Consider the following 72,089-nt stretch of genomic DNA (forward strand, 5'->3'; position numbering starts at 1 on the left):
GCTATTCCCGTTTAAATAAGAAAATCTCATTTCAGCAGGCCTTTAAAGAAAGGCCATATCACCCAGCCTCACGAAGAACCCGAATTTCTATGTTAGAAGCGGGCACGTTTTCCACTTTCGGCTAACAGAGGGCCAGCAAAAAACGGAGTGTGTACTGCAAATGGCCCCGGGGCGACAGTTTGGACACCCCTGTTATTGACGCTCATCATCCAGCACTTTTATTAGAGTGGTGAGTTTGCAGAAAGAATGAAAACGCTTAAATCATGATTATATTATCATTATTATCAGAAACACTTTGCAGTGAAAGCAACTGGTACAAAAGCAACTAAATTTGCAACTGTTGACAGAGTGCCAACACAACCAAAAATGGCCTAAATAATAACAAGCACAAATAAACAAGCACTGAAAGTCCACTCTAGTTAGCATATGGTTGCTATCTAAGCAGTAAAATACGGTATTTTCGGAATAAAGGCGTGTTGTTCTGTGTCACTCACCGTCTGCTTCACCGGGACGCCGAAGAGCGAACAGGAGCCAAATAAAAGGAGGAATATGAAGGTAAACTGAAGTTGAGTCGAGCAGGTTTGGGTAGTTGCGTAAAAAAGCGTCCGACGATTCCGGGTGAGAATCCAGGAACTTCTGCACTTGCAGACTCTCGCGCTTCTATTAAATGGGCGGGGCTGCCTGGACGGTGACGTCATTCCATGAGGATTTACCGTAAGTACGGCTCCAGCGTTCACGCAAAACCGTGCCGTTTGTCATGACTAAAACACGCATGTAAAATGATGTAAATGTTCGCATCTACTTTAAAAAAACAAGAAGGAATTCACTACACTGTAATCATCCATCCATCCATCCATTTTCTACCGCTTATTCCCTTTCGTGGTCGCTGGCGCCTATCTCAGCTACAATCGGGCGGAAGGCGGGGTACACCCTGGACAAGTCGCCACCTCATGTTTTTACATTAAATGTTTTTAAATATGTTTATAGCGTTAACCCGATTTCATTTCAAACTGTTTATTCTAATGTAAAATTTAATTGAGCCATGTGTTGTTATATTTTTTTTACAAACTACTGCAAATTAGTAATGTACAAAATGCTCTTATTTTTTTTGTCCTGTTCCAGCTTCTCAGGCAAATCTTATAGTTGAAGTGGATGCCCATATCAGCTGTTCAGATTTACTTTACAAAAGTGTAGAATACTTCTCTTTTTGCCTTATTTGTATTTGACTTTATTAAATGTATTTATATTATCATTTTGTGCAGCCGGGCCAGAGCAGGAGAGGATAGAACGAGAAAAAAGGAAGACATAAGGGAGAAATTGTGGGGACAAGAGGGGGATTAGACAGAGACAAAAACAACAACAACAATAGGTCAACATCAGGTTTGGTTTTAAGTGCTACATTTTAAAACTGTATTGTCTGTTTAGTCAGCTGTTATGACAATGAAACTGCTAAAAAAACAAAAAAAGAAAAAAAAAGCCTGGCTTTCATAACACTACATAGTCCATCCATCCATTTTTCTACCGCTTGTCCCTTTTGGGGTCGCGGGGTGTGCTGGAGCCTATATCAGCTGAATTCGGGCGGAAGGCGGTGTACATCCTGGACAAGTCGCCACCTCAGCGCGGGGCCAACACAGATAGACAGATAGATCTCAATATGAGGAAATTAATACGATTAAATCACAGCCAAGAAGAGTAACTTGTGGTGTTCCACAAGGCTCGGTATTGAGACCTAAGTTATTTATACTTTACCTAAATGATATTTGTTCAGTATCTAATAAATTGAAATGTATTATGTTTGCAGATGATACAAATGTATATTGTTCAGGAGAAGACTTGAAGGAAGTGTTGAGGATAATAGAGGTTGAGTTAATTCAGCTAAAAAATTATTTGATATTAATAAGTTATCATTAAATGATAAGAAAACTAAATTTATGGTGTTTAGTGGTGCAAGGACAAATTGTGAAGCAAAATTAAAATTAAATCAAGTGGAAATTGTTAGAGTATATGAAACTAAATTCTTGGGAATAATAATTGATCATAAACTGTGTTGGAAACTGCATATTTAATATATAAAAGGAAAAATATCCAAATCTATTGCTATTCTTTATCAAGTAAGACACATGCTGAATAAGACATGCCTGCAGATGTCGCCAGCTCAGCGCGGGGCCAACACAGATAGACAGAAATAGTACAGTAACTTTTTTATTCATCACCATTTTGATGTATTTTTTTTTTAGAATTTAAAAATATGTATGCTGCAAAATGGTAGAAAGTATGCACAAAGTGCTGCTCTCTTTTACCATGAATTGATTAAACAAGTTGAAAAACTTATTTGAGTGTTACCATTTAGTGGTCAACTGTATGGAATATGTACTGTACTGTGCAATCTACTAATTAAAGTTTCAATCAATCAATCAATCAAAAGAAAATATATTTTTTTAATATTTTGAAAACCTTCTATTTTCCTGACAAGCATGATTTATATGTAGAACTTTGTCCATTTCTTTTTTAATGCGGAATATGTGGAATAGTAAGTATTGGCCTGGAAGCAGCAGAGGGGGCAGTAATGCGCCACGAAGGATGCAAATCGCCGCTCAAAGCAATAAGACAAAGAAAAAGAAGGAAGCGATGCAGTGTTTGCATCCCCATTGAATCGTCGCGGCATGGAGCCATCTTTCAAAGTTTGTTTCTTTCTCCTCTCTGAGCTGCAACCTTATCGTGGTAGAGGAGTTTGCGTGTCCCAATGATCCTAGGAGCTATGTTGTCCGGGGGCATAAAGCCCCCTGGTAGGGTCTCCCAAGGCAAACAGGTTCTAGGTGAGGGATCAGACAAAGAGCAGCTCAAAGACCTTTATGAAGAAGAAAAATCATGGACCCAGATTTCCCTCGCCCGGACGCGGGTCACCGGGGCCCCCCTCTGGAGCCAGGTCCGGAGGTGGGGCACGATGGCGAGCGCCTGGTGGCCGGGCCTGTACCCATGGGGCCCGGCCGGGCACAGCCCGAAGAGGCAACGTGGGTCACCCCTCCAATGGGCTCACCACCCATAGCAGGGGCCATAGAGGTCGGGTGCATTGTGAGCTGGGCGACAGCCGAAGGCAGGGCACTTGGCGGTCCGATCCTCGGCTACAGAAGCTAGCTCTTGGGACGTGGAACGTCACGTCACCGGGGGGGAAAGAGCCTGAGCTAGTGCGCGAAGTCGAGAAATTCCGGCTGGATATAGTCGGACTCACTTCGACGCACAGCAAGGGCTCTGGAACCACTTCTCTCGAGAGGGATTGGACCCTCTTCCACTCTGGCGTTGCCGGCAGTGAGAGGCGACGGGCTGGGGTGGCAATTCTTGTTTCCCCCCGGCTCAAAGCCTGTACGTTGGAGTTCAACCCGGTGGACGAAAGGGTAGCCTCCCTCCGCCTTCGGGTGGGGGGACGGGTCCTGACTGTTGTTTGTGCTTATGCACCAAACAGCAGTTCAGAGTACCCACCCTTTTTGGGAGCACTCGAGGGAGTACTGGAAAGTGCTCCCCCGGGTGATTCCCTTGTCCTACTGGGAGACTTCAACCCTCATGTTGGCAACGACAGTGAAACCTGGAGAGGCGTGATTGGGAAGAATGGCCGCCCGGATCTGAACCCGAGTGGTGTTTTGTTATTGGACAATTTTTTGCTCGTCACAGTTTGTCCATAACAAACACCATGTTCAAACATAAGGGTGTCCATATGTGCACTTGGCACCAGGACACCCTAGGCCGCAGTTCCATGATCGACTTTGTAGTTGTGTCATCGGATTTGCGGCCTCATGTTTTGGACACTCGGGTGAAGAGAGGGGCGGAGCTTTCTACCGATCACCACCTGGTGGTGAGTTGGCTGCGATGGTGGGGGAGGATGCCGGACAGACCTGGGAGGCCCAAACGCATTGTGAGGGTCTGCTGGGAACGTCTGGCAGAGTCTCCTGTCAGACAAAGTTTCAATTCCCACCTCCGGAAGAACTTTGAACATGTCACGAGGGAGGTGCTGGACATTGAGTCCGAGTGGACCATGTTCCGCACCTCTATTGTCGAGGCGGCAGATCGGAGCTGTGGCCGCAAGGTAGTTGGTGCCTGTCGGGGCGGGAATCCTAAAACCTCTTGGTGGACACCAGCGGTGAGGGATGCCGTCAAGCTGAAGAAGGAGTCCTATCGGGTCCTTTTGGCTCATAGGACTCCGGAGGCAGTGGACAGGTACCGACAGGCCAAGCGGTGTGCAGCTTCAGCGGTCGCGGAGGCAAAAACTCGGACATGGGAGGAGTTCGGGGAAGCCATGGAAAACGACTTCCGGACGGCTTCGAAGCGATTCTGGACCACCGTCCGCTGCCTCAGGAAGGGGAAGCAGTGCACTATCAACACCGTGTATGGTGTGGATGGTGTTCTGCTGACCTCAACTGCGGATGTTGTGGATAGGTGGAAGGAATACTTCGAAGACCTCCTCAATCCCACCAACACGTCTTCCTATGAGGAAGCAATGCCTGGGGAATCTGTGGTGGACTCTCCTATTTCTGGGGCTGAGGTCGCTGAGGTAGTTAAAAAGCTCCTCGGTGGCAAGGCCCCAGGGGTGGACGAGATCCGCCCGGAGTTCCTTAAGGCTCTGGATGCTGTGGGGCTGTCTTGGTTGACAAGACTTTGCAGCATCGCGTGGACATCGGGGGCGGTACCTCTGGATTGGCAGACCGGGGTGGTGGTTCCTCTCTTTAAGAAGGGGGACCGGAGGGTGTGTTCCCACTATCGTGGGATCACACTCCTCAGCCTTCCCGGTAAGGTTTATTCAGGTGTACTGGAGAGGAGGCTACGTCGGATAGTCAATCCTCGGATTCAGGAGGAACAGTGCGGTTTTCGTCCTGGTCGTGGAACTGTGGACCAGCTTTATACTCTCGGCAGGGTTCTTGAGGGTGCATGGGAGTTTGCCCAACCAGTCTACATGTGCTTTGTGGACTTGGAGAAGGCATTCGACCGTGTCCCTCGGGAAGTCCTGTGGGGAGTGCTCAGAGAGTATGGGGTATCGGACTGTCTTATTGTGGCGGTCCGTTCCCTGTACGATCAGTGCCAGAGCTTGGTCCGCATTGCCGGCAGTAAGTCGAACACATTTCCAGTGAGGGTTGGACTCCGCCAAGGCTGTCCTTTGTCACCGATTCTGTTCATAACTTTTATGGACAGAATTTCTAGGCGCAGTCAAGGCGTTGAGGGGTTCCGGTTTGGTAACCGCAGGATTAGGTCTCTGCTTTTTGCAGATGATGTGGTCCTGATGGCTTCATCTGACCGGGATCTTCAGCTCTCGCTGGATCGGTTCGCAGCCGAGTGTGAAGCGACCGGAATGAGAATCAGCACCTCCAAGTCCGAGTCCATGGTTCTCGCCCGGAAAAGGGTGGAGTGCCATCTCCGGGTTGGGGAGGAGACCCTGCCCCAAGTGGAGGAGTTCAAGTACCTAGGAGTCTTGTTTACGAGTGAGGGAAGAGTGGATCGTGAGATCGACAGGCGGATCGGTGCGGCGTCTTCAGTAATGCGGACGTTGTACCGATTCGTTGTGGTGAAGAAGGAGCTGAGCCGGAAGGCAAAGCTTTCAATTTACCGGTCGATCTACGTTCCCATCCTCACCTATGGTCATGAGCTTTGGGTCATGACCGAAAGGATAAGATCACGGGTACAAGCGGCCGAAATGAGTTTCCTCCGCCGTGTGGCGGGGCTCTCCCTTAGAGATAGGGTGAGAAGCTCTGCCATCCGGGAGGGACTCAAAGTAAAGCCGCTGCTCCTTCACATCGAGAGGAGCCAGATGAGGTGGTTCGGGCATCTGGTCAGGATGCCACCCGAACGCCTCCCTAGGGAGGTGTTTAGGGCACGTCCAACCGGTAGGAGGCCACGGGGAAGACCCAGGACACGTTGGGAAGACTATGTCTCCCGGCTGGCCTGGGAACGCCTCGGGATCCCCCGGGAAGAGCTAGACGAAGTGGCTGGGGAGAGGGAAGTCTGGGTTTCCCTGCTTAGGCTGTTGCCCCCGCGACCCGACCTCGGATAAGCGGAAGATGATGGATGGATGGATGTGGAATAGATCTGCATATACTCAACATTTTGAATCAATTTAGAAGCCATGTGTATGTTATATATGGGTGAAGAAACATAAAAAGCAAAACAAATGTTTAATAAAAAGCGTTAAGCGTCATAAATATTCGCCAAAACAGACGGTTACAAAATGAATAGTTGGCAAATGAGCAGAAAAGAGGTGAAAATAAAATGTTTTAGGAACCCATGTGAAAGTTCAGACTTCTCGCCCAGACATGGAAGTCAAACATGCGGTAAAACTTCCAGTCAAAATACGTGTCCTCTTCTTTCTTAATCTTCTACACACAATAATTGGGTTCAGAGAATGTTGACTTTGATTGCACAAAATCCTTGAAATTGCCTCAAATGCACTAATACTGAGAACGTGGAAGCTGTGTTTACTTACAAGAAAGTGCAACGTCCTGACATTATCTCCGCATGCGGATCAGATTGCATTCACATTAGAAATCAAATTTCTTGTGCAATGTGAGCGGCCACTGAAAAGATCGGATTTAACAAAAAAATCTGAATTGGACATCCAACCCTGCATCACTAAGTTGGCGACACTTATTCCGCCACCGTATAGAGTAGGGGTGTCGAAACATTTTGACTTGGGGATCGCATTGGGCTAAACATTTTTTGTCCAGAAGCCAAATACATGTATATATTATATTAATATGCCCATCCATTCATCTATTTTGTTCCGCTTATCAGAGGTCAGGTCACGGGGGCAGCAGCCTAAGCAGACAAGGCCAGGCTTCCCTCTCCCCAGCCACTTCGTCCAGCTCTTCCCGGGGGATCCCGGGGCGTTCTCAGGCCAGCCGGGAGACACAGTCTTCCCAACGTGTCCTGGGTCTTCCTCATGGCCTCCTGCCGGTCGGACGTGCCCTAAACACCTCCCTAGAGAGGCGTTAGGGTGGCATCCTGACCAGATGCCCGAACCACCTCATCTAAGTCCTCTTGATGTAGAGGAGCAGCGGCTTTACCTTGAGCTCTTCCCGGATGACAGAGCTTCTCATCCTATCTCCAAGGGAGAGCCCCGCCACCCGGCGGAAGAAACTCATTTCGGCCGCTTGTACCCGTAATCTTATCCTTTCGGTCATAACCCAAAACTCATGACCATAGGTGAGGATGGAAATGTAGATTGACCGGTAAATTGAGAGCTTTGCCTTCCAACTCATTACTGAAGACGCCGCACCGATTCGCCTGTCGTACTCATGATTTGCTCTTCCCTCATTCGTGGACAAGACTCCGAGTTACTTGAACTCCTCCACGTGGGGCAGCGTCGCATCCCCAACTTGGAGATGGCACTCCCTTTTCTGGGCGAGAACCATGGACTCAGACTTGGATGTGCTGATTCTCATCCCAGTCGCTTCCCACTCGGCTGCGAACATATATTAATATGATGGCTATATAATTAATTTAATGTATGTATAATTAATATAACTGGATATTAAGATATGTAAAAGTTTGACTCGTACCTTGTTTAAATTCCTTTTAAGTTTTGTAATCAGAAATATCAACCATCTAAAATGTGCCAAACATTGATTTAAATGTTTTCCCATCATGCACTATAAATAGGTATGATTCAGAAATGTTTTATGGTATTTCTACGTTTTTCATAATATTCACAATGTTCAGTGAGCAGGTTGTTGTTTTTTGCACCATGACTAGAGAAGGTTATTTGGATTGTGTCATACAAGTATATTCTGTGCTATTATTTGCGAGTACTTTCAAGGGTCATTGATTGGATTTACTTGACATTGTCCATGAAATGGTAGGAAATTTGTAGCATGCAGAAACTACCTGGTATTTAAGATTAGGTTGAAAGCGCTCCGTGGTGCGATGCTTTAAGTTAAAGTACCAATGATTGTCACACACACACACACACACACACACACACACACACACACACACACACACTAGGTGTGGTGAAATTTGTCCTCTGCATTTGACCCATCCCCTTGTTCACCCCCTGGGAGGTGAGGGGAGCAGTGGGTAGCAGCGGCGCCATGCCCAGGAATCATTTGTGGTGATTCAACCCCAAATTCCAACCCTTGATGCTGAGCCAGGGAGGTAACAGGTCCCATTTTTATAGTCTTTAGTATGACTCGGCCGGGGTTTGAACTCACAACCTACCAATCTCAGGGCGGACACTCTAACCGCTAAGTCACTGAGTAGGTTGTTGAACCCATGACGTCTCGAGGGCCAAATTGAAGTCTGGCGGGGCCGCACTTGACCCAGTTTGGACACGCTTAGTCTCAAATTTTAACGGCCACCTATGCACATTCACAGACAGTCCCGTTATGATTATGAAATGTATTTGTGGCCTCAAATAAACAAACACTGCGTAGCTTCTTGGGTTTGTATTTGTTGAGCTTTTCCTTTTGCAGTGGTATCAAAAGACAAAAACTTTAGTTATTACAATCAAAGGAATTTTTATTGCATACAAACTGTCTGAAATGTTTTGAAATTCACACCGTGGAGCAACACATTTCACAGTCATTGCTGTTACACACAATATGCGACAGAATGCAGTCCAAATGGAGCAACTACATGTGCAACCAACAAGCATGTCGGCTGAATGTATTTACTGTACACCAGCATTTGGCACTTTGTAGGTGCTAATATGCGACCTTGCACACATACGCTAACATGTAACAAGTATCGCTAATTTATCCTAATCTTAAAAATGTGTTTAAACAAACTAGACGAGAAGGCGCCAACTCTCCTTTTAAAACCTTTAAAATAGGATGGATTCTATCATGAGTGGTTAAAAATAAGTTTGAATATAGCGTTAAATGCATGTAAACTTTGTGTTGCGGCAGAACAATTATAAGCTGAAATGTGTTTATTTGTGTCAGCGGTGAAGTCACACATACAGTACATGTAGTTATTGCACACAAAAAAACCCCTTCATTTTTCAAAAGGGAACGTTTGAAAATTAAAATAATGTGTTTCGTTGTTCCCAATAAATAACCAACTTTATTCTACACTACTTTTTTAAAAGCATTGAGAGATTCACAGTCCAATCCTGTTTGTTCTTGGGTCCCGTACGTCACAATTTGGGGTCGACTCACATTCAATCCAGTCAAAGAAGGAAAACAGGTGGTTATTCCAAACGGGCAGCAGCAATATAAGACACACACTGTACATTAAATATGAAATCTATTACCTTAGTATATATAATATACCAACAGTAGACATACGCGTCACATTAAAATCTGTGCCTGTTTCTCTGAGCCGAGAGGCAAGTCTCAAACTTCTCAGCTTTGGCATGACCGGCGCAAGACACGCTACTGTCGCCGATATGGAATGGTGCACGGGATAAGACATGGTGACTAATGCCCAGCCGCGAAATTCTCCCAAATCCTTCCCTGTTGTCAGCGTAAAAACAAAACATTGCACTTTGATGCGGTGCAATCACCATATTTCAGCAACTAACCCAGTTGGTGTGTGTGTGTATGTGTGTGTGCCAAACGTGCATTGAATCAGGAGTAACAAGCTGATGGGTGAAGGGGGTTCTGTGTCCTACACAGCGTGCTGAGGGTGTGCATGTACGTCCTGGTAGACACAGGGGAAGACCGATGAGAAATTCGATACTGTTTACTCCTGCGGGGAATAAAAAGAGAGAAAGTGTGATATTATTATTCCTTTGATTATAGATTTGTTCACTCCTAAAACACAAAATTGTAACTGCTTCTAAACACACCTCATACACACCTGGGGCCTCATTTATAAAGGTCGCTAGTGGCGCCGACTAGTGGTGAGTGTAAGGAAAGGCAAAGGGAGTTACAGACTCGAAATGTCGCAAAAGTCATGGGTAAAAAGACATCCAAGAGACCAGGGGTCGAACCTTTTTGGCTGAAAGAACCATGAAAGCCAAATATTTCAAAATGTATTTCCGTGAGAGCCATATCATATTTGTTAACACTGAATACAACTAAATGCGTGCATTTTTTAAAGTAAGACCAACATTTTTACAGTATAATAAGTCTCTAATTCTTTTTAATAACATTATTTCTCGAACAGGTGCGGTAGGAAATGGATGGATGGATTAAAATGCATGAGGATGTTTTATATTTTGAACGTTATTTTTAACATCTGGATTACCAGCGGAATTATTCATTACTTATCGTGGTAAGCAATGTCAGCTAAGATTTATCTGAGAGCCAGATGCAGTCATCAAAAGAGCCACATCTGGCTCTAGAGCCATAGGTTCCCTACCCCTGCAATAGACGGTTCCTATTTCACACGTCTACATATATTTTTTTTACACACACACACCAATCGAAATACGGACAAACATTTTTTTTACAAGACAAATCATAGTACATACAGACAACTTAAAACATGCACACACAGATCTGATTAAACACACAGATTTATATACAGGCACACATTAATTGGTTTGTAAGACAATTGGATTACACATGATACATTATACATGATGTACAAACCCCGTTTCCATATGAGTTGGGAAATTATGTTACATGTAAACATAAACTGAATACAATGATTTGCAAATCCTTTTCAACCCATATTCAGTTGAATGCACTACAAAGACAATATACTTGATGTTCAAACTCTTAATTTTTTTTTTTTTGCAAATAATAAACTTTGAATTTCATGGCTGCAGCATGTGCCAAAATAGGTGGGAAAGGGCATGTTCACCACTGTGTTACATCACCTTTTCTTTTAACAACACTCAATAAACATTTGAGAACTGAGGAAACTAATATTTGAAGCTTTGAAAGTGGAATTCTTTCCCATTCTTGTTTAATGTAGAGCTTCAGTCGTTCAAAAGTCCGGGGTCTCCGCCGTCGTATTGTACACTTCATAATGCACCACACATTTTCGATGGGAGACAGGTCTGGACTGCAGGCGGGCCAGGAAAGTTCCCGCACTCTTCTTTTAAAAAGCCACACTGTTGTAACACGTGGCTTGGCATTGTCTGCTGAAATAAGCAGGGGCGTCCATGATAACGTTGCTTGGATGACAACATATGTTGCTCCAAAACCTGCATGGACCTTTCAGCATTAATAGTGCCTTCACTGATGTGTAAGTTACCCGTGCCTTGGGCACTAATGCTCTCCCATACCATCACAGATGCTGGCTTTTGAACTTTGCGCCTTAACAATCCGAATGGTTATTTTCCTCTTTGTTCTGGAGGACACCACATCCTATGTTTCCAAATTTGAAATGTGGACTCATCAAACCACAGAACACTTTTCCACTTTGCATCAGTCCATCTTAGGTGAGCTCTGGCCCAGCGAAGCCGGCGGCGTTTCAGGGTGTTGTTGATAAAGGGGTTTGGCTTCGCATAGTAGAGTTTTAACTTGCACTTACAGATGTAGCGACCAACTGTAGTTACTGACAGTAGTTTTATGAAGTGTTCCTGAGCCCATGTGGTGATATCCTTTACACACCGATATTGGTTTTTGATGCAGTACCGCCTGAGGGATCAAAAGTCCGTAATATCATCGCTTACGTGCAGTGATTTCTTTAGATTCTCTGAACATTTGGCTGATTTTACGGATCGTAGATGGTCAAATCCCTAAATTCCTTGCAATAGCTCGTTGAGAAATGTTGTTCTAAAACTGTTTGTGAATTACTTAGCATTTCATGGAAGCCGCTTTTATACCCAATCATGGCACCCAACTGTTCCCAATTAGCCTGCACACCTGTGGGATGTTCCATATGAGTGTTTGATGAGCATTCCTTAACTTTATCAGTATTTGTTGCCACCTTTCCCAACTTCTTTGTCACGTGTTGCTGGCATCATATTCCAAAGTTAATGATTTTTTGCAAAAAAAAAAAAAGTTGATCAGATTGAACATCAAATATGTTGTCTTTGTAGCATATTCAACTGAATATGGGTTGAAAATGATTTGCAAAATCATTGTATTCCGTTTATATTTACATCTAACACAATTTCCCAACTCATATGGAAACGGGGTTTGTATGCAACAATTTGACCAAAGAACAAGAGTTTTAAATGGAGAAAAAAACCCTACAAGAATCAATTTTTGAAATAAAAACAAACAACTATTATTGATATTATTATTAATATTGTTTTTTTTCAAATATTTTAGGTTTTGCCGATATTCCGATATTGTCCAACTCTTAATTACCGATTCCGATATCAACCGATACCGATACATACAGTCGTGGAATTAACACATTATCAAGCCTAATTTTCTTGTGATGCCCCGCTGGATGCATTAAACAATGTAACAAGGTTTTCCAAAATAAATCAGCTCAAGTTATGGAAAAAAATGCCAACACGGTACTGCCATATTCATTATTGAAATCACAGAGTGCATTTTTTTTTTAACATGTCTCAAAACAGCAGCTTGGAATTTGGGACATTCTCTCCCTAAGAGAGCATGAGGTCGAGGTGGGCGGGGTCGGGGGGGGGGCGTGGTTGAGGTAGGGGGTGTATATTGTAGCATCCCGGAAGAGTTAGTGCTGCAAGGCAAGGGGTTCTGGGTATTTGTTCTGTTGTGTTTATGTTGTGTTACGGTGCGATGTTCTCCCGAAATGTGTTTGTCCATCTTGTTTGGTGTGGGTTCACAGTGTAACGCATATTTGTAGCAGTGTTAAAGTTGTTTATACGGCCACCCTCAGTGTGACCTGTATGGCTGTTGACCAAGAATGTCTTGCATTCACTTGTGTGTGTGAAAAGCCGTAGATATTATGTGATTGGGCCGGCACGCAATGGCAGTGCCTTTAAGGTTTATTGGCGCTCCGTAATCCCCCCCTACATCCGTGTGCCACTTCGTACAGCGGCGTTTTAAAAAGTCATAAATTTTACTTTTTGATACCGCTAATTACCGATAATTTCCGATATCACATTTTAAAGCATTTTTCGGCCGATAATATCGGACATCTCTAATTTATTGTATTTGTATCTTTTCAATTACTTTGTAAATTTCTACCCCAAATATTGTAAAGCTGGGATTGAGTTGGAGTTTGCTTTTTTATAGGATTGAGTACCATTCTATGATTTTTGAATTAACATTTTAAAAATATTTTTTCAAAATACTTTATTGAAGACCAGCACTGCGCGTATAAGTCATTCTGCAGCCAAAAGGAGCTTTTGTAACCTCTTTTGTAAAAGTTTTTTTATTTTAATTTGTACACCAAGTAATGTATTACGAGAATCGTGTTGAATTGAATCGTCTCCCCAAGAATCGGAATCGAAACAAATGGTCACACGTGACGTGCTCAAAGATTCCAAGAATTTTAAATAGCGACTAAGGAAATACAAACCTGGTTGTGTCACATTGTTCGGCTGTACTGTATGCCGGTCTTGGAGGCGATGTTGGACCACGGCAGCAGAGATCGCAGCAGAGACTGCGCCTGTCGATACAGCCACTGTGGGATTGAGCACGGGCTCAGGCTGGCTAAGGCTGAACCTATGTGCTGGATATAGTCGGTGAGACAGTGTGTTAAGGAATAAGGTCATTGTGATTGTGTTTCACTCTGGATCACCGAGGAAAACAACAACATCAGACATGTTCGCTGCTGCACAGAAGGTATAAAAACAGCTGTGTACAAACAAAACATTAAAAATAATACTTTACAGACACTGTAATATGATTGGTCATGTTTTTCAGTCAGTACAGATTGGTGTCTTATCGCAGCGTTGTGTATTACAAAGTCAAACGTGTTTCGTGCTGATGTTGTGGCTAGCTTGTCTCTTGTCGTAGATAGCTTTTACGGCTAATACCGCAGCACGCCGATGTATTACTACGCTAGAAGAAAAGTTCCTCAGTGTTCGCTTTTACATAAACAATGTTGCTACAGCTTGTTTATGATACAGTTTACGTAACATAAATGGTAGCATTGACGTTTTTTGAAAGCATTTTTAAGTGATTAAAAGCTAGAACTGATTGCTCCCATTAGCTGTATTGCTAGCCACCAAGAACAAGCTGATTTTTACATGTTAGAATGCAAAAAAAAAAAATAAAATAAAAAACTTGTTTTCTTGTCTCTCATAATGATTATGAACGATAGGCAAAATTAAAAAAAAAATGCACTTCCACTTTAGGAAACTAGAAAATGCAGGTTAGCTGCTGTAATGTTGGTGATTATTAGGAGTTTAGGGGAGTAACTTCACACTGTGTAATTAACTGTGTGGGGGGACCATAATCTGGTCCCCCAATTGCCAGTGGGGCGGGACTAAAAATAAATAGCGCCAGCAAAACATGATCGGTGTCTGTGAATGGCATTAAAAGAGATAAATCAACACAGGCCGATCACATACTTTTTCACAAAAATCAACACATCCTTACATAAGTTAATTCTAGACCAAAGGTGTCAAACTCAAGGCCCGGGGGGCAGATATGGCCCCCCACATCATTTTGAATGGCCCGTGAAAGCTTGGAAATAATATGCAACGATGAAGAACTTTATCTTTCTTTCTTTTTCTACTTGGACTGAAAAAAACATGTACTGCATGCAGTTCTATATCTTTTAAACTTTATCTATCTAATAATGCAACATATGTTATATTATCATTCATTCTAATAATTTTTGGGGTAAAACCATACATAAATATCTACGTAGCCTAATGATTTCAAAGCAAGTTATCCATCAAATTGTACACTGTAAACATGACAATATATATTTTTTTAAAACAGCTGGGTCTTCAGAATCTTATCATTAAAAAAAAAATGTGGTACCATTTTTACAATAAAGTAATACTGTGAAAGAAGCAACCATATTTGTCATACAAAAAAAAAACGGGCAGCTCAATCACCAGAAATTTACAGTAAATTAGAGTGTGACCATTTTAATGTAAATTTTATGGTAAAATTCTGCCATTTTTTTGACCGCAAAATCCTATTTTTTATTCGTACAGTGTAGGTAAAATATACATTCAATAATCAAATGCATAGGCAATCGTGTGACAATATCATGGAACTAAGGCTTATACATGTATGTCTCTTTTATATGTTTCTTTTATTAATGTTACAAGCGGCCGGCCCTCTGTGGCCAGCCAAAACTGTAACGTGGCCCTCAATTAAAACAAGTTTGACACCCTTGTTCTAGATGGTTCAAGTATGATAGGTTAAAATTTTGCCTAACTTGTTTAAACTTTTTCTAACATTCCACACGACAAGATAAAAGTATGAATGATTTGTGATGATATCGTATCGGGTCAATATCGGTATCCAATACTCAAGACTCAATCACTATCGTAAGTAAAAATTCATTGAAACACAGCCTCCGGCTAGCCTCTGCCCAAAATGGTGGGCATTTTATGTTTTTTTCTGTTAAAAGGCAATAGTTTGTGTGTGTAAACCAATATGGAAATCTGCTTTCCTTTTTCTGGGATTGGTGAATCATCCTTTCCGAATCATTACTACTGTTATCCCCTGTTCCGTCTGTGCATAAGCCGAAAGGAAACCGACCAAAGGATATATAATTGTCCAAGGTGGATGACCTCCGTTGATGTAGAGAACATACGTGAAGCCGTCTTTGAGAACGCCGCGTATGGTGTAGTAGTAGGGCAGGTAGTGGTGTTGCTTGAAGTCCCTGTTCTCGTAGAAGTGGATGGCAGTGTTGTTGGTGGTGAGAACGTGCAGGTATATTGCCTTGCAGTGGTCCTGAGCTGTCGTGGAGATGTGCTCCTTCAGACTGTCCAGCAGTAGGGAGCCTGCACCATGACAAGGGCAGAACGCTCAGTCACGGAAATAAGTGGGCTACAAAATGACTCTCAAAATAATAACTATGAATCTATGTTCAGCACCTATGCCGTGTTTCCTGAACTCTTTCACCACTCCCAGGCTGAGGATGTAGGCTACCTGTGTGTCCACAGGAAAACTGGAGGCAAGAATGTCTCCATCCTGACACAAACGCACAGAGACGTCACACATTAAAAATTAAAACAGATTGACATGAAGTCAATACATAATCAATACAGCGTATTAATTGAGGAACCATAGTGAGACAAGTTATTTGTATGTGCTGATGTTCAAATAATCTGCAGTAATCTATACATTCATTTGTTTGATTAATCCAATTAAACACATTTTATAGCAGTGGTGCCTAAACTACGGCCCAGGGGCCAAGTGCAACCCGCCGGCGCCTTAAATTTGGCATGCGAGACTGCACAAGTCCAATAAGCAACTTGACTTGGGCACGGCATTTTCATATCATATACAAATAGCCACCGGTCTGATAGCAATGCTGTCGCCATCTGGCCGGCAACAAAAGTAACTCAAGTCAGTGACTGTTAAATACAAACCATGCACAGCGTTTATTTATATGACCTTCCCTAGTCATGATCCAGAAAAAATAAAAAATTCCACCACTACAAAAATTCAACTAACATGGTCACCCATAACACATAAAAAAATTATCAAAATTACACCGATTTAAATTCATTACAAGTCTCTTCTACACACTTATCCATGTTTGGCACATTTTAGCTGCTTGATATTACTGATTGATTAAAAAACTTGGAGGTTGTCACAAAAGTAAACAAGGTAGGAGTGGAATTTTCACATACTCTTAATAATCCATTATAATTATTATTAATGATAATAATATTTACTCATACATATATACATATTTACACACACACATATGTATGTACAAACACACACACACACACACATATATATATATACACAGGCACAGATATACATACAAACACACACACATACATATATATATATACACACACACACACACACACACACACACATACATACATACATACATACATACATACATACATATACATCTATACATACATACATGTTTTCACATGTAAAGGGATTATTTTGTGCAGGTCCCCCGGTCAAATGTTTTAAGCCCAATAATGCGGCCCCCCCCAGTCAAAAGGTTTGGACACCCCTGTTTTATAGCCTCAACACTTCTTTTAGGGAAAATATAGAACTTCATTAATTACATTTTTTCTACAAATACACGCAACGTTGTGGAAGACAACAGCGCCTCCTTGCCACACCTGCTGGATTAAAGATGTTCTGTACTATCGCAAACTGGAGAAAATTAGGCTGACATTGAACGGTTGTTCTGTGAAGTTTCAGCAAGTATGGGGTGGTTTCCCAAAATATGTAAAAGGGACTCATCTCAAATATAACCCCAAGTGAAAAGTAGATATATGATGAGCCTTTTGTCTGCTTTTGTGTATTACGGCACCATTTTGGGGACAGTCAGGAGCGCAGCGGCTTCATGTCAATATTTCCCTCTACTTGTTTGACTAATGCATGTTTATTTTTTTATCTTAGTTTATTTAAGTTTGGTAAGTTACTTGTTTGGGGGGGAAAAAAAGAACATTTGAAATGTGTTTGATTGTATTTCTGGATTGTATATGTTGAAAATCCAATAAACAAATGTTTAAAAAGCGAAAAAGAAATACACATAATTGAAATGGCACTTTTAACATGTGTGTCACTATATCCATCTATCCATTTTGTACCACTTGTACCTTTTGGGGTCGCGGGGGGTACAGGAGCCTATCTCAGCGGCATTCGGGCGGAAGGCGGGGTACACCCTGGACAAGTCGCCACCTCATCACAGGGCCAACACAGATAGACAGACAACATTCACACTCACATTCACACACTAGGGCCAATTTAGTGTTGCTATATATTACTTTTTAAAATAAAAAATAAAAAAATAAAAAAACAAGCGTAACCTAGGTATTTAAACACATTTTTTTTGCCGACTGGTGTTGATCATATGACATCTTCAATGTACTGTTTTTGCACTTTGGCACGGTAAAAAATAACACCCGAGTACCCAATCCAGCTTTGCCTGAGCTGACTAGAGCCCTGCCACACACACTCGATTGCGGTTTAAGCAGAGCCTGTAGAGGATTTACTGAATTGTACTGCTTGGCACAAACTACTAACACACTACTTCAACGGGGCACCGTACCTCTTTATGCACTTTAGTTCGACTTTTGATCTCGGCCACGATCATTCCCGCAATGCCTCCCCTGAAGGTGGCGGCGAGAGAGAAAAACTTCTTGTTTGAGGTGATGTCCTGGTACCATGAGTCTGGGTACCTGCGGTCACAGGTCAAGACATTCCACTTAGTTTGAGAGTTTGTCAAACGTAAACATAGAATATAAGATTCATAATCGTCTTGCATAGTAAATAATAGGATTCTTACTCAATTGGGAACCAATCACCGCAGAGCAGTTTGACACTTTCTATGTCATCGTGGCACAAGAACCGTAGCTGGACTTCACTGAGAGCTGTGGGAGGCACCACGTCACTCATTCACACCTGTAGGCACCAACACATCAGAAAGATGCTGACTGAGCAGTCTGTTGATGATGCTGATAAGGTGGGACTCGTTCAAAATCAATACAAATTCTGGGGTGACGATTCGATTCAACATGATTTTCATGGTATGTTATTCAGTATACATCTACGGTACAGACCAAAAGTTTGGACACACCTTCTCATTCAATGCGTTTTCTTTATTTTCATGAAAAAATAATATGATGTCTCTCCAGTGCTGTGCCAGAATCAAGGACACCACTAAACAGGAGATGGAAAACAAAACTAAAAGCACCAGACAGGAAATAAAACAAAATACAAGAAACTAAAAGAGTATCCAATCTCTAGTGCAGGCCAGCTACTTTTCAATTGACCAAGTGGAGGGATCTACTTCATTCATATATATAATTTATATTTATTAGGGATGTCCGATAATATCAGACTGCCGATATTATCGGCCATAAATTATTTAAAATGTATTATCGGAAATTATCGGTATTGGTTTCAAAATTATCGGTATCGGTTTCAAAAAGTAACATTTATGACTTTTTAAAACGTCACTGTGTACACGGACGTAGGGAGTAGTACAGAGCGCCAATAAACGTTAAAAGCACTGCCTTTGCGTGCCGGCTAAGTCACATAATATTTACGACTTTTCACACACACAAGTAAATGCAATATATTTGGTCAACAGCCATACAGGTCACACTGAGGGTGGCCGTATAAACAACATTAACACCGTTACAAATATGCGCCACACTGTGGCGCCACACCAAACAAGAATGCCAAACACATTTTGGGAGAACATCCGCACCGTAACACAACAGAACAAATATCCAGAACCCCTTGCAGCACTAACTCTTATAGGACGCTACAATATACACCGCCGCTCCCCCCACCCCCCACCTCAACCCCACCCCCCTCTACCTCCTCATGCTCTCTCAGGTCCCATATCAACCTTAAGAAAGGCAGTGACTTCACTATAAAAGTGGGTGACATTGTTATCACCAGGAAAGATGAGATCACCTACCTAGGTTCCATTCTAGAGGCTAATCTTTCCTGTGATAAAATGGCAACCAAGGAAATGAAAGAGGTCAACCCAAGAACGAGATTCCTCTAAAGAATCTCCTCTCTGGTCAACAAAAGCACCTTGAAGATTCTAGCGGGAACTCTCATTCAACACTTTTTCGATTACGCTTGCACCTCCTGGTACCCCAGCACCTCCAAAACCCTCAAATCTACACTCCAAACATCCCAAAACAAGCTAGTCCGGTTACTTTTAGACCTCCACCCCAGATCACACCTCACTCCAACCCACTTCTGCAAAGTGGGCTGGCTCAGGGTGGAGGACAGAGTCAAACAACTTGCACTGAGCCTAGTCTATAAAATCCGCTACACCTCCCTGATACCGAAGTACATGTCAAACTACTTCCTGACCGCCATAACCACAATACCAGGCGGAGCTCCACAAACCACGTTAAACCCAGATTCCGATTTAACACTCATTCTCTTTCTATGCCACATCAATGTGGAATGCACTCCCAACAGGTATAAAAGTAAGTGCATCTCTATATTCCTTCAAAACCGCTCTAAAACAACACCTCCAGGCAAATTCAACCCGTTAATAATACCCTCCTCTATTCACATCCCATGTCCCCAGATTATAAATAACCTAATGTAAATAATCAAATGTACTTCTAATGTATATACTTGTTCTTATGTTATCTGAACTCACTATGTTCTCTGCTCGCTATACATATCCTACTAAGTAAGACCTACACTGTTTCAAGGTCCATTTCTCTGTTGATGCAATTGTTGATGACTGAAGTACTGATATCAACCAAAACTCCTCAACCCACCCCCCGGATTGTAAATAATGTATATACTATGATGATTAACTTGTGTGATGACTGTATTATGCTGATAGTATACATTTGTACCATGAATTGATTAACGTGGACCCCCATTTAAACAAGTTGAAAAACTTATTCGGGTGTTACCATTTAGTGGTCAATTGTACGGTATATGTACTGAACTGTGCAATCTACTAATAAAAGTATCAATCATTCAATCAATCAGGGAGAGCATGTCCCAAATTCCAAGCTGCTGTTTTGAGGGATGTTAAAAAAGAATTCAATAATAAATATGGCAGTGCCATGTTGGCATTTTTTTCCATAACTTGAGTTGATTTATTTTGGAAAACCTTTGTTACATTTTTTAATGCATCCCGCAGGGCATCACAACAAAATTAGGCAGAATTATGTGTTAATTCGACGACTGTCTGTTGATATCGGAACCGGTAATTAAGAGTTGGACAATATCGGAATATCGGCAAACAAGCCATTATCGGACATCTCGACTTATTAGGTAGCAACAATTCACCCAAAGCATTAGTTCTGTTTTTATATAACTTAGGACAAAAGTAGTGAAGTGAATCATATTATATAATTCGCTTATAGAGTGAAACCCAATACCTTAGTGAGATTTAAACCAGTGTGGGTGGCACTGGGAGCAGGTGGGTGAAGTGTCTTGCCCAAGGACACAACGGCAGTGACAAGGATGGCGGAAGCGGGGATCGAACCTGGAACCCTCAAGTTGCTGGCACGGCCACTCTACCAACCGAGCTATACCGCCCCAAAAGTAACAGCAGGAAGAGTTGTACGAATAGAAATAGTCGAAAAATCAAAGCACAGATTATATTGAGTAAAAAAGGGCTGTGAATTATAACACAGTTAACGTTTAGGCTGGTCATAAAGATCATATATTGTAGTTATAAACAAAACCACGACAAGTGAGCAACCCTGACTGAAATGTGTGCCTCACATTGTATTTATTATTCCACCTTGAAAATCTTAAGTTTTTGAACTTTAAACAACATAAACTATTAATATTGTGCTTTATCAGGCTAGCTGACGTTAGCTAGCAGCTGCTAACGGTTTAGCTAGGCTGATGTGTTCATACCTGATATCAACTCTCGGACCGAAGGAAAGTCAAGGAGGTTTTACGCTCGGGGCTATAAATCTATATTTGACCAAGCATAGTTTGGCACACTTTCACTTTCTGTTGTCATTACTGGCATCGAGGCTGGATCGAATCTAAACTAAAGCTAGCTTCCAGTCAAAGATCTCCGCCGGATGTTTTCTTCCTGCTTGGGGAAGCAACGCGGATGACATCACTCTAAACGTCTTATCTTTACGACAGCTCTTTTGATTACTGCCCTCTAGTGTCCACTCAACGCCACTCCTTTTAATTAACCACAACAGGGGCGTTCAAAGCCCATTTTTTTTTAACCGCAGAAATATGAAATAAAAAAAACATCCATCCATCCATCCATCCTTTTCCTACCGCTTATTCCCTTTGGGGTCGCTGGAGCCTATCTCCGCTACATTCGGGCGGAAGGTGGGGTATATGCAGGACAAGTCGCCACCTCATCGCAGATTAAAAAAAAAAAAAAAGTGTAAAATACAGCAAAAATGTAAAAAAAAGAAAAAAATCTGAAATATTTATACTGTACCACTTTTATATTGATCTGCTTAGGAAGATCGCACTAACCAAAATGATCTAAATTTCTAGGGGGGAGAGGTCGCAATGGGGACTACGAAAAATGGCATTATTGGCTCAACTTTAACACAAACATCTTAGAGTACATTAAACATATGTTTCCGACTGCAATCGAAGAACAATTTTGTCCTTAAATAAAATAATGAACGTACTAAACAACTTTTAGTAGTAAGTAAACAAACAAAGGCTCCTAATTCGTCTGCTGACTATATGCAGTAACATATTGTGTCATTTATAATTGTACTATTTTGTCAACAATATAAAGGTCAAAATTGATTATTAATCCACTTGTTCATTTACTGTTGATATCTGCTTACTTTCTCTTTTAATCTGTTCTATCTACACTTCTGTTAAAATGTAATAATCACTTATTATTCTGTTGTTGGATTCTTTACATGTGTACAGGAGGAGGAGACGGCACAGACAGTAGGGACCTCGTTTAAACACAATTTTTCCATCCATCCATCCATTCATTTTCTACCGCTTGTCCCTTTTGGGGTCATATATATATGCATATATCCATCCATTTCTACCGCTTATTCCCTTTTGGGGTCGCTGGCGCCTATCTCAGCTACAGTCGGGCGGAAGACGGGGTACACCCTGGACAAGTCGCCACCTCATTGCAGGGCCAACACAGATAGACAGACAACAGTCACACTCACATTCACACACTAGGGCCAATTTAGTGTTGCCAATCAACTTATCCCCAGGTGCATGTCTTTCGAAGTGGGAGGAAGCCGGAGTATTTGGAGGGAACCCACACATTCACGGGGAGAACATGCAAACTCCACACAGAAAGATCCCGAGCCTGGGATTGAACCCAGGACTGCAGGACCTTCGTATTGTGAGGCAGACGCACTAACCCCTCTTCCACCGTAAAGCCATATATATATATATATATATATATATATATATATATATATATATATATATATATATATATATATATATATATATATATATATATACATACATACATACATAAATCAATAAATGAAGTGAGAGACCTGGTCAAAAATGTGTGACTATGTGTAGGATTTAACTGTACCGTGTTACCTTTAGTGTTGAGCTTGGGGACGGTGTGGCGCGGTTGGGAAAGGGGCCGTGCCAGCAACCTGAGGGTTCCTGGTTCAATCCCCACCTTCTACAAACCTCGTCACGTCCTAAGGTCTTTGAGCAAGACACTTCCCTCTTGCTCCTGATGGGTCGTGGTTAGGGCCTTACATGGCAGCTCCCGCCATCAGTGTGTAAATGTGTGTGTGAATGTGGAAATAGTGTCAAAGCGCTTTGAGTACCTTGAAGGTAGAAAAGCGCTATACTAGCATAACCCATTTACCATTGAGCGAGAGGCGAAAGTCCAATAGGGGCAGGGCAGCAGGCTCATAAGTCCGTGAGACAGGCAGGAAGTTGGGGGCGAGAGAGTCGTCAGAGGTCTGTGTCCAGGCGGGAAGTCGAGATCCAAGAGGCAGCCAGGGAAGCAAAGGGAACGTAGGAAGATGAGACACACAGCTCGTAACGTGGGAATGAAGGCAGGCTGGAGGGAGGAGACAATTCAACACAACAGGGAAGAAACAGAGAGAGAATGCATAGAGCTTGGTTAGTCAACTTACTGTACGGGAACAGATGAGTACGTTCTGGCCCGGGATAGCAGGTTGTGCAGGCTTATGAAGGCAGGTACGCTGCTTGCTGCAGCCGGACTGGCACGTGCCTGGCACACCCCTGTACTTAAATCTCTCGGGCCGTGAGAGTGCCGCTGCAAACATTTTATACAATAGTGATGTAAGCCCTGGGACTAAGGTGCTTTTCAGCCTTTTTACGAAATTGAAAAAAATATATAACCATATTAAAAGTAGTGTCCTTTGTCACAAGTTTTCCACCTTACTAAACAATTCTTTAATGCCAGACCTTTGTGTGCATCACTGACCAAATCCAGGACCGGAAGAAGGTCCCATTTTTGAAACTGAAACTTTACTTGAAAATTGATGCCATTAAGCATTGATTGGCATCTTTGGTTCTCCGCATGCAAACTGTTTTACGTGTTTCACATTCAGCAAAACAGAAAATATTGCTGAATTATACTGTATATATATATATATATATATATTGGAAGTATATACTGAAAAAAGTAGTGAAACATTTAAATGTGAAAAATGGTTCAAATAAACTGAGCAGCAAAAGTCTATTGTGATTTACTCTGTAAACTTGAGTCATTCAAAATTGAAGTTAAAACAAATATGGAATTTGAAATTTCCCAAGTTATGGCTGTATAAAATATAAATATCAATTTATACTGATGTAAAAAAACAACGTTCTTAAACTCATTTTATGTTCATAAGGCAAGTTTTTGAATTATGAGTTCATACACAAAGCAATTCAAAGTTCAATCAACTTGATAACTAACAGAAAAATGTTGAGATTGCAATCCGCTCAACATTCTTGTGTTTTCAAATTGAATATATATTTAAGTTGAAGTGCAATTTTAAGGCAGCTAGTGAACTTACATTTGTGAGTTGAAAAGACTAAATATGTTTTACAGTGTAGGCAGTAAATCAAAGTATTCTTGGTTGCCAAAAAGGGATTTGATGTAATATTTTGATATTGACACATATAATCTGTGCATCATTTATTAGATTACCCTTAAGAAAGTTACTTACATGGTAAGAACATAATCTTTACGTGCATGAAGTACCCTTTAAAAAGCTACATACAATATCAACTGCTCTTTGTCCGTGCACATAAAAAATATTGACAAAGTGTTTAGATTTGGGGACGAGGTGGCAAAGTTGGTAGAGTGACTGTGCCAGTAATCTGGGGGTTACTGGTTCAATCCCCACCTTCTACCATCCTAGTCATGTCCGTTGTGTCCTTTGGCAAGACACTTCACCCTTGCTCCTGATGGGTCCTGGTGAGCGCCTTGCATGGCAGCTCTTGCCGTCAGTGTGTGAATTTGTGTGTGAATGGGCGAATGTGGAAATACTGTCAAAGCCCTTTGGGCTCCTTAAAAAGGGGTACAAAAGTGTTATACAAATAGGACCCATTTACCATTTACTATATATTCATTAAATCAATGTATTCTTTGTTGCTAAATTGATGCAAAATAATATTTTGATATTGACGCATCTCATCTGTACATACATTAATAGAATACTACAAAGAGATGCACAGATAAGATGTGTCAATATCAAAATATTACTTTAAATGCATTTTAGGCAACCATAAATTGTTGTTTGGGGATGATTTGTGTCAATATCAAAAAATTACATTGAATCATTTTTGGGAAATTAAGAATAAGGTACACTTTAATAACATTTATTATGCACATGAAGAAAGAGCAGTTAATATTGTATGCAGCTTTTGAACAAGATGTGGGATTTAGCAAACTAAACTAAGGCCCACCAACATCTTCAATCTGGCCCGCAAGACATGAGTTTAATTGGGAAACCTACCCACAGGGAGATTGCATTCGTTTTTCTGGTCTGGCTATTTTGATGCTGTTATTATGTCGCCATCTAGTGGACAGTGTGAGTTGTTCAAGTCAACAACGTTTCATACTTATATGACCCAATGCAAACAACCTTCCCTAGTCATGGTGCAAAAAAAAAAAATACAATGATATTAATAATCCAACTGATGTGAAATGTCAACACACATGGTCACACATAACACAACCTGCTCACTGAACTTTGTGGACATTATAAAAAAAATATCAATGCACCATAACATTTTTTAAATCCATTACATACACACATACAGTACAGGCCGAAAGGTCGGACAAACCTTGTCATTTAAATGCGTTTTCTGTATTTTCATGACTATTTACACTGTAGATTATCACTGAAAGCATCAAAACTATGACACTTGTGAAGTGAAAACACTTTCAGGTGACTACCTCTTGAAGCTCATGGAGAGAATGCCAAGAGTGTGCAAAGCAGTAATCACAGCAAAGGGTGGCTACCTTAAAGAAACTACAATGTAAAACATGTTTTCAATTATTTCACATTTTTTTGTTGAGTACATAGTAATTCCATGTTCATTCATAGTTTTGATGCCTTCAGTGACAATCTACAATGTAAAAGTCATGAAAATAAAGAAAACCCATTGAATGAGAAGGTGTATGCAAACGTTTGACCTGTATTGTATACATATGAACACATACTTTTATATACTGTATATATATTTGTGTATATATATTAGCCCAAGTCAAGAAATTTGGACACCCCTGCACATCAACATCGGATCAATAACAGTCCTTTACAATAGAAATGGCCAACTCTTTTTCCAAAGTAAAAAACAAAACAGCTTGCAGCCCAGGCCCACCCACAATGTCAACGTCAATGGCCCCCCCAAAATTTTTGAAAATAATTCAAAAATGTCAGCTTACTAATTTATTCCAACACATGTGTAGTGGGTTGAGAAATGGTAGTTTTAATATGGTTCAAAGTCAGCGTCCTCCTGCACAAGACCTTAAATAAACTTTCTTATCAAGTTTTTTTTTAGCACATGTTGCTCTTCCCAGTGCCTTTTAAAAATAGCATCGATTAATCGGTAGCTGTGTCTTTTCCAATGAGTTAATGAGATTTGAAAAAACATTGTAAGTACACATGTAATATTCCTACATTAATGCTAACATTTGCCTGTCCTTAATTACCCGTTTTGCTTAGTGAAAAATACACTAAGCAATATAATGGTATATAATAGTTAATACACTTTTAATAATATATACAAATAAACACAATTAAACATGTATTCAATTACTAATATACACTGTGTTCATGTATAGTAGTTTTTTTCTTAATAATACATGCGTGTGCACATTTAGTAGCATTTTGCTGTTGACCTCCACAGTGTACCCCATCCATAACAACAACACCCTGCCTACCTGCACTCCTGGCCAGCTTGGTTACAGGTCACATGACCCAGTGGTCAGATAAAGGCTTGTCCACAACCTCAATCGGTGGTTCTGTTCCACGAGTTTCATGCGGCAAGCGTCTGCGCTCGGAGAATCAGGTATCAGCGACTGTTTTATTCCATTCTCGTCCACAGCAGTGCTTAAAAAGTAGTTTGTTGTCGCCCTGTACTGTAAGTACTGTGTGATAAGCATGATGATACTGTCGTAAATAACGCTAGATACTTGACTTACTTGTTCAATGTACTTAGGAAGGAAGGTCACCCCTGTTTACAGCAGGGGTGGGCGATACTGCAACTTTGAAAAGTAAAAGTCAGTATTGTCGACATTGATATTTTTACTTGCAGCTTTACTTTATAAACCAGAATAAAACACAGATTTTAGGCAAACATTTTTTTTTTCAAATCAACAAACTTGTTTGTGAACAAAACAATGCAACAATACCAACAAAATGATGCAATTATACCCGTTTATGACAATTGTTCAAGCAAAATTAGATAAATCGTGCAAAATAACAAAATAAAACAAGAACTACAACATTATGTCTTGTCATAGCATCTTACTTCTGTAAACTACTTTGTGAATTGACAGATGCAAGGCAGATAACGCCATCAAACCACTTTGTCTTCAGGTTACTAGGGTTGCAGCTATCAATTATTATAGTAATCGATTAATCAATCGTTAAGGTTGTTTGATTAATTTAGTAATCAAATATTTTATAGCATCAATGTCTATTTTACAAGACGGGACATTACAGGACACAGAGCACTAATCACTGGTTAAAAGCAGATCTGAATAGTTGTGTTTTGAGAAAGTATTACTGTGTATTTTACAATGTGCTGCTTTTATATTTCCTGTATTTTATATTATTACTTTGAACTGTGTATTTGATTTTTTTATCCTTTAAAGCGTCTTTGAGTACTCTGAAAAGCGCTATATCAAATAAAATGTATTATTATTATTATTATTATTATAAGGAAAATAGTTGAAATAGACAAAAAAATATATGCTTGCCATTCCCTTCATTCTTTATTTTTGCACATCATTAACAACAAAATTGCATTTAAAATGTTTTTTTTTTTTATATATTTAAAAAAAAAAATCTAATTTGATCAAAGCAACAGAATAAAAATCTAAGATTTCTTCTAATCGGATGTCTGAATTGAAATCGATTAATTGTTGCAGCCGAATCATTTACAATGAAAAAACAACAACTAAATACTTAGACGTAGACTTCCTTTTCATTGTCATTCAAATTTGAACTTTTCAGTACAGATAAGAACACAATTTCGTTGCATTAGCTCATGGTAGTGCAGGATAAAAAGCAATAAGGTGCACATATAAATAAATAGATTACTGTACAGATAAATATATTGCACTTTTTCATATGCATTCATGTTTATGGATGTATGTTATATTATCTTAATATTCCAGCAAGTTAATCTATTTTGGGGGGGATTTAAGGGGATAATTATGATGCGTTCAAGAGTCTTACGGCCAAAGGGAAGAAGATGTTGCAGAACCTGGTGCTTCTGCTTTGGAGGCGGTGGAACCTCTGTTCTGATACTGATAAATACTGACATGTAGTTTAGATTCACGGCTGGTGGGGCACTGACTTATTTTGTATGCCTTAAGCAATGTTAATAAAGGTTGTTTATAATCTACCATGAATTGATTAACGTGGACCCCGACTTAAACAAGTTGAAAAATTTATTCGGGTGTTACCATTTAGTGGTCAACTGTACGGAATATGTACTGTACTGTGCAATCTACTAATAAAAGTATCAATCAATCAATCAATCAATCAATCTTTGTGGAATAAAGATACCATGTTAAAAAAAATCAGTAGATTTTACGGTAAAATATCGCCAGCTTCGTCGGCCGAATTGTACTGTACAAATAAAAGAGGTACTGTTTTCCCATTTACAGTCAAATGCACTGTAAAAACAACAAACTGACATATAATGTAAAACTGTCGATTATACCATTGTATTAGAACGTATGAAAAACTCCCAGCGGCCTCAGCAGAGAAGCTAAGACTTCCCATTCCCTGGCTACTTAGTCCAACTCCTCCTGAGGGATCTCAAGGCATTCCCAGGCCAGCTGGGGGACACAGTCTCTCCAGCGCGTCTTGGGTCTCCCCTGTGTCTCCCTCCCGGGGTCGGGTGTGCTCTAAACACCTCCCCAGGGAGCGGTCCGTTGGGGCATCCTAACCAGATGCCCGACCCACCCCAACTGGCTCCTCTTGATGTGGAGGAGCAGCGGCTTTACTCCAAGCGCCTCCGGAGAAAACTGATTTTGGCCGCTTATACCCACACAATATGTTTTTTTGGTAGTCGGATGCTACGAGTGAATTTAGACTGTAAGAGATAATACTTGGGAAGTATCATGCCCGCAGATCGCAGTGTGGACACCTCTGGTTTAGACTGATCTGTAAAAGCCGTTCACAGTTGAAGAATTTATTCTCAACATTTTTCCTGCACTTAAAATCATGTTCATGGTGCCTGTAGATTGTCGAAACCCACATTGTGATTCAGGTAACATAGTACTGGAGGCGGCTTGCAAGAATTCTGGCAAGTTTTTCACCTGCTTTTGCAAGGATGGAGTTCCCTTTGTGGTTTTCACAGACGGTCTTGACCTCTGTCTTGAACTAGCTCGTCCTGAAAGTCTGCAGGCATCACCTCGTTTTTCCAGATCTCTGTAATCAGGAGATACAGCTGTTGGGTAAGGAAATAACCTTTTTGCTTAAACATTTTTCCAGAACTACCGTTGGGTCCAGCAAGTCTTGGTTGCTTTCTGTAATTCTGCCCGATATGAAGTATCTGCTTACTCTTCAATGATTGGAAGTTGTGGAATTATACCAAACACCCACCCTTCAACTGTAGAGTTCTGGTTTAACAGGTTTTGAAAATACTCCCTCCAACGTTGATTGCTGGCAGCATTGTCCGTCAGAAGTTCAGAGCCATCTCGACCTCAAAAAGGTAGGACCCGGGCTATTTGGTCCATAGATGCCTCTTGTGGCGCTAAAGAAGGCGCCCACTGTCCGCTAATTTCTACAGCTCATCTGACTTTTTATGAGCCACCAGTTGTTCTCCATTCCTTTGATATTTTCCTGCACTTCAGATTTTTTTTTTAACCAAATCTTCTTTTTGGCAATAAGATGAATCACTTTGCCAAGTCAGAAAGGACTATCTCTTTTTCACTATCAAACTGAAGATGACGGGGTCGTTCTCATCAAACCAGTCTTGGTAAATGCGCTTTTGGAAAGCAATTGCATTGCTACAGGTTTCAAGAATAGACGTTTTTGAGAGTTAGCCAGTACTCACCTACAAACCACGTTTCCATATGAGTTGGGAAATTGTGTTAGATGTAAATATAAATGGAATACAATGATTTGCAAATCATTTTCAACCCATATTCAGTTGAATATGCAGCAAATACAACATATTTGATGTTCAAACTGATAAACATTTTTTTTTTTGCAAACAATCATTAACTTTAGAATTTGATGCCAGCAACACGTGACAAAGAAGTTGGGAAAGGTGGCAATAAATACTGATAAAGTTAAGGAATGCTCATCAAACACTTATTTGGAACATCCCACAGGTGTGAAGGCTAATTGGGAACAGGTGGGCGCAGTGGGAGAGTGGCCGTGCGCAACCCGAGGGTCCCTGGTTCAAATCCTACCTAGTACCAACCTAGTAATGATCGGACAATACTTTAGTATACTCCCGTATACTAAAGTATTGTCCGATCATTACCTTATAAAATTCGAGGTTCAGACGCATGTTCGTCAAACTAATAATAATAATAACTGCTATAGCAGCCGCAACATTAATACGGCCACAACGACAACTCTTGCTGACCTACTGCCCTCGGTTATGGCACCATTCCCAAAGTATTTGGGCTCTATTGATAACCTCACTAACAACTTTAACGACACCCTGCGCGAAACCATTGATAACATAGCACCGCTAAAGTTAAAAAAGGCTCCAAAAAAGCGCACCCCGTGGTTTACAGAAGAAACTAGAGCTCAGAAATTATTATGTAGAAAGCTGGAACGCAAATGCCGCACGACTAAACTTGAGGTGCACCATCAAGCATGGAGTGATGGTTTAATAACTTATAAACACATGCTTACCTTAGCTAAAGCTAAATATTACTCAAATCTCATCCACCGTAATAAAAACGATCCTAAATTTTTGTTTAGTACGGTAGCATCGCTAACCCAACAAGGGACCCCTTCCAGTAGCTCCACCCACTCAGCTGATGACTTTATGCAATTCTTTAGTAAGAAAATTGAAGTCATTAGAAAGGAGATTAAAGACAATGCGTCCCAGCTACAACGGGGTTCTATTAACACTGACACAATTGTATATACGGCGGATACTGCCCTCCAAAATAGTTTCTCTCGTTTTGAGGAAATAACATAAGAGGAATTGTTACAACGTGTAAATGGAATAAAACAGACAACATGCTTACTTGACCCTCTTCCTGGGAAACTGATCAAGGAGCTCTTTGTATTATTAGGTCCATCAGTGCTAAATATTATAAACTTATCACTCTCCTCGGGCACTGTTCCCCTAGCATTCAAAAAAGCGGTTATTCATCCTCTTCTTAAAAGACCTAACCTCGATCCTGACCTCATGGTAAACTACCGACCGGTGTCTCACCTTCCCTTTATTTCAAAAATCCTTGAAAAAATTGTTGCGGAGCAGTTAAATGAACACTTAGCGTCTAACAATCTATGTGAAACCTTTCAATCCGGTTTCAGAGCAAATCACTCCACGGAGACAGCCCTCGCAAAAATGACTAATGATCTATTGCTAACGATGGATTCTGATGCGTCATCTATGTTGCTGCTCCTCGATCTTAGCGCTGCTTTCGATACCGTCGATCATAATATTTTATTAGAACGTATTAAAACACGAATTGGTATGTCAGACTTAGCCCTGTCTTGGTTTAACTCTTATCTTACTGATAGGATGCAGTGTGTCTCCCATAACAATGTGACCTCGGACTACGTTAAGGTAACGTGTGGAGTTCCCCAGGGTTCGGTCCTTGGCCCTACACTCTTCAGCATCTACATGCTGCCGCTAGGTGACATCATACGCAAATACGGTGTTAGCTTTCACTGTTATGCTGATAACACCCAACTCTACATGCCCCTAAAGCTGACTAACACGCCGGATTGTAGTCAGCTGGAGGCGTGTCTTAATGAAATTAAACAATGGATGTCCGCTAACTTTTTGCAACTCAACGCCAAAAAAACGGAAATGCTGATTATCGGTCCTGCTAGACACCGAACTCTATTTAATAATACAACTCTAACATTTGATAACCAAACAATTAAACAAGGCGACACGGTAAAGAATCTGGGTATTATCTTCGACCCAACTCTCTCCTTTGAGTCACACATTAAAAGCGTTACTAAAACGGCCTTCTTTCATCTCCGTAATATCGCTAAAATTCGCTCCATTCTGTTCACTAAAGACGCTGAGATCATTATCCATGCGTTTGTTACGTCTCGCCTCGACTACTGTAACGTATTATTTTCTGGTCTCCCCATGTCTAGCATTAAAAGATTACAGTTGGTACAAAATGCGGCTGCTAGACTTTTGACAAGAACAAGAAAGTTTGATCACATTACGCCAGTACTGGCTCACCTGCACTGGCTTCCTGTGCACTTAAGATGTGACTTTAAGGTTTTACTACTTACGTATAAAATACTACACGGTCTAGCTCCATCCTATCTTGCCGATTGTATTGTACCATATGTCCCGGCAAGAAATCTGCGTTCAAAGGACTCCGGCTTGTTAGTGATTCCCAAAGCCCAAAAAAAGTCTGCGGGCTATAGAGCGTTTTCCGTTCGGGCTCCAGTACTCTGGAATGCCCTCCCGGTAACAGTTCGAGATGCCACCTCAGTAGAAGCATTTAAGTCTCACCTTAAAACTCATTTGTATACTCTAGCCTTTAAATAGACTCCCTTTTTAGACCAGTTGATCTGCTGTTTCTTTTCTTTTTCTTCTATGTCCCACTCTCCCCTGTGGAGGGGGTCCGGTCCGATCCGGTGGCCATGTACTGCTTGCCTGTGTATCGGCTGGGGACATCTCTGCGCTGCTGATCCGCCTCCGCTTGGGATGGTTTCCTGCTGGCTCCGCTGTGAACGGGACTCTCGCTGCTGTGTTGGATCCGCTTTGGACTGGACTCTCGCGACTGTGTTGGATCCATTGTGGATTGAACTTTCACAGTATCATGTTAGACCCGCTCGACATCCATTGCTTTCCTCCTCTCTAAGGTTCTCATAGTCATTATTGTCACCGACGTCCCACTGGGTCATTATTGTCACCGATGTCCCACTGGGTGTGAGTTTTCCTTGCCCTTATGTGGGCCTACCGAGGATGTCGTGGTGGTTTGTGCAGCCCTTTGAGACACTAGTGATTTAGGGCTATATAAGTAAACATTGATTGATGAACCTTGTCACGTCCGTTTTGTCCTGAGCAAGACACTTCACCCTTGCTCCTGATGGGTGCTGGTTGGCGCCTTGCATGGCAGCTCCCTCCATCAGTGTGTGAATGTGTGTGTGAATGGGTAAATGTGGAAGTAGTGTCAAAGTACTTTGAGTACCTTGAAGGTAGAAAAGCGCTATACAAGTACAACCCATTTATGATTGGGTATAAAAACAGCTTGCCAAAAAACGCTCAGTCTTTCACAAGAAAGGATGAGGCGAGGTACACCCCTTTGTCCACAACTGCGTGAGCAAATAGTCAAACAGTTTAAGAACAACATTTCTCAAAGTGCAATTGCAAGAAATTTAGGGATTTCAACATCTACGGTCCATAATATCATCAAAAGGTTCGGAGTATCTGGAGAAATCAATCCACGTAAGCGGCATGTCCGGAAACCAACATTGAATGACCGTGACCTTCGATCCCTCAGACGGCACTGTATCAAAAACCGACATCAATGTCTAAAGGATATCACCACATGGGCTCAGGAACACTTCAGAAAACCACTGTCACTAAATACAGTTGGTCGCTACATTTGTAAGTGCAAGTTAAAGCTCTACTATGCAAAGCGAAAGCCATTTATCAACAACATTCAGAAACGCCGCCGGCTTCTCTGGGCCCGAGATCATCTAAGGTGGACTGATGCAAAGTGGAAAAGTGTTCTGTGGTCTGACGAGTCCACATGTCAAATTGTTTTTGGAAATATTCGACATTGTGTCATCTGGAACAAAGGGAAAGCGAACCATCAAGACTGTTATCGACGCAAAGTTCAAAAGCCAGCATCTGTGATGGTATGGGGGTGCATTAGTGCCCAAGGCATGTGTAACTTACACATCTGTGAAGGCACCATTAATGCTGAAAGGTACATACAGGTTTTGGAACAACATATGCTGCCAACTAAGTGCCGTCTTTTTCATGGACGCCCCTGCTTATTTCAGCAAGACAATGCCAAGCCACATTCATTGCGTGGCTTCGTAAAAAAAGAGTGCGGGTACTTTCCCGGCCCGCCTGCAGTCCACACCTGTCTCCCATCGAAAATGTGTGATTAGTTGTTGTTTTTCTTCATGATGACAGGGGAGGCTCTCCTCACCACATGTCATTGATTCACACTTCTCTTTTGCGCAACGGTGTAATATTTTATCCCGTAAGTGTGACATTTTAACCAGCATGCAACACAACAAAGATCAAGTTCCATGTTGTTATGGCCGCAGGTCTTACTTTCACGGCCTCACTTCCACATTATGCAGATTCCTTGAAGCAAATCCTTACTGTTAATGAAGTCATACAGCGTTACCATTTATTTGATCTGACCTCTACTAGGATGCATCTGGTGTGTACTTTGGGTCTGCTTCTGGCCCTGCTGCATCTGTGCACGTCGCTGCTGCTGGGAGCCTTCAATGTCAAGTCCTTTGGGGACAAGAAGGCCTCCAACACAACCTTGATGAACATCATCAGCAAGGTAGGATTTTATGAGCGTCTTGGAATTTATCAGCACATAACAATACTGAGCTACCCCCGTTTTCCTGTAACCCCCTCTTTTTGTAGGATTCCTTTAAAAAAAACAAAACTCCCCATATAATGCCCTGGTCAATTATATCATCTCAGTTATCTGTATAACTGACTGTTTAATAATGTGTTTTATGCAATACAAGTACAGTGTAATATTTATTTATTTATTTTTGTTTTATTTATATAGTATGGTGTAATAATAGTGCTTATGAAGTATAATGTAAATGTTTATGCAGTTTTTGTTATAATAGTGTGTATGCATTACAGTGTAATAATGTTTATGCAGTACAGTGTAATAATGTTGTTAATGTAGTATAATTTATGCAGTACAGTATAATGTAGTTGAAGTATAATTTATGAAGTATATTATAATAATGTTTAAGCAGTACAGTGTTATGTTAATTATGCAGTATAATTTATGCAGTACAGTATAATGTTGTTTATGCAGTAAAATTTATGAAGTATAGCATAATCATTTTTGTGCAGTACAGTGTCATAATGTTAATTATGCAGTATAATTTATGCAGTATAGTGTAATTGTGTTATTTATGCAGTACAGTGTAGTAATGTTCTGTAAGCAGTATAATACATGCAGTATAGTGTAATAATGTTGTTTAGGCAGTACAGTGTAATAATGTTTATGGAGTATAATTTATGCAGTATAGTATAATAATGTTGTTTATGTAGTATAGTGTAATAATGTTGTTTATGCAGTAGAGTGTAATAATGGTGTTTATGCAGTATAATTTATTAAGTAATAGGGTAATGTTGTTTATGCAGTATAATTTATACTGTATAGTATAATAATGTTTACACGGTATAATTTATGCAGTATAGTGTAATATTGTTGTTTATGCAGTATAATTTATTAAGTATAGTGTAAAAAGGTTCTTTATGCAGTAAAATGTATGCAATATAGTGTAATAATGTTGTTTATGCAGTATAATTTATGCAGTATAGTGTAATGTTGTTAAGTCAGTACAGTGAAATAATATTTATGCAGCATAATTTATGCAGTATAGTGTAATAATATTGTTTATGCAGTATAATTTATGCAGTATATTGTAATAATGTTTATGCAGTATAGTTTATGTGGTATAGTGTAATAATGTTGTTTATGCAGTATAATTTATGTGGTATAGTGTAATAACGTTGGATATGCAGTATCATTTATGAAGTATAGTGTAATAATATTGTTTATGTAGTATAATTTATGCAGTACAGTCTAATAATGTTTATGCAGTATAATTTATGCAGTATAGTGTAATAATGGTATTTATGCAGTATAATTTATGCAGTACAATGTAATAATGTTAATGCATTATAATTTATGCAGTATAGTGTAATAATGTTTATGCATCATAATGTATACAGTACAGTGTAATAATGTTGTTTATGCAGTATAATTTCCTCAGTAGTATAATAATGTTGTTTATGCAGTATAATTTATGAAGTATAGTGTAATAATGTTGTTAAAGCAGTATAATTTATGAAGTATAGTGTAATAATGTTTATGCAGTATAGTGTAATAATGTTGTTTATGCAGTATTATTTATGAAGTATAGTGTAATAATGTTTATGCAGTATAGTGTAATAATGTTGTTTATGCAGTATTATTTATGAAGTATAGTGTAATAATGTGTATGCAGTATAGTGTAATAATGTTTATGCAGTATAATTTCCTCAGTAGTATAATAATGTTGTTTATGCAGTATAATTTATGAAGTATAGTGTAATAATGTTGTTAAAGCAGTATAATTTATGAAGTATAGTGTAATAATGTTTATGCAGTATAGTGTAATAATGTTGTTTATGCAGTATTATTTATGAAGTATAGTGTAATAATGTGTATGCAGTATAGTGTAATAATGTTTATGCAGTACAGTGTAATACTGATAATTATGCAGTATAATTTATGCAGTATAGTGTAATTGTGTTATTTATGCAGTGTAGCGTAGTATTGTTTATGCAGTATAATTTATGCAGTACAGTGTAATAATGTTGTTTATTCGGTATCATTTATGAAGTATAGTGTAATAATGTTGTTAATGCAGTATAATGTATGAAGTGTAGTGTAATAATGTTTATGCAGTATAATTTATGCAGTATAGTGTAAGTATGTTGGTTATGCAGTATAATTTATGAAGTACAGTGTAGTGATATTGTTTACGCATGCAGTACAGCGTAATAAAGTTGTCTATGCAGTATAATTTACGCAGTAGTGTAATAATGTTTACGCAGTAAAGTATAACAATGTTGTTTATGCAGTATAATTTATGAAGTATATGTTTATGCAGTATAGTGTTATGTTAATTATGCAGTATAGTGTAATTGTGTAATTTATGCAGTGCAGTGCAATAATAATGTTTATGCAGTATAATTTAATGAAGTGTTGTGTCATAATGTTGTTTAAGCTGTATAATTTATGTAGTACAGTGTAATAATGTTTATGTCGTGCATAAGTGTTTTGTTTTAATGCTTGTTGCAGATCGTCCATCGCTATGACATCATTCTGATCCAGGAGGTCAGGGACAATGATCTCTCAGCCACCCACAAACTCATGCAGCATGTCAACAAGTCAGGCTACAGTACAAACTTTATGCATCATGGCGGGCAGCGTTTTTACCACACAACATCCAGCTGTAAAATGTGCATCAATACTCACTCTAATTCCCACTGTGTGTGTTTCCCCAGAGGTTCTCCTCAGTTTCGGTACAAGAACATTGTCAGTGAGCCGCTTGGCCGCAGTTCCTACAAGGAGAGATACCTCTTCCTGTACAGGTACACAAAAACATGCCATATTACGGTTTATTTTGTCCGGGACAATACGTTACAAAACATGAGTACGGTTAGGTTACACAATTCAACACATTTGAAAAGGAGTAAGAAGACGCAGAGCTTATTTTCCTACCCTTTGTCAGCGTCCACAATGTGTCAACAAGTTGACACTTACAAATATTACGTTGTTTTTAGATTACGTAATGAAAGTTAGTTCTTTACCTGTCTATAAATGTCACCATTTTGTAATAGCGAGAGAAGTCAATCGAGACTGTGTTGTGTACAGAGAAGGGAAGGAGGCGGCAACCAAGGCAGAACTGCAGTTTACAAGGTTTATTTAAACCTTTGATGATTACGTGGCTATGTGTATAATTAATAGTGTAAATGTTACCAGGGGTTGTTGTCTGTGAGTGTTGGATGTATCCTTCGTCGAATCAAGGGGGGGGGGCATGCCGAAAAGGCAGTCTGTAAACAGGCAAGGGGTCGAGGGTAGGAGCGAGGCAGCGTAGTCCGTGTCCGAGCAGGGGTCGAGGATCGAGGAAGGCGGTCGGGAATCTGGATGGACGTCGAGAGGCAAAACACGATCACGGATGACAGGGAAGTCACTGCGGAAGACACAAGGGACATGAACAAGAGAGACACCGAGAGAGCAAAGAGAAGTGGAGCAAAGCACAGGGAAGGGAATGCCAGACGTGATGCTTACTGGGAAGATGAGCGACGTTCTGGCAAAGGTTCCCCGGGTCCGCTGGTCTTAATGGTAGGGGTCGGCAACCAACACTGTTCAATTAAAATGTTGAAAGAGCCATATTGGACCACAAATACAAAAAAATAATCGGTCTTTAGCCGCAAAAAATTAAAAGCCTTATATAAGTTTTATAATGATGGCAACCCATGATGCAAGTGTCTATGTTACCCTACAATCACAATGACTACGTGTTGCAGGTTGACGCAAATCTTTTTTGACAGATATGTTGAAATGTCATTTATTCTACACATTTTTACAAAATTGGAAAACATTAGTAAAACTTCTCACAGTGGGAGATAACTCCTGGAAATGACGGTCTTAAAATGGCCAAAGCTATATATGTGTGTGTCCAAGATGAACATAACGGCAGACCGTCTTCTTCTAATGGATTTATTACAATCTTTGCAAGCCAGGCAACATTTGCTGTGGTCTGGAACAACATGGCACACAAACAACTATGAGAAATGCAGCCAATATTACATACATATGTGTCATTTGATATGCAAATATAAATCACATACACAGAGGACTTAAATAGAGGAAATTAGATGAGCTCAAATATAGCTACATGAGGCATAATGATGCAATATGTACATACAGCTAGCCCAAATAGCATGTTGGCACGGATTAGCTTGCAGTCATGCACTGACCAAATATGCCTGATTAGCACTCCAACAAGTCAATAACATCAACAAAGCGCACCTTTGTGCATTAAAGCACAGCATAAAACGTTTGGTGGACAAAATGAGACAAAGAAGGAGTGGCATAAAACACATCTTTCTGTGGCAGCGTCAGAGAAAGTTATACACGTAAACAAACTGTTGAGTCACAGTCCACACAACGGTGAGTTCAAGGGCCGCTGAAATTAGTAGGACAAAACGGCGCTCGCCAATTATTCTCATCGTTGAAGCGTACACACATATTAAACAGTGGGATTGCTATCAATTGGGAAGGTTTGCGTCGTGTTTGTCCTCCTACTGAAACCATGTTACAAAAAACATTTTGCACCCTATTTTTTTTTCCATTTCATTACATTTTTCAAAAAGCTCCATGGAGCCACCAGCATACTTACAACCTTGAGACGTCCGAAATCGGGAGATGGGGGGAGGTGTATATATTTTCAAGTATTTATTATATATATATATATATATATATATATATATATATATATATATATATATATATATATATATATATATGTATATGTCTTGATTGGATTATCCAGAGAATAGTGCTCGATACCGTGGTAGAGCGCAATATGTATGTGTGGGAAAATTAACAAGTCTACTTCATCTCTACAGAACTGTTTCATGAGGGGTTCCCTCAATCATCAGGAGATTTTAATGGAAGCATTCATATACAATGGTTTATATAGGGCACAGAGTGGGTGGGTACAGGCAGGCGTAGGGGTGTGGTGATTGGCTCATGTGTTACCTAGGAGGTGTTTCCGTCTGTGACGGCATGTTGATATGATTTCACTGCGCTTGTTGAGGGATGACAGGTCTGGATGATGTATAATAAACAGTTTCTCTTTTAAGCATAGGTTGCATCTTTCTCTTTTAAACCTATGCTTGAAAGAGAAACTGTTTTATATATATATATATATATATATATATATATATATATATACCGTGTTAAATGGAGATATCTAATGTACAAAATTTGCAAGCAGCATAACCCTTCCCCTTCGAGCTGTCCTGGATGAACTGAAATAATTTTTTCCAATCATTTTGGAACTTGCAAGCGTACTTCTTCTGACTCGTCGCCACCTTGTCTCTTCTTTGTTCTTTTGCTTCGTCTCTGTTATGTTTTTGGACATTACTACTTGCCGTCGTTTTGAAGCAAAGCATGATGGGAATCCGGATCTTGTGTGTCAGTGTATTAACGTGCCGGCTGGAATAAACACACGCTGAGAAATAGCTCCGTGCCTGCCTACTTTATGGGTTATAGATAAACTTATGGATAACGGGGACATATATAATAGTCTCCTTTTCAGGTTGTAGAGGACGCTAAAGGCAGTGCCTTTAAGGCACGCCCCCCAATATTGTTGTCCGGGTGGAAATCGGGAGAATGGTTGCCCCAGGAGATTTTCAGGAGGGGCACTGAAATTCGGGGGTCTCCCGGATTGCGGATTTGAACAGTAACACTGTTTGAACATAGGACAGTAAAACACTGTACTTTAATCTGTGGCCTACCACTAGTGGTATATGTACCACAGTTTGACAATCCCTGTCCAACAGTACGAAACTGATTTTGTTGTTGTCCTCTTCAGGGAGCAGACTGTGTCTGTGGAAAAAAGCTACACCTACGATGATGGCTGTGAGCCCTGTGGAAACGACACCTTCATCAGGGAGCCTTTTGTGGTTATGTTCACCTCAAAAGACACCGGTATTTGATCGATTATTGGCTAATCAGATTAATAAAGTGCAGTAGGAAGAGGATATAGATGACCCCATTTATCGCGTTTTACATGACACATAAAACGTGACAATTTGGGAGGTTGCACTATCCAATTTAGCCGCCAGATATCAGTAGAGTGCTTCAACTTTGACCACAGCGTCAGTTGCTGGGGGAGTGCCACTTTCCATCATTTTCAGCAGACTATTGCCCCTTTCACTACTGTACTGAACATATTTGTTCTTTCTGTTTTGACAGAAAAAATTTTATTTACTGCATGAAATATATTGAAATATCGAATATTGAGAAAAAAAATGTTTTTTTTATATGATCATACTTTTGTTAAAATAAAAATAAATACTTAAATATCTGCTTGACTTATGATTTCAAAACAAGTCCTCAATCATATTTACACTTTGAAAATTACAATAGATTTGACGGTACAATTTCGGTTGTTTTTACAGCATATTTTTGTGAATTCGAAAAAAACAGTTTTTACTGTAAAATTCTGGCAACTGAGCTGCCAGTTTTGGGGTTTTTTTAATCGTAAAACCTACAGTTGGTTTTACAATGTATTATTGTAAAACCGTACCGCATTTTTGTTTGTTCTTTACGGTAATAAACTGGCAGCTCAGTTGCCAGAATAAAAAAAAAAACAGGGGTCCATTTATGCAGTATAAAACCTGCATAGTTTTAACAATATTCTGGCAACTAAGCTGCCAGTATTTTACTGTTAAAAAAAACAGTGGTACTGTTTGTCCATTTACTGTAATATGTTGTATTTATACAGTAAAATTCTGGGAACTGAGAGGCCAGATTTTACTGTAAAATCTTCAAATAATTTTTGACATTGAACATAAAAAATATATATGCGAATCAAATGTATTTGCAAATGTGTATATTATGCGCCGCTACACACGGCCCTTTAAGGGCAGCCATAAATAAAATGTGGCCCCCGATGAAAACGAGTTTGACCATCCTGATTAACAGTAACATGTTGTAAAAGACATGTTAAATTACGGTAAAATTGTGGCTACTAAGCTGCCAGTATTTTACCATAAAAAAACAGTAGTACTGTTTGTCCATTTAAGTTAGTTAAAATACCAATGATTTTCACACACACACTAGATGTGGTAAAATCATCCTCTGCATCCCTCCCACCGGGAGGTGAGGGGAGCAGTGAGCAGCAGCGGTGGCTGCGCCCGGGAATCATTTTTGGTGATTCCAACCCTTGTTGCTGAGTGCCAAGCAGGGAGGTATGACTACTGTAATATATTGTAAAAAAACAAACACTATATTTTACAGTAAAATTCTAGTAACTGAGTTAACAGTTTATTGTAAAGTCTACGGTTGTTGTTTTTAGGGTGTTTGACTGAAACTGGAAAAATAACCGTTAAATACAGGTATTTTTAACGGTAAAAAACTGACAGCTCAGTTGCCACAATTTCAAAGAACAGCCATACTGTTTTTTCCATTTACATAAACGTGTTGTAAAAACCTGCATATTTTTTAAGGGTAAAATTCTGTCCATAAGCTGCCAGTATTTGACTGTAAAAAACAAAACAAAAACAGTGGTACTGTTTGTCCATTTACTGTAATATGTTGTAAAAAAAAATTACAGTAAAACTGAAAGTTTAATGTGTTTTTTTTTTTTTGTTTAAAAGTTTAACTTTTGCACACTCTTGGCATTCTCTCGATGACCTTCAAGCACACCTGCGAAGTGAAAACCCTTTTAGGTGACTACCTCTCACAAGGTGTGGTGAAATTACCCTCTGCATTTGACCCATCCCCTTGTTACACCCCCCTGGGAGGCGAGGGGAGCAGTGAGCAGCAGCGGTGGCCGCGCTCGTGAATAACTTTTGGTGATTTAACCCCCAATTCCAACCCTTGATGCTTAGTGCCTAGCAGGGAGGTAACGGGTCCCATTTTTATAGTCTTTGGTATGACTCAGCCGGGGTTTGAACTCACGACCTACCGATCTCTGAGCAGACACTCTAACCACAAGGCCAGTGAGTAGGCAATGCAGCAGGTTTGAAGCTCATGGAGAGTATGCCAAGAGTGTGCAAAGCAGTAATCCGAGCAAAAGGTGGCTATTTTGAAGAAACTAAAAAGTAAAACATGTTTTTTTGTGAAGTACATAACTCCACGTGTGTTCATTCATAGTTGTGATGCCTTCAGGGACAATCTACAATGTAAATAGTCATGAAAATAAAGAAAAGGCATTGAATGAGGAGGTGTGTCCAAACAAAAAGATCAATAAATAAGTAAAGTTGAAGTACCACTGATAGTCACACACACACTAGGTAAGGTGAAATTACCCTCTGTATCTGACCCATCCCCTTGTTCCACCCCCTAGAGGGGTTGAGGGGAGCAGTGAACAGCAGCGGTGGTCGCGCTCGGGAATCATTTTTGGTGATTTAACCCCCAATTCCAACCCACACTTAATACATTTAAAAAAAACACTGGTTTCCTGCCACATCACAGTATTTTTAAAACAATGAAGTTAAAATGTCACATGATGCATTTCTTCTATTGCGTCGCAGCTGTGAGGAACTTTGCGCTGATCCCTCAGCACGCTTCCCCCGACTTCGCTGTGCAGGAAGTGGACGAGCTTTACGACGTGGTGGCCGACGTCCGCGCCAAATGGAGCACCAACGTAACGTTTTAACCGGGATCGGGGATCGGGGCATGTGTATCGTTTTCTTTAAGACGATTTCTTTTAGGATATCATCCTTCTGGGAGACTTCAACACAGACTGCAGCTACGTCACGGTGTCAGAGTGGAGGCACATCCGCCTCTTCACGGACAAGAGCTTCCATTGGCTGATCCCTAACGAGGCGGACACCACCGTGTCTCACACCGACTGTGCATACGACAGGTAGACATGAGGAGTGGTCTTGGTATCGGTCTGATACGGTACGTTCCAAGTCCCCTCGGAGACAACCAATAATGGACGCATCCGTAAAATGGGCCTTTTTTTGATGCTCCACTTCCAACCTTTGCATCACACGGTTACTCGTTTTAAACAGGTGTGTTTAAAATTCATTAATTTGAGTACCGGTAATTCAAATTTTAATAGAATTGACACCGCCCCACAGGATGTGGAATCGAAATTACAGGAAGTGGAACTCATTGAAATTCTAAATAATTTTTTTTACATTTAACAAAAGCTTTGGCCTGAATAATACATTTTATTATTCCCACCATTCTGAATAGTTGGATGAAGTAAAATTCCGGGGGACAGCATTTTACATCATTCAAAACAACACAATGCCAAGATTAGCATGCTAAGTGTTAACAGTAAGCATGCTAGCAAGCATTTTTGCTGTAGTTGTTATTTCTCCAACATTGGTTAAAATGCTAACAGTTAGAATGCTTAGTGCTAAATGCTAACAGCACTATGATACAAAACTTCACAGACAAAACAAACATCCTCTTTCACTTAGCTTGGTATGTGTTAACAATTAGCTTGCGAGTAGGATAGCGCCCAGTAACACAATCACTGATTTTTTATTGTAGTTCTTGTACCTCCAAAATGGGCTAAAATTTAACCTATAACAAGATAGCGCCTAGTAACACAATCCATTATTTTTTATTATAGTTTTTGTTCCTCCAAAATGGGCTAAAATGCTAGCACTTAGCATATAACAAGATAGCACCCAGTAACACAATCATTAATTTTTTATTGTAGTTCTTGTACCTCCAAAATGGGCTAAAAATGCTAACACTTAACATATAACAAGATAGCGCCCAGTAACACAATCCATTATTTTTTATTGTAGTTTTTGTTTCTCCAAAATGGGCTAAAATGCTAGCACTTAGCATATAACAAGATAGCACCCAGTAACACAATCATTAATTTTTTATTGTAGTTCTTGTACCTCCAAAATGGGCTAAAATGCTAACACTTAACCTATAACAAGATAGCGCCTAGTAACACAATTCATAATTTTTTATTGTAGTTTTTGTACCTCCAAAATTGGCTAAAATGCTAACACTTAGCATATAACAATATAGCGCCCAGTAACACTATCCATTATTTTTTATTGTAGTTCTTGTACCTCCAAAATGGGCTAAAAATGCTAACACTTAACATATAACAAGATAGCGCCCAGTAACACAATCCATTATTTTTTATTGTAGTTTTTGTTCCTCCAAAATGGGCTAAAATGCTAGCACTTAGCATATAACAAGATAGCACCCAGTAACACTATCATTAATTTTTTATTGTAGTTCTTGTACCTCCAAAATGGGCTAAAATGCTAACACTTAACCTATAACAAGATAGCGCCTAGTAACACAATCCATTATTTTTTATTGTAGTTTTTGTACCTCCAAAATTGGCTAAAATGCTAACACTTAGCATATAACAATATAGCGCCCAGTAACACTATCCATGATTTTTTATTGTAGTTCTTGTACCTCCAAAATGGGCTAAACATGCTAACACTTAACGTATAACAAGATAGCGCCCAGTAACACAATCCATTATGATGTATTGTAGTTTTTGTTCCTCCAAAATTGGCTAAAATCCTAGCACTTAGCATATAACAATATAACACCCAGTAACACAATCATTATTTTTTTATTGTAGTTCTTGTACCTCCAAAATGGGCTAAAATGCTAAGACTTAACATATAACAAGATAGCGGCCAGTGACACAATTCATCATTTTTCGTTGTAGTGTAGCCGAGTGTCCTGGGTTCGCATAATTTGGGTACTGATAAAATAAAATAATAAAAAGGGAGTCATGAGAGTAGGTCCGGTCTCCACCACTTTATTGTTCCCTTCTTTAAACCTATCTCCATACACATATCTCACCTTCTTCAACAACCCACCTTTATATAGACCTCTTACGTCACAGCCTTACGGCAACACTGGAGGGACACCCTGAACTGTTTGTTACAGTAGTTTTTATACCTCTAAAAGTGGCTAAAATGCTAACACTTAGCATATAACAAGATAGCGCCAAGTAACACAATCCATGATTTTTTATTGTAGTTTTTGTACCTTCAAAATTGGCTAAAATGCAAAACACTTAGCATGCTGAGTTTTTCTCCTGAATTTTAATTCAGCAACATCATCTTTAATTAAGTATGCTAAGTGTTAACAGCTAGCTTGCTAGTAAGCTAGCACGCACAGTAAAACTATCCATGACTTTTACTGTAGTTCTTGTACCTCCCCAATAGGCTAACATTCTAACAATTAGTATATAATAACATAGCGCCCCTTAACACAATCTGTGACTTTTATTGTAGTTTTCGTACCTCCAAAATAGGCTAAAATGCTAACACCTAGCATATAACAAGATAGCACCTATTAACACAATCTATGATTTTTATTGTTGTTTTTGTACCTCCAAAATTGGCTAAAATGGTAACACTTAACATGCTAAGTTTTTTTCCTTAAATTTGATTTCAACATGATACCAAACTTCACAAATGAACAAAAAATTATATTTCACGTCGCGTGCTACCGGTTAACAATTAGCTTGCTAGTGAGATAGCACACAGTAACACTATCCATGACTTTTATTGTAATTCTTGTACCTCCAAAATGGGCTAAAATGCTAACACTTAGCATATGACAAGATAGCGCCCAGTAACACAATCCATGATTTTTCATTGTAGTTTTTGTACCCCCAAAATGGGCTAAAATGCTAACACTTAACCCAGGGGTCACCAACCTTTTTGAAACCAAGAGCTACTTCTTGGGTACTGATTAATGCGAAGGGCTACCAGTTTGATACACACTTAAATAAATTGCCAGAAATAGCCAATTTGCTAAATTTACCTTTAATAAGTAAATATATATATATATATGTATATATATATATATATATATATATATATATATATATATATATATATATATATATATATATATATATATATATGTCTTGATTGGATTATCCGGAGAATAGTGCTCGATACCGTGGTAGAGCGCAATATGTAGGTGTGGGAAAAAATCACAAGACTACTTCATCTCTACAGATCTGTTTCATGAGGGGTTCCCTCAATCATCAGGAGATTTTAATGGAAGCATTCACATACAATGGTTTATATAGAGCACAGAGTGGGTGGGTACAGGCAGGCGTAGGGTGTGGTGATTGGCTCATGTGTTACCTAGGAGGTGTTTCCGCCTGTGGCGGCATGTTGAAATGATTTCACTGCGCTTGTTGAGGGATGATAGCTCTGGATGATATATAATAAACAGTTTCTCTTTTAAGCATAAGTTGCATCTTTTATTACCACTGTTGTAAGGTGTGCTGGATGCAAGAATTTGCCATGTTATTGAATATTCAACATTATTGTCTTTGAGGTTCCAAATGTGTTTGCTGAGTTCGGTAGAATTCTGCAAAGTCTGGTTTCTAAAGGAGGCGTTGTGATTATTCCATCTTGTTTTGAACGCTCCTTCGGTTAATCCTACGTACGTGTCGGATGTGTTAATGTCCTTGCGTATTACCTTTGCTTGGTAAACGACTGATGTCTGTAAGCACCTTCCGTTGAGAGGGCAATCAGGTTTCTTGCGACAGTTACATTCATTATTGGTTTCAGAGTCGTTTAGTCTGGGGGTAGGCAGTCCTTTTGCAATTGCTTTGTTGTGGTTTGAAATGATTTGTTGGCGTCCATTGAGGACAGGGTGGACGCCACAGCCAACAAAGAAGCCTTCATCACACTGAAGGACCACAAACCCAACTTCGCAAATAACCCAACATGCCGACTAATAAACCCAACTAAATCCGAAATAGGAAAAATCAGCAAAATAATCCTGGACAGAATCAACGCAAAAATCAAGGACAAAACACCACTCAACCAATGGAGAAATACAGCAGCAGTAATCAAATGGTTCAACAACATCCAAGACAAACAACAACACAACTTTATCTCCTTCGACATCGAAGAATTTTACCCTTCCATCACGCAAGACCTACTGACCCAAGCACTAAACTTCGCCTCGGACTACGACTCAATCACAGGCAACGAAAGAAACATCATCATCCACGCAAAGAACTCCATACTCATTCACAACTGTACACCATGGCAAAAAAAGAACAATTCAACATTTGACGTTACTATGGGGAGTTTTGACGGAGCAGAAACGTGCGAACTCGTTGGGAGTTTCCTCTTCTCCCAGCTTGCTAGCCTCAACCTGAACCTTGGTATTTACCGTGATGATGGACTGGCAGTGTGCCGCGCCTCGCCAAGGAGCAGCGAGAACACCAAGAAGCGCATATGCCAAATCTTCAAAGAAAACGGCCTACGGATCACGATTGAAGCCAACAAGCAAACCGTCAACTTCCTCGACGTCACTTTCAACCTGAGAAATAACAGCTACCAACCATTCACGAAACCCAACACAACACTCCAATACGTGCACCATGACAGCAACCACCCACCCACCACCACGAAAAGAATACCTACCGGAATTAATAAAAGGCTATCGATGCTGTCATCCAGCAAAGCTGAATTCGACCAAGCAACCCCCCCGTACCAGAAAGCACTTGATGAAAGCGGATACAACTTCACCCTCACCTATGAACCCACCCCAGGAAACCAACCAAAAAAGAGCAGAAAACGAAACAACATCATCTGGTACAATCCGCCATTCAGCAAAGACGTCTCAACCAACATCGGCCGCAAGTTCCTCACTCTGATCGACAAACACTTCCCCAAAGGCAACACCCTAAGAAAAATATTCAACAAGAACAACATTAAATTGAGCTACAGCTGTATGAATAACATGCAACAAATCATTTCAAACCACAACAAAGCAATTGCAAAAGGACTGCCTACCCCCAGACTAAACGACTCTGAAACCAATAATGAATGTAACTGTCGCAAGAAACCTGATTGCCCTCTCAACGGAAGGTGCTTACAGACATCAGTCGTTTACCAAGCAAAGGTAATACGCAAGGACATTAACACATCCGACACGTACGTAGGATTAACCGAAGGAGCGTTCAAAACAAGATGGAATAATCACGCCGCCTCCTTTAGAAACCAGACTTTGCAGAATTCTACCGAACTCAGCAAACACATTTGGAACCTCAAAGACAATAATGTTGAATATTCAATAACATGGCAAATTCTTGCATCCAGCACACCTTACAACAGTGGTAATAAAAGATGCAACTTATGCTTAAAAGAGAAACTGTTTATTATATATCATCCAGAGCTATCATCCCTCAACAAGCGCAGTGAAATCATTTCAACATGCCGCCACAGGCGGAAACACCTCCTAGGTAACACATGAGCCAATCACCACACCCTACGCCTGCCTGTACCCACCCACTCTGTGCTCTATATAAACCATTGTATGTGAATGCTTCCATTAAAATCTCCTGATGATTGAGGGAACCCCTCATGAAACAGATCTGTAGAGATGAAGTAGTCTTGTGATTTTTTCCCACACCTACATACATATATATATATATATATATATATATATACATACATACATACATACATACATACATACATACATACATACATACATACATACATACATACATACATACATACATACACACACACACACACACACACACACACACACACACACACACACACACACACACACACACACACACACACACACACATACATACATACATACATACATACATACATACATATATATATATATATATAAATAAATGGGTATTTCTGTCTCTAATTCCGTCGTACATTTTTTTTCCTTTTACGGAAGGTTTTTTGTAGAGAAGAATAAATGATGAAAAAAACACTTAATTGAGCGGTTTAAAAGAGGAGAAAACAGGAAAAAAATTTAAATAAAATTTTGAAACATAGTTTATCTTCAATTTCAACTCTTTAAAATTCAAAATTCACCCGAAAAAAAGAAGAGGAAAAACTAGCTAATTCGTATCTTTTTGAAAAAAATTAAAAGAAGAATTTATGGAACATCATTAGTAATTTTTCCTGATTAAGATTAATTTTAGAATTTTGATGACATGTTTTAAATAGGTTACAATCCAATCTGCACTTAAAACAACAAAGACAAATCATTATTTCTTCTAAAATTTTCCAGAACAAATTTTTTTAAAGAAATTCAAAAGACTTTGAAATAAGATTTAAATTTTATTGTAAAGATTTTCAAGATTTGCCAGAATACTTTTTTTGCATTTTAATCATAATAAGTTTGAAGAAATATTTCACAAATATTCTTCGTCAAAAAACAGAAGCTAAAATGAATAATTAAATTAAAATGTATTTATTATTCTTAACAATAAAAAAATAAATTTACTTGAACATTGATTTAAATTGTGAGGAAAGAAGAGGAAGGAATTTAAAAGGTAAAAAGGTATATGTGTTTAAAAATCCTAAAATAATTTTTAAGGTTGTATTTTCTCTAAAATATTCTTTCTGAAAGTTATAAGAAGCAAAGTAAAAAAATAATGAATTTATTTAAACAAGTGAAGACCAAGTATTTAAAATATTTTCTTGGATTTTCAAATTCTATTTGAGTTTTGTATCTCTTAGAATTAAAAATGTTGCGCAAAGCGAGACCAGCTTGCCAGTAAATAAATAAAATTTAAAAAATAGAGGCAGCTCCCTGGTAAGTGCTGCTATTTGAGCTATTTTTAGAACAGTCCACCGGGCTACTCATCTGGTCCTTACGGGCACCACGTTGGTGACCCCTGACTTAACCTATAACAAGATAGCGCCCAGTAACATAATCCATTATTTTTTTATCATAGTTTTTGTACCTCCAAAACTGGCTAAAATGCTCACATTTAGCATAAAACAAGATAGCGCCCAGTAACACAATCCATGATTTTTTATCGTAGTTCTTGTACCTCCAAAATGGGCTAAAATGCTAACAATTAGTATATAATAATATAGTGCCCCTTGACACAATCCGTAACTTTTATTGTAGTTTTTGTTCCTCCAAAATTGTCTAAAATGCTTTGTCCTCGTCCTCAAGTTGTAACGATACTTAGTAATGACACTTAAAGACAAAGTTATTAGTGTGGGCCCTTAGGGAGATTTTAGGGGGAGATTTTAGGGTGTTTTCGTTCACTTTTGTCTAAAAGCGCCAGATTTGGCACAGGTGTCGCTCAGGGCATACTTAAATGATTTGGCTAGGGCGCCCGCACCGGTGACCTTTGGGGTCGCCACAGCGGCTGTTCCAATATGGCTGATGGTTCAGGTATCGCATCAACACTTGTATTGAATAAGGCCAAATACCACAAACGCTGCAGAAGCTACTGTAGTAGTTCTGGTGTTAAAAGGGCTGGAAAGCATGACGATCATGCTGTCCCCTCCTTATTCAGTCCTAAAAAGCTTCGATCAAGTCATCCCCAAACCAGTGGTATTCATTGTGTGAAATGTGAACACTTCATATAAACATTAAAAAGGAATCATGCATGTCACACCAGGTTTTACTCATAACAATGCCCAAGTTACCTCCAATATCTTCAGAATAGCAAAAACGCCACATGCAAATATGCAAATTAGCTGTCTAGACACACCCAAAAATAAAAATAAGCATTCCAACACATTTCTAATTGTCAAAACACATGAAATAGACACAAAGTTTGCATTCGTAGCTCATCTGTTTCAAATGTTAGAGACAAAGTTATTACAAGCAGCGGCCATATTTGATTGGCCACTGTGGTGACCCCAAAGGTCACTGGCGCGGGCGCCCTAGCTAAATCATTTAAGTATGCCCTGAGCTACACCTGTGCCAAATTTGGCGCTTTTAGACAAAAGTGTGCCTCCACTATATGTAGTTTATTAGCTGCAAGTCTCTTGTCAGCCGAGAGACTAAAAATATAGTTTCAGCCAGCATTGATCAGCAACTGCGATCACGTACTTTTTCACTAAGTGTGTGTGTGTGTGTGTGTGTGTGTGTCTTTAGGATAGTGGTGACTGAGGACATGATGAAGGGAGTGGTGCACCGCAGTGCGGACGTGTACAACTACATGGTGGACTTGAAACTGGACCTCAGTATGGTAAAAGTGTTGTGTAGTCTACATTACAGTTGACATAAAGGAACCAACAACAAACTATTAGAAAAAGACTAACACTAAACATTCAAGGATGGATCATTGACTATCATTATTACCATTGAAATGTAATGTGAAAGTATAATAACATGCAGGCAAAGAACTCAGAAAACGTTTCCCCTTTGGCAACTCTACTGTACATACTTGCCAATCCCCCGGATTCTCCCGGGATCGTTTTTTCTGCTTGGTTTGTTTTTATTGCCCTCTGTATTTTTTAACAGCGTATATATAATAATCAAATACATAACAAATTTGGATCTTGTTCAGTTTCAAGGAGCCCTCTGACGGCAGCCATGGCTGTGATGTGGTCCTCAATGAAAACAAGTGTGACACCCCTGATCTACTGTATGCGAGCAACGTTCAATGGCACATTATATACAAAAACAATAATGTTTAATTATCTACATGTGCACAATGTGTCTTCGTCGTTTTTCATTGTGTTTTACTTTTGTAGCTGTATGTAGAAATGGTTCTCTCATTTTTAACCTTCATTTTTGTGGGCTTTTCTGAACCTGAACTGCACTTACAACTTTTTCCGCATTGTGGAAATATTAAAATCCGTCCTAATGACAGACAGAACAATTAAAAGCTCAGATACTCCACTAGATGGCATAAGTTACATACATTTTGTTTGTAAAATCTAATGTTTAAAATATGTACCTTAGTTTGGAAATAGGTTGGTGTAAAACAGTGGTTCTCCAACTTGAAAAACACCTGACTCTCAAAATACCACCATAATGACCCCCCCAAAAAATAAAATACAGCACAGTAGCATAGTAGGCCTAAGTATTAATCAAAAACAAAGAGGTTTTGTTTTTGTCCTGTCCAGCTACTCGGACAAATCATATAGTTGGTGTAGATGCCCATATAGGCTCCACAGATCTACTTTACAAAAGAGAATTGTGGGATACTTCTCCAGTTGCCTTATTTGTATTTTACTTTATTTAATGGATTTATATTATTATTTGGCGCAGCAGGATTGGCTAAAGACAAGACGGGGATAAGACAAAGAGACGACAACAACAAAATAGCATCAGCGAATAGGATATGTACAAATATGATAGTAAAAGTGATAGCAAAGAAGCAGTTGGTGAAATAAATATTAATAACACAGAAATGACAATGAGCAGTATTAATAAATGGAGGACTATTGATAATGAATAATAATAAAAATAATTACTCTTGTTATCAACAATAAATTTGTTATAAATGCAACAGTGGATATGTGTAATGATAACTTGATATACAAAAGAAAGCAGATAAATGGAGGGGAAGAAAAATATTAGATTAGATAGTACTTTATTTATTCCTTCAGGAGAGTTCCTTCAGGAAAATTACGAAGCGAACTGTATTAACCTTGAAGATTGTTATAGTAAAAACAGGTTAAGCTTTATCAGTATGCCGCGTGTTACCCAGTTTCCCCTAGGGCAACAACATATTCAAGCAGAGGTTTTATTTAAGTATATTTCATATTTTTAGACACTGTAACATTACAGTTTGAACAGTAACACTGTGTTCGAATATTTAATTATCCCCTAGTTGGGAATCACTGGTATAGAATATTGTTACATATATGTTTTTTTTCCATGTCTTTTGTCAGGCTCTGGCTGTCAGCGACCATTTCCCAGTGGAGGTGACACTACTTGCTTGAGCTTTGGCTGCCAGAACCGTCAGCGTCGTTCCAGTTTGAGAAATCTGAACATTTCTCACAAGACAATTACATTCCCTCAGTTCAAAGTTTGTGAGAGAAACATTTTTTGTCCATAGAATCTGTTTTTTTGAAGTGGTCTTATAAAGCCAGGGCTTCCAAAGTGTGGCCCAAGGGTCTATCTGGTTTGTTTTTATTGCCCCCTGTATTTCCTAGAGATACAACTCCTAATTAATGAGATGTTACTCTCGTTTGTATTGTCAGCTCTAATTAATATATCTTAGCATATTAAAAAGCATACCCCAGTGTGGGAACCAGCAGCGCATTGTCCCCGGTTTTCGTAAACACTCTTACTCAAAGCGTCTAGTGACATTATGCGGATTCTGGAAAATTCACTGTTCAGGTTCTCTTGGATCTGTCCTCAGCTTTTGACACCATTGACCATGATGTTCCGCTGAGAAGACTACAAGGGATCAAGTATGACTGTCTGGGTCCATTCTACAGTGGTTCTCTTATTTATCAAGCATTTAGTGTTACAACTAACCAAATAAGGTCTGAGTCAGCGGTTTTGTTGTGTGGAGTGCCTTCAAGGTTGCGTTTTGGGTCCTCTGTTCTTTTTGTTTGCTGTATTTAGACCCTCTGGGAAGGATCATCTAATGGTTTAGTGATTGTCACGTGTGTTTGCGGATGGCATCCAGCTCTACGGCTCTTTCAAGCCCTCTGAAATTGTGAGAAGGAGATATGCTTTAAATGTTTCAAAGCAGCTAGTATTTTCCTATGTAGTGTGTCTTCTTGTGATCTCCGTGCTTTTATCTTACATCCGCTAGTAAACTCTTTGTTTTGTTTTAAGGGCTGCTGTTGGTCAAATCACAGAGATTTTTTGGCAAGTTATCTGTTTTCAAGGCCTTAGCTGTGCTCTGGGCAACATAGGATGACTCTTTTTTGTTTGGATTTAGACTTCTTCTTGCTGATGCTATTGTCGCGTTGTAAGGGCTGGTCTCCTAAAGCTTTAGTTAAACTTGGCCAAGTACTATTTTGTTTCCGTCGTCCTTTTACTCAACATATATGTCATCCAAAAGAACTTGGGATTGACCAATGTGACCTGAGAGGAAGACTGGTCAGGCGCAACAAAATCCAGAAGCTCAACTCCATGCTTCATTGTTTAGTGGCCATAAAACAATGGCTGAGCGATAACAGAAACACTGGTTATTGCACCTGATGATTCAGTTCCAGGTACGAAACACTTCGGCCAGTCGACTAAGCCAAGCTTCAAAAACTTGGGTGTTTTCTTTGACAAAGACATGTTAGTGCAGCATTGTGAGCAGCTGACAAAGAACCGCTTCCATCAACTAAGGAACACCTCTAAACTTGGGGAAATGGTGTGAAAGAAGGAATTAGAGCTTATTGATCAAGCTTTCGTCTCCTCGCGTTTAGACTATTGTAAAAGTTTGAAGTAGCCCAGTGCAAAACTCTCCAGGGAGAATTCTGACCCGTACAAACAGGAAGACCCATATTGTCTTCCAGTATCCTATTGCAGTGGTCGCCAACCACCGGTCCGGGGACTGGTACCGGTCCGTGACGCATTCGCTACCGGGCCACACAGACACAGTCATTTATAAACTACCACATTTTGTCCAACATGAATTTGGCCTGCCCCACTAACACATCTATAATTTTATTGATAGATGTATATTACAACTCCTGATTAATGAACATATAAAATGTTAATGTGCCAGATTGTAGCCAAAGGGTAATTTCTATCTGCAGGGTCATTGTATACAGCAGGGGTTCTTAACATTGTTTACCTTTAGGACCAACTTTTTCCACTACAGAGAGACATGGGTACCACTCTAATAACACTGAATTAGTAATCTTAATTACAATATGTATTATGTTGTGCTAAAATAAACTAAATTAATAATATGTTTAACTAAACTGTCAATAAAAGTGAAGCTACTGAGAAATGCAGTTAAGCCACATAGCTTCGATTTAAGTTAATCATGTTTAATGGAAAAGCATAGTTTCTACCAATGAGGCCGTAAACCGGAATGCATGATCAAAAACTGTACCGTATTTTCCCCCCTCAAAACTCGGCTGTACGCCTTAATAACCCGGTGCGCCTAAGGTAAGGTACAATTTCAGTTGAGGTCACTAACCTCGAATCGATTTTATTTGGTTAATGGTGTAATGATAAGTGTGACCAGTAGATGGCAGTCTAACATAAGGGATAAGTGAAAACAGCACTATAATTGAAATATGCCTCAAGTAAAAAACACCAACATTTGAAATGTTCCATTGAAAATATAAAAAAGGTAAGACATTATCTGGTGTTTTGTTTCACGTTATTATGCAAAAGAAAAATGTCTTACCTTCTGGTACTTGCTGATCTGTATTTGGGATCTGTAGAAGTCCTGAAAAATTGTGCAAGTCGATAAGATCCTTCTTTTTCCTCTATCTTCTTCTTATGGAACATTCATCCTTCGCTGTTGCCATTTCTAATAAAGTAGTGTGATGTTCTAACATATATCAGTCAGTTAACTCGCCATGAAAGCCCTAAAACATACCGGTGTAGTGATTTTTACATAATTCAGCCAAGGAACTTTAGTTATTAGAGTTCCGGTTGGACGGTTTTTCACAGGACACATTTCCTGCGTTGTTTCCGGATGAGGAGATGCTGCTTTGTTATTGATTTAAGTACATTTTGAATGTCATTAAAAACAGTTTGCTCCATCTTTTGACATTTCTTCCACTCCCGTCCTTGCACGCTACACCGCTATAACAATGTTGACGGGAAGAAGACGCTGCCGAATTTGAGCCACGTAAATACGACCACCCTCAAAACGGCGCATCCTGAAGCGACTGTCAGAAAGCGGCTTGCAGATGGTCTGTAAAAGAATCTATGTTGTGTCCTTGGGCAAGACACTTTACCCACCTGCTCCCAGTGCCACCCACACTGGTTTAAATGTAACTTAGATATTGGGTTTCACTATGTAAAGCGCTTTGAGTCGCTTGAGAAAAGCGCTATATAAATATAATTCACTTCACTATGCTACATTTTGACCAAAGAACCACCATTACATGTTATGTAGACCACAAGGAAGTGTTTTACATTTAGAATAAAATAATAATAATATGACCCCTTTAATGTCTCTTATAATCCGGTGCGCCTATTATATGAAAAAAAAAAAAAAAAAAAAAAGACCATTCATCGGCAGTGCCCCTTATAATCCGGTGTGCCCTATGTTCCAGAAAATACGGTACTTATTACGGGAAAACCGTGGTTGTTGGCAGGTATGCAATGATGCTTGAAGAAAGTTTGAAGCAGGCATTTGTTTATTTCCAGACATGATGTGAAGAAAACAGTTTTGTTTGAGTCCTTAGCTTCTGACAATGCTCGGAACAAGGAGACATTACCGCTTAGACAGGCACGTTAATGGCGAGGCTTTGATGCTTATGTTCCTTATGTGAGCCAAGCTCGCTTAGTTTAATTACAGCAAAACCAGTAAATCCTATCCAACAACAACAACAGTGAAAATAACACTGACGTACAGCTGATTCCCTCCATTTGCTTCCTTCCCTGTTCTCACTAAGCCTTCCTCTTTTTGAGCATCTCAAGATACACACGCAGGGACTTCTGGATGGAGTCTTTGGTGATGAAACCCACAAAGTTTTGGATGTCCGCCTCTCGTTTGGACACAAGCTTGTCAAGCGTTGGTTTCCTCATCATGGACTTGGTGATCTGTCTGGCGTGGTCTGCAACGCATTTCAAGGAAACGGCTCAATCACGACTACAAGAGAGAGCTTTAACCCGATTATGTTCCAGAGATGTAACGATTGCCGGTGTCGTGCGGAATTCTGTATTCCTGAAATATTTATTATCTCCTGCTGGCGGAGCGCGCACGGGGCGGAGCTCTGTGCCTTGTTCAGACAGCGGCAGAACTTCCGTGTTATTACTGATGTCATAGATACAAAATGTGGATTATATCATGCTTTGATTGTCAAAAATGTTGTTGGTGTAACATGCAACCTTCCTACCCGAATAAATGCTTTTGATCATCTGTACATGACGTGTTGTACTTGTATTCAATATTCTCTATTGTAAACGGTCACGGTGTCATGCCTGCTAATTTCTGCAAATGACATTAATAACATCCTGTAATTTGGTTTATGATTTATGTCATCTTCTGATAGATGATAAAATAACACCAATATAATGGGAACAAACACTACAGAGTAGACTGATTTCCATGTTAAAAAAAAAAAACATAGGCTCCAGCACCCCCGTGACCCTGAAAAAGGGACAAGCAGTAGAAAATGGATGGATGGAAAACAAAACAAAAACATGTATTTTAAGCCAGAATATGTATCCCATGTACGTCCCTCAAGCTATGCTGTAACATTATTTGTACAGACTTGGCTTTGTAGAAAACTTGTGAATTTGGACTCATTTTATTGATCAGAAAAAAGTTAGTAGTGGATACAGAATATTTCAGCATATTTCTGTGCTGCCATAAAATGTGTGTCACCCCCTCGATTTTCCTCAACAGATTAACTAACACCATGTGTTTTATTCTGTAGACACTTAGCATTATCAACAACAAAACTTGTGAATTTAAACTCATGTTATTAATCACAAGAAAAGATAGTAGGGGATACATTATATTTATAATCAATGAACAAGGCAAAGAGCTCCGCCTCCATGCGCACTCCCTAGGCAGGGGTTACTAAATATTTGAGGGGTACAGAATTTTGCATGACACCGGCTGTGGTAATAATGACAAACCCCAGTCAAACTCCCAACGGTCAGTTTTACCATTTCAAATTGAAATCCATGTAAAACTGTGATTGATAAATCACACTTCTTTTACTCAAGGTTCTATTAGCGATTGCTCATTTACTGGAGAAGCAAGCTAGCGTGCTAATTCCTAGTTAGCTTGAATTTCTAACAGTTTTATAAACTTTGAAAAATAGACTGTTGAATTCAACATCAAAACCCTTTCAATTTCAATCAGCATATAAAAAAAATGCACACCATTTTTGTCCAGATTGGATATAATTTAGATTTACTCCGGTAATTCTTTGTTTTTTTTTATTTTAACTTTCATATATTTTGGATATATGAGCTTTGTTTTTTTTCCACATTCCAATTCTTTTAAAGTTTCACTGTTTTCAATTTCAAATATTTTTGGGGCTCACATCTTTTATTCCTGTACTTTTTTAGAATCAGATCTTATTTTATTCCCCATTTTCAAATTTCTTTTATTTTAATTTTATTTTTTTACAGGGCTCTGGAATCATTGTACTTACTTCCACGTTGCCTTCAGGGAACATAGGAACTAAAACAATTACACTCAAAACACCAGAGGTTCCCAACAACCAGGGCAATGGACACAATTATTTCATTGGAAATACATTGTTAGAAACTCCACCATTTTTTCATGTTTGTCCTGTTGTTACACTGAACTTTTCTCACTTTATTTAGCGGTCTTTGAACACACCAAAGTAATACCAATGTCTCCAAATTTGGTAACAGTACACTTATTTTACAGTTTGATATTTGGCCATAATTTAGATCCATATCCCTAATCATCTCATTAAAAACTAAGTGTTTTTCTACTTTATTTGCTTAGGGACTATTTTACGTTCTGTGAGGAATTGATTCAGGGGAAAAAATGTGGATATATAGTGTTAATGCTTACTTTTTAAATAAAACTTGGTTAATAGGAGGAAAACTGCACTTTTTATTTTATTATTTTTTTTTATTAGATATTTGCCTATCGTTCACAATCATTATGACAGACATGGCTACAGATGTATTTTTTCGTAATGCATTCTGATTATTAGATAAAAGATAAAAAAATCTGCTTACAATGGAGCCAATAGCACTAGCTCTATTCTACCTATAAAGAATCCTACAAGGTTTTATATACATGATGCAAGTATATATGTAATGTAGTAACAGGCACATTACTAATAACATTTAATATTTATGTATTTTGCTCATGGAGATTGCTTTTTTTCCCAACTACATCACTTATTATTACTCACTGCAGACTTTATGAGAGTCGACAAACATAATGAAACATCACTTACTGTACAAGGTCTGCTGTCATTAGGATGCCGACTGCTGGGATGTTTATATATTCCCATTTAGATGTGTGTGTGTGAATTCAATTTATATAGCGCTTTTCTCTAGTGACTCAAAGCGCTTTACATATGAATGACTCATAATCCTTGCTAAGAAAAGGGTGGTCGAACCAAGCGTATTTTTCGCCATTTCCGGGTCTAAATTGGCTGTCAAAGTGTACCGCCTTGTCAGAATACCTACTTTTCCTTCTAGTATCCAGGTGAGAGGCATGATTTATGATCTACAATAAAGTTTGATGAGCAACTAAACGAGGAAGGTGCTCATCAATCGATCATGTCAAGCTCGTGATCACAGCGTCCCTATAAATAGTTTGTCTAAGTTAGTGTATAATATAGCCAAGAGTCATGGATGCATTGGAATTCTGGGTAATTCTTATGTTGTGTTTATAATGTGTTACAGAGCCAATGACCTCCAGAAATGTGTTTGTTATTCTTGTTTGGTTAGGGTTCACAGAGTCTGGCGCATATTAGTAAGAGTGTTAAAATTGTTTTATGTCACAACCATTAGTGTGATCTGTGTGGCTATGGAACAAGATCCCTGGTCTACACACAGTAAAAGCAAAGAAAACCTCCGCCGCCACTTTGAAAATGACGGCAGGGGAAGAGTCACTCGTGACGTCACAAATTTGACCCAGCGGTTAAAGTAAGCATGCGCTAATAAATTTGGAGAGCGAGTTTTACCCGGCAGTAATTCAAGGCAGGCGCATATTACATGCCCGGCGGCTATTCAATGAAATACGGTATATGTTCTCACGCAGTTGCTTTTCGCCGCTGGTATTACACTACAGGCTCTTCACACTCTTTCTCACAGAGAGCAAGCGCACCTTCTTACATACATCACATACATATACGCCCTCGCGGAGCAGAGAGGTAGCAGCATGGGTAACGTTAGCTGTGGTGTGAGTGGTAATAAGAGAGAAAGAAGGTGCGACTCTGGTAACAAATGAAAGATAAATTAATTCCCAAGAAAAACAGCAGGGGGTCCATCGTCTGCCGGTGGTTTGGCTTCAAGTAAGAATATGTCGAACAGACAACCGTACTTTGTCAAGTGTGGGGCAAAAGTGTTGCTACAAAAAGTAGCATTACTGCTAATATGAAGTATCATTTGAAAAGTCAACTGCTAGAGAATGAAGAGTGCCTACTCCGCGTGTCAACATCTCCATTCGGTGTCACACCAACAAAATGCCGAGACAACCATTTCCACATCAACACCGTATGAAAAAAATAGTGAACAACATAAGGAGATAACGTCCGCAGTAACCTACCACATGGCGATTTGAATTCCTATTATGCAGCTCATTTTTATTTGACAGTTATTGAAATATATTGTGTGACATCATGCACAAAATTGCACTTTGTTTTAAACTATTGTAGTGGCATTCTGTACAAAAAGTTCACTATAATTTAGTGCTGTTTTGATATGTCATCTTAGTGATATCATGTACAAAAGTGCACTCATAGCTTGCTTTAAAATGTCTCTGACAATCTTGCACTCTGTTTTGAAATGACATGAATGTTTGTGCCACTGCTTTATAACTGTTTAATAAACACAGTTTTGGTAAATTGACTTAGTTGTGATTTCCTCTCTGCATGAAAGTTTAAAGTGAGCCTATATTAAAGTATGAACAAGAATGTTTTAATGTAGACACAGAGAATCATCATACTGGTGTGATTATATGAATCGAGTGTTCATTCAAGGCTAAGGCAAAATATCGAAATATATATATATATCGTGTATCATGACATGGTCTAAAAATATCGAGATATTAAAAAAGGCCATATCGCCCAACCCTATTTCAATTCATGATATGTAAATGGGAGTATTGTTGGCGCTTTATGGATAGTTTTTTTATTGGGTTTAATGGGCGGACTAGAGGACCTCAAATTGACTTATTTACCAATTCATCATCATCAGCCGTTGTCAGTCCACTGCTGGACGAAAGCCTCAGCATGTTTCTGCCATTTGGCGTACTTTTCATGCTGGTTATTAGCCTACACCTTCCACGCTGGCTTGGTGCGGGTTGGAAGGGGTATTTTATATCAGAGATCCTTCTCCTAGACTAATTGCCTTACTGGGCTTTTGAACTTAGTCTGTCCTGTTGGTTGTCCGCGCCCCATTTACCCAGGGACCCGCTCAGCTTTATGGCGCTGACCACCCGCCAGTAACAAGAGAAGGTGCAAACGGTTCTTTGTGTGCATTTTATAAACGTTAGTTGGGACTCACTAACCCCACACACAACCTCCCATCTCATGCCTGGATGTAGTTTAACGTCATACCCAGGACATTTACCAGTTAGAATGCATTAAAACAAATAATTTTGTTGTCATGTCTTTCGCAATGATTGTGTAAGATGAGCAAAATTTCAAACAAAAGTGCAGGTCCCCTTTAAAAGACAACTACTTTTTGAGCACACAACAATACGGTGACAATTTGGGTCATAATAAAAGCGATATTAGATTTATGTCGACATAAACTGACTCATTTTTCATTGAAATGACCCCTTTGGGTCTCAAATTTAATGTGACAAAAGTAGTGGTAGTAACTTTTTAAGAACAACACTGTGGGCCAGGACTTGATAAATTGGTTGTCAACATAAAGCAGTTCCGCTGTATATTTATAACATGGATGACATACCTGGAATGGCCAACCACTTGGCCATGGTCTGCTCAGCTGTGGCCATGAGCTTATCTTCTGGTACTATTTGGTCCACTAGTCCTATCTTCAGAGCCTCTGTTGGGTTGTAGAGCAGCCCCAGAGCCAGCGCCATCTCAGTGGTCCGGTGGCCAACTGTGTTACTCATGGTATCCTTAAACCTGCCAGCAGCACAGGGTACAGGATACATTGAGGTGGTACTTTACTTCAATGATACGAGAGGATGTGTCATCACTGCCACCATTTTCATGAACATGATGGTGATTTTTTACCAAAAAGGTGCAACGATGCCAAGCTGAGTCTCATTTAAGCCGATGCTGTACCGTGGATTGTCCACCATTATTCTATAATCGCATGTGATGGACATCAGACAGCCCCCTGCAGGACTGGAGCCCTGTAACAGAAAACCAAGTTGTCTTCTTTGCTCTAATTACAGAGAAATGATGGATTAAACCGCTTGTACATACGTTTATGGCAGCGATCGTCACCATGTTGGAGCTGTAAAGTTTTAGCCACATCTCCTGGACAGCTTTCCAGAACTCTCCACAGCGCTCTGGACTCTTGCCATACATCTCCATGATGTCCAGTCCTGCCGAGAAGACCTTGGGCAAGCTCTGCATACAAAAGAACGCATGGACTGAACTCAATGTACAAACCCCGTTTCCATATGAGTTGGGAAATTGTGTTAGATGTAAATATAAATGGAATACAATGATTTGCAAATCCTTTTCAACCCGTATTCAGTTGAATGCGCTACAAAGAAAATATGTTTGATGCTCAAACTCATAAACGTTATTTTTTTTTTGCAAATAATTTACTCAGAATTTCATGGCTGAAACACATGCCAAAGTAGTTGGGAAAGGGCATGTTCACCACTGTGTTACATCACCTTTTCTTTTAACAACACTCAAACGTTTGGGAACTGAGGAAACTAATTGTTGAAGCTTTGAAAGTGGACTTCTTTCCCATTCATGTTTTATGTAGAGCTTCAGTCGTTCAACAGTCCGGGGTCTCCGCTGTCGTATTTTACGCTTCATAATGCACCACAAATTTTCGATGGGAGACAGGTCTGGACTGCAGGAGGGCCAGGAAAGTACCCGCACTCTTTTTTTACGAAGCCACGCTGTTGTAACACGTGCTGAATGTGGCTTGGCATTGTCTTGCTGAAATAAGCAGGGGCATCCATGAAAAAGACGGCGCTTAGATGGCAGAATATGTTGTTCCAAAACCTGTACGTACCTTTCAGCATTAATGGCGCCTTCACAGATGTGTTAGTTACCCATGCCTTGGGCACTAATGCACCCCCATACCATCACAGATGCTCGCTTTTGAACTTTGCCTCTAACAGTCTGGATGGTTCGCTTCCCCTTTGGTCCGGATGACACGATGTCGAAAATTAACAAAAACTATTTGAAATGTGGACTCGTCAGACCACAGAACATTTTTCCACTTTGCATCAGTCCATCTTAGATGATCTCGGGCCCAGAGAAGCCGGCGGCGTTTCTGGATGTTGATGATAAATGGCTTTCGCTTTGCATAGTAGAGCTTTAACTTGCACTTACAGATGTAGCGACGAACTGTATTTAGTGACAGTGGTTTTCTGAAGTGTTCTTGAGCCCATGTTGTGATATCTTTTAGAGAGTGAAGTCGGTTTTTGAATTAAGTGCCGTCTGAGGGATCGAAGGACACGGTCATTCAATGTTGGTTTCCGGCCATGCCGCTTACGTGGAGTGATTTCTCCAGATTCTCTGAACCTTTAGATGATATTATGGACCGTAGATGTTGAAATCCCTAAAGTTCTTGCAATTGCACTTTGAGAAACGTTGTTCATAAACTGTTTCACTATTTCCTCACGCAGTTGTGGACAAAGGGGTGCACCTCGCCCCATCCTTTCTTGTGAAAGACTAAGCATTTTTTGGGAAGCTGATTTTATACCCAATCATGGCACCCACCTGTTCCCAATTAGCCTGCACACCTGTGGGATGTCCCAAATAAGTGTTTGATGAGCATTCCTCAACTTTATCAGTATTTATTGCCACTTTTCCAAACTTCTTTGTGATGTGTTGCTGGCATCAAATTCTAAAAGTTAATGATTATCTGCCAAAAAAAAAGTTTATCAGTTTGAATATCAAATATGTTGTCTTTGTAGCATATTCAACTGAATATGGGTTGTTGAAAATTATTTGCAAATCATTGTATTCCGTTTATATTTACATCTAACACAATTTCCCAACTCATATGGAAACGGGATTTGTATGTCAAATTCAAAATATTTGAATTAATTAATGGAATTATTATAAAACATACAGTACAGGCCAAAAGTTTGGACACACCTTCTTCTTATTCAATGTGTTTTCTTTATTTTCATTACTATTTACATTATAGATTGTCACTGAAGGCATCAAAACTATGAATGAACACGTGGAGTTATGTACTTAACAAAAAAGGTGAGATATCTGAAAACATGTTTTATATTGTAGTTTCTTCAAAATAGCCACCCTTTGCTCTAAATACTGCTTTGCACACTCTTGGCATTCTCTGGATGAGCTTGAAGCACACCTGTGAAGGGAAAACCATTACACGTGACTACCTCTTAAACTCTTTAAAGGCACCCAAATTGCTCCCTGGAGCTTTTTTAAAAATGTATGTAAATGAAAAAAGATGGGAGAAAATATATATTTTTTGTTTTTAATATGGTTTATGTAGGACAAACATGACACAAACCTTTGTAAATGTTAGAAATTCCACTTTTTAATACAAAACATGCTTCACTGATGAGAATATTTGACCAGCGCCGTTTTGTCCCACTAATTTTAATTTCGGTAGTCCTTGAACTCACTGTAGTTTTTTTTTTTGTTATGCACAACTTTCCCTGAGGCTGCCACAGAAAGACGTGTTTTATGCCACTCCTTTGTCTCATTTTGTCAACCAAACATTTTATGCTGTGCGTGAATGCACAAACGCGAGCTTTGTTGACTTCTTTCGAGTGCAAATCAGGCATATTTGGTCTGTGCATGACCTCAACCTTATCAATGCTAACATGCTATTTAGGCTAGCTGTATGTACATATTTTAATTTCCTTTACTTTTGTCTTCTGTGTATTTAATTTATATTTGCATGACTCATGACACCTTATCTGTATGTAATATTGGCTGCATTTCTGATAGTTGTTTGTGTGCCATGTTGTTCCAGCTTGTAAAGATTGTAATACATCCATTAAAAGAAGACAGCCAGCCGTTTCCTTTAACTTGGACACACACATCTATACCTTTGGCCATTCTAAACCAGTAATTTCCAGGAGTTATCTCACCCGCTAAGAAGCCTCTGTTTTAGTACTGTCTTACAATTTTGTAAAATAAATATTACATTTTCAAATTTTGGTCAACAAAGAGTTGCGTCAGCCTGCGACAGTCATTTTGATAGTTAGATAATATAGATATTTACATAATGTGTTGCCTTCATTATGACACTTATAAGGCATTTAATTTTTTGTGGCTCCAGGCAGACTTTTTTTTTGTATTTTTGGTCCAATATGGTTCTTTTGACATTTTGGGTTGCCGAGCCCTGATCTAAGGAGTAGGTGTTACCGAGGTGATGATGAGGCCTCGGCAGCTCTTGTCCATCTCGAGCTTCTCCACGCTGATGCAAAACTCTGTGAGGAAGTCCAAACTGAGACTGTTGACAGGCGGACTCTTCATGCGCATCACGGCCACACCTGCAGATGCATATGACACGAATACATTTATCACAACAAGAGAATTACCATGTCAATAAAACACACGGTTCAGGGCCGTTGTCATTTTGTATACTTACTGGGTGGATTCTCTCCCAGCTGACTGTGCAATAGGAGGACTACAGATGTGTCAACATGCATCATCACCATATGACGGTAGTATTGAAAGGTGTAGCGTCTGCCAAATGTATATAACTTATATTGCCCAACCCTGGTAAACAGCTACTGGTGGCTCAGTTTTGTTTGTGGGGTAAAAAAAAAACTGACGAAAACACATGACAGAATAAAGTGTATTTGTAGTTCTAACACATGTTTTTCACTCACCTCATGACCAATTTTGCAATTTGGACAATTACATCATTGCAGTGGTGAAAATGGGTAATTAAACTCAAAGGAGGACTGCAGTTTTTCATGGAATTTTGGAATCATTCACAATCCCCATGTAAGGCAAGAACACATTTGTTTTTTTTGCTTTTTATGCATTCTAAATCGTAAATAAATGTAAGAAAAAGTCAACCTAACATGGATCAATCAGAGTCGTTCTATACCTCTTATATACCGCTATAAAAAAACATCCAAACACCTTCATCATCCTTTTATATACACACTGTAAGTATATATGTAATGTGGTACGTTCAAAATAAACATTTTTAACAAGTATTTTTAATTTTAAGCGTACGGCGGCGCATTAAATAGACACATCACAAAATTCACGTTTTCCTTCAACAACAACACCTTACACCGTATTATGCGCAGTATAGAGCGCACCGGTATATAAACTGCACTCACTAAATGTAGTTGAAAATATATAGCTGCAACGGACTATAAGCCGCAGATTCTGTATATACGCTGCAAAATAAATATTTACACAGAAAGATTCGGTAGAAGTTTCTTTACATACCAAAATTGTTTCCAAACAGCGCCTGTAACAGGGCAGTAAAACGGTTGATCAAAAAAAAACAGAAGTCATTGTCATGGACCCACTAGCTTTGGAAGTTAGCTTTCCAATCAGCTGAACAGACTCAATAACTCCAAGGTGACCGGTGACGTTGTGTTGAATTTACCGAGGAATTTATAAAACTGAAACAATACAAAAAAAATGCTGTTGTAAATGATTAATACTAAGACACTCGTAAACGTGTTTGCATATTAGCTAATACTAATGAGGCTAGAGTCATTACATTACGATAGCATGTACAAATATGCATGAAACACTCCTACAGACATCACACATAGGACGGTTTTGTAAGTATAAACAGTTTGAGTGATACTATAAAACTTACAAATGTTGCCTGGAGTTTTGAATGCAAAATCAATATGAGTAAAAACGCTATAGACGGCTAGAAGACTGAGCGGCACTCTACTTTCAGGTGAAAGCATTAAATCAAAAGACACTGCAGCAACTGCAGTCAGCGAACTTGTCAAAAAGATGACGCCATTGCACAAACAATACACCAACTTCTTAGTGTATTTGCTTGTTCTTTCCTCAAACCGTAAAGCCATAAATTAGCCGCACCATTTTACAAGCCGCAGAGTTCAAAGTGTAGGGGAAAAGCAGCGGCCTATAGTCCAGTATTTAAGGTAATCATGACAGACTTCATGAGAGACAATAAACATAATAAAACAATCACATACTGTACAATGTCTACCATCACTGGGATTATAATTGTTAGAATGTTGTTATATTCCCATTTAGATTAAAGAATACACATAATCCTCACAAAAAAATGCAGGTGTGTCTTTATTGCCATCTATGGGCTGCCAAGGTTGACCAACCTCTGTTTTTTAGCTAGCTAGTTCTCTGTGATCAATGCGCCGCTAAAACAGATCCTTAACATTAAATGATAAATGGGTTGTACTTGTATAGCGCTTTTCTACCTTCAAGGTACTCAAAGCACTTTGACACTACTTCCACATTTACCCATTCACACACACATTCACACACTGATGGAGGGAGCTGCCATGCAAGGCGCTAACCAGCACCCATCAGGAGCAAGGGTGAAGTGTCTTGCTCAGGACACAACGGACGTGACGAGGTTGGTACTAGGTGGGTATTGAACCAGGGACCTTCGGGTTGCGCGCAGCCATTCTCCCAATGCGCCACGCCGTCCCTTAGCGCTCATAATAAAAAATGATCTAATACTTGTTTAGTATTCATGTCACGTAATGTAAACGAAGTACTGTTAGCACTTTTAGGATATGTTTTTGGGGCGCAATAGAGGTGCTCCCATTGGCTCTGTTGTTTGTTGACTTTTGCTAGCATTTATTTATGATTTGGAATGCATTAAAAAAAAAGAAAATACATGTGTTTTTGGCCTACATAGGGATTGTGAACGATAAACAACATAAAAAAAAGTGCAGTTGCCCCTTAAGGTGAAATATTAACACAGCTATGCTTCACTTTCAACACTCACCTGTACTCTGGTCGAAATCCACCGAGATTTTGGGTGTTGTGGAGTTTTTTCTCTGCTGTGCAACAAACACAGAGGACGTAGACACTCTGCCATGACTGCTGCAGGACAATTGAGAGAGAAGACCTGGATGTTGACACAGAGACAGAAAAACAAATGCAATGCTCAATATCTCGTGTTGCCAACATGGTTCCTTTGTCACTAAATCTGGCGATTAGTTTTGGTAAACAGCTACTAGCAACGGATCTAGCGACATTTTTTTGAACGTTTTTGAGACATGACTCCTAGGAGTGTAACGATTTGTTTCCACAACGATTCAAATTTGTGGTTGCCAAAATGATTCAGGAACAATATTATTTCTTAAGAACGATACGGTCTGATTCAGAGACTTGAAAACGCTTTAGGAGCTTTTTAGCAAAGAACAAAAATCAAGAAATGTGACTGTGAAATAAACATTGGATACTGGACACTGCAGGTATATTCCTGTTATTACTTGTAAGGGAATTATGTATGAATAAATTATGGATACAAACAAAGAAGTAAACGACAAATAATGTCCAATGCTTTCACAGCTTATATAAATAAAGTCAACAAACACTTGAAGTTGAATAAGCAGGAGGAAACATGTTCTGCTGTAATGTTCAGTATTCAAAAAATTTTCAATAAAAGTACCGTAACCAACATTTTCACAGCAGATTTACTTAAATCATACAATATTAATATACAAAATAAAGTGCAACCAACATCTCTTTAGGTTCAATTAACAGTACCTTACATTAGTGTCTTTTTTTAATTTATTTTTTTACATAGAAATAATACAAATACAAAATAAATGAATATAAAACATGAAGTGCAATTGAATCTTTTCAAATTAAATGAGCAGTGGTTTGACCTGCTTCTACTCTCATTTAAAAAAAACACCCACCTATGATAGCAGAGAAAGGGGGCAGAAGAAATGCAAACACCACAACACAATAACAATAAAAAACGTAATACACCAATGTCAAACCTTAGGCCCGGGGGACAGATCTAGCCCGCCATCTCAATTAGAGTGGCCCGCAAAATCCAGGAAATTTTATTTTTCAATAGGACTATATCTTTTGTTACAAATTGCATGTGTTTTTTTCAATATTGACTGAAAAAATACACGTATTGAATGCAATTGCAAATAATCAAAACTTTAATACTACTTAATGCAACAAATATCATCCCTTTTAAACACTTTGTGAATTAAAATAAAAATATATGCTTGACTTATGATTTTAAAGCAGGTATCAAATTGTCCACTGTAACAATTAAAAACAATTTTCTGGAAATTTATTTGCCAGAATTTAACCATAAAAAACTATAGTATCGTTTTTCTATTTTCAGTAATATGCCGTAAAAGAACCCGTACATTTTACGATAAAAATGTAGCGACTGAGCAGCCAGTTATTTACTGTGAAGAGTAAAGATTTTTTTTTCCACTATCTAAAAAAAATAATAATAATCCAATGCAAAAGCAATTGTATAATACTACTATGAGGTCAATCCCTACACATTTTCATTCGCTTTTATTTCACCAGGTAAAAAAACTCATTGCGATTAATATCTCTTTTGCGAGAGTGTCCTGGCCAAAATGGCAGTAAAAACAGGTTTCAACAATAAATAGAACAAGAAAAACAGGAGCTGTCACACACTTTAATGAAAAGTACTAATGACTGATGAAAACATACAATAGACAAAAAATAAGATGTTTCAATAAAAAACTATTTAAAAACCAAGTACAGTGCCCAATAGAAACAACTTCTCAATCTTTGAAAATGGCCTGAAATTCCCCCAAAATGATCAGTTCAGGTAGCCCCAGATCCTTTTGGAATTCCATGATCATGAAGCAGCAAATCTGAAGGCTTATTTTACAGAAACTTGTGTTGACTCTAAGTGACCTGAAACTGTGGAGACAAGGCATGAGTAACTTACACATCTGTGAAGGCACCATTAATGCTGAAAGGTACATACAGGTTTTGGAACAACATATGCTGCCATCAAAGCGCCGTCTTTTTCATGGACGCCCCTGCTTATTTCACCAAGACAATGCCAAGCCAAATTCAGCACGTGTTACAACAGCGTGGCTTCGTAAAAAAAGAGTGCGGGTAATTACATGGCCTGCCTGCAGTCCAGACCTGTCTCCCATCAAAAATGTGTTATGAAGCGTGAAATAAAAAAAGAGGCCTAAATAATTTTAAACATATACGTACAGTACAGGCCAAAAGTTTAGACACACTTTTTCATTCAATACGTATTCCTTATTTTCATGACTAATTTACATTGTAGATTATCCCTGAAGGTATCAAAACTACGAATGGACAAATGTGGAGTTATGTACTTAACAAAAAAAAGGTAAAATAACTGAAAACACGTTTTATATTTTAGTTGCTTTAAAATAACCACCCTTTGCTCCGATTACTGTTTTGCACACCCTTGGCATTCTCTCCATCAGCTTCAATAGGTAGTCAGCGGAAATGGTTTTCATTTCACAGGTGTCATAGTTTTTTGATGCCTTCAGTGACCATCTACAACATGGGTGTCAAACTCTGGCCCGCCGCGGGCCAAATCTGGCCCGCCGTGTAAGTTAATTTGGCCCTTGAGGCAATATCAATTTAGCATTAGAGCTGGCCCGCCGGTGTTATACAGCGTCGGTGCCGCTGTAACACCGCATTTAAACCGCTAATACTCATACTTGCCAACCCTCTTAATTTTCCCGGTAGATACCCAAAGTTCAGTGCCCCTCCCGAAAATCTCCTGGGGCAACCATTCTCCCGATTTTCTACCGATTTCCACCTGGACAACTATATTGGGGGCGTGCATTTAAGGCACTGCCTTTAGCGTTCTCTACAACCTGTTGTCACGTCCGCTTTTCCTCCATACTAACAGCGTGTCACATAATATTTGTGGCTTTTATACACACACACACACACACACACACACACACACACACACACACACACACACACACACACACACACACACACACACACACACATACACAAGTGAATGCAAGGCATACTTGGTAAACAGCCATACAGGTCACACTGAGGGTGGCCGTACAAACAACTTTAGCACTGTTACAAATATGCGCCACACTGTGAACCCACACCAAACAAGAATGACAAACATCCGCACTGTAACACAACAGAAAAAAATACCCAGAATCCCTTGCAGCACTAACTCTTCCGGGAAACTTCCAGCAAACTGACCAATAATTAACGTTTTATTCATGCATTTTCTCTTGCTACTTCAAGGCTTGAATGTTTGGTTCATTCATTATCATTTTTTTTTTAAATTTATTATTAGCCGGTGGAAAAAAATTGATATTTACCTCAGAATATTGCAAATAGAAAAAAAGGCATAACATTTTTATTAAAATTTGATTTGATATGCCATTGATATTTTTTAAATTATTATTATTATTATTATTATTTGAAACTGGATTTTGCATGTCACTAAAGTTATATAAGCCTTGCTTGTTCAATATTTAATGCAAAACTTGTTTGGGTCCCTATTAAAAGGTTAATTTGTTCAACCTTGGCCCGCGGCTTTGTTCCGTTTAAAATTTTGGCCCACTCTGTATTTGAGTTTGACACCCCTGATCTACACTGAAAAATAGTCATAAAATTATAGAAAACTCATTGAAATGAGAAGCTGTGTCCAAACTTCTGACCTGTACTGTACATGTAGTAATCTGAGGTAAAGCT

At 39.3% G+C, this 72,089-nt stretch overlaps 4 protein-coding genes and 1 long non-coding RNA gene across 8 annotated transcripts in view; 1 reads left to right on the forward strand and 4 right to left on the reverse strand.

Moving 5' to 3' along the window:
* Window positions 1-663, reverse strand: part of carhsp1 (calcium regulated heat stable protein 1) — a 50,939-nt gene extending 50,276 nt beyond the window's left edge. Inside the window, exon 1 of the mRNA XM_061884060.1 lies at window positions 495-663. The gene's annotated coding sequence lies outside the window, so the exon portion shown is untranslated. The remainder of the gene's footprint in view (window positions 1-494) is intronic.
* A 7,807-nt stretch (window positions 664-8,470) lies between these two features.
* Window positions 8,471-21,504, reverse strand: nat15 (N-acetyltransferase 15 (GCN5-related, putative)). Of its 2 annotated transcripts, none has more exons than XM_061884061.1 (7): window positions 21,288-21,504; window positions 18,214-18,329; window positions 17,977-18,106; window positions 15,818-15,914; window positions 15,490-15,724; window positions 13,333-13,498; window positions 8,471-9,669 (listed from the first exon to the last, which is right to left on the reverse strand). In XM_061884061.1, the coding sequence occupies exons 2-6, from the start codon at window positions 18,321-18,323 to the stop codon at window positions 13,342-13,344; spliced, it is 729 nt and encodes a 242-aa protein (XP_061740045.1). In that variant the 5' UTR covers window positions 18,324-18,329; window positions 21,288-21,504; the 3' UTR covers window positions 8,471-9,669; window positions 13,333-13,341. The 2 variants fall into 2 exon arrangements, with proteins under 2 accessions (XP_061740045.1, XP_061740047.1); XM_061884063.1 differs by lacking the exon at window positions 21,288-21,504 and adding an exon at window positions 20,801-20,956.
* Window positions 21,505-23,256: 1,752 nt separating this feature from the next.
* Window positions 23,257-39,439, reverse strand: LOC133541031 (uncharacterized). Its single transcript, XR_009803776.1, has 5 exons — window positions 38,293-39,439; window positions 37,477-38,194; window positions 26,767-29,491; window positions 23,498-23,640; window positions 23,257-23,421 (listed from the first exon to the last, which is right to left on the reverse strand). It is a non-coding gene; the product is annotated as an uncharacterized LOC133541031 (long non-coding RNA).
* Window positions 26,783-53,731, forward strand: dnase1 (deoxyribonuclease I). 3 transcript variants are annotated; one of them, XM_061884066.1, is made up of 9 exons: window positions 26,783-26,894; window positions 34,623-34,761; window positions 37,300-37,388; window positions 37,506-37,592; window positions 40,607-40,722; window positions 43,275-43,387; window positions 43,455-43,609; window positions 51,616-51,709; window positions 53,364-53,731. In XM_061884066.1, exons 2-9 carry the CDS (start codon window positions 34,624-34,626, stop codon window positions 53,412-53,414), a joined length of 843 nt encoding a protein of 280 aa, XP_061740050.1. In that variant the 5' UTR covers window positions 26,783-26,894; window position 34,623; the 3' UTR covers window positions 53,415-53,731. The 3 variants fall into 3 exon arrangements, with proteins under 3 accessions (XP_061740050.1, XP_061740051.1, XP_061740049.1); XM_061884067.1 differs by lacking the exon at window positions 26,783-26,894 and adding an exon at window positions 29,588-29,774; XM_061884065.1 differs by lacking the exon at window positions 26,783-26,894 and adding an exon at window positions 29,793-30,041.
* Window positions 53,732-56,726: 2,995 nt separating this feature from the next.
* The window catches only part of eci1 (enoyl-CoA delta isomerase 1), a 20,599-nt gene continuing 5,236 nt past the window's right edge, over window positions 56,727-72,089 (reverse strand). The window contains exons 2-7 of the mRNA XM_061884064.1: window positions 68,359-68,481; window positions 65,799-65,926; window positions 62,679-62,825; window positions 62,484-62,605; window positions 62,194-62,372; window positions 56,727-57,164 (exon numbers count right to left, since the gene is read on the reverse strand). Of these exons, the coding sequence (XP_061740048.1) occupies window positions 56,998-57,164; window positions 62,194-62,372; window positions 62,484-62,605; window positions 62,679-62,825; window positions 65,799-65,926; window positions 68,359-68,481 (866 nt within the window). The 3' untranslated portion in view covers window positions 56,727-56,997. The remainder of the gene's footprint in view (window positions 57,165-62,193; window positions 62,373-62,483; window positions 62,606-62,678; window positions 62,826-65,798; window positions 65,927-68,358; window positions 68,482-72,089) is intronic.

This window comes from Nerophis ophidion, linkage group LG23 (genome assembly GCF_033978795.1).
Source record: "Nerophis ophidion isolate RoL-2023_Sa linkage group LG23, RoL_Noph_v1.0, whole genome shotgun sequence".
Classification (NCBI taxonomy): domain Eukaryota; kingdom Metazoa; phylum Chordata; class Actinopteri; order Syngnathiformes; family Syngnathidae; genus Nerophis; species Nerophis ophidion.

Bases quoted from the DNA above. Each gene is read 5' to 3' on its own strand.
- nat15 (XM_061884061.1), bottom strand. From the start codon at position 18,323: ATGAGTGACGTGGTGCCTCCCACAGCTCTCAGTGAAGTCCAGCTACGG. The intron at 15,915-17,976 runs GTACGGTGCCCC...CGTTTGTGTCAG, and splicing joins GAACTAAAGTGCATAAAGAG to GATGGAGACATTCTTGCCTC. The intron at 15,725-15,817 runs GTGCTGAACATA...GTCATGGTGCAG, and splicing joins GTTCAGGAAACACGGCATAG to GCTCCCTACTGCTGGACAGT.
- dnase1 (XM_061884065.1), top strand. From the start codon at position 30,010: ATGACGGGGTCGTTCTCATCAAACCAGTCTTG. The intron at 40,723-43,274 runs GTATTTGATCGA...ATTGCGTCGCAG, and splicing joins GTTCACCTCAAAAGACACCG to CTGTGAGGAACTTTGCGCTG. The intron at 43,388-43,454 runs GTAACGTTTTAA...GATTTCTTTTAG, and splicing joins GCGCCAAATGGAGCACCAAC to GATATCATCCTTCTGGGAGA.